Raw genomic sequence first — 65,495 nt, forward strand, 5'->3', positions numbered from 1 at the left:
CGTAAAGTGTCAAATTGGCAAAAAATCGTTCGACACGCCGTTTGCAACAATTGGATCGAAGTTGGCACTTTAAAAAGCTAGAATCGTCAAAAGATGTCGTTGCAATTGGAAATATTGTCAAAAATAGTTAATTGACACGATATTTTAAGCGATTTGGTAAAAAGAAATCACCGTTTGACACCGACACTTAACGATTTCTTTATATTTACGAGGGTGGTACGAAAAAACGACGATTTTCAACTTGAAAGCTTTTTTTGTACTAAATATTGACACCACTGTGATATTTCCGATTTATTTGACTACTATAGTGTCTTGTACTTTATATAAATGAGAAAACTTGTCAAATTTATGACACGTAAAGTGTCAAATTGGCAAAAAATCGTGCGACACGCCGTTTGCAACAAATGGATCGAAGTTGGCACTTTGAAATGCTAGAATTGTCAAAAGATGTCGTTGCAACTGGAAATATTGTCAAAAATCGTTAATTGACACGATATTTTGAGCGATTTGGTAAAAAGAAATCACCGTTTGACACCGACACTTAACGATTTCTTTATATTTACGAGGGTGGTACGAAAAAACGACGATTTTCAACTTGAAACCTTTTTTTGTACTAAATATTGACACCACTGTGATATTTCCGATTTATTTGACTACTATAGTGTCTTGTACTTTATATAAATGAGAAAACTTGTCAAATTTATGACACGTAAAGTGTCAAATTGGCAAAAAATCGTGCGACACGCCGTTTGCAACAAATGGATCGAAGTTGGCACTTTGAAATGCTAGAATTGTCAAAAGATGTCGTTGCAACTGGAAATATTGTCAAAAATCGTTAATTGACACGATATTTTGAGCGATTTGGTAAAAAGAAATCACCGTTTGACACCGACACTTAACGATTTCTTTATATTTACGAGGGTGGAACGAAAAAACGACGATTTTCAACTTGAAACCTTTTTTGTACTAAATATTGACACCACTGTGATATTTCCGATTTATTTGACTACTATAGTGTCTTGTACTTTATATAAATGAGAAAACTTGTCAAATTTATGACACGTAAAGTGTCAAATTGGCAAAAAATCGTGCGACACGCCGTTTGCAACAAATGGATCGAAGTTGGCACTTTGAAATGCTAGAATTGTCAAAAGATGTCGTTGCAACTGGAAATATTGTCAAAAATCGTTAATTGACACGATATTTTGAGCGATTTGGTAAAAAGAAATCACCGTTTGACACCGACACTTAACGATTTCTTTATATTTACGAGGGTGGAACGAAAAAACGACGATTTTCAACTTGAAACCTTTTTTTGTACTAAATATTGACACCACTGTGATATTTCCGATTTATTTGACTACTATAGTGTCTTGTACTTTATATAAATGAGAAAACTTGTCAAATTTATGACACGTAAAGTGTCAAATTGGCAAAAAATCGTGCGACACGCCGTTTGCAACAAATGGATCGAAGTTGGCACTTTGAAATGCTAGAATTGTCAAAAGATGTCGTTGCAACTGGAAATATTGTCAAAAATCGTTAATTGACACGATATTTTGAGCGATTTGGTAAAAAGAAATCACCGTTTGACACCGACACTTAACGATTTCTTTATATTTACGAGGGTGGTACGAAAAAACGACGATTTTCAACTTGAAACCTTTTTTTGTACTAAATATTGACACCACTGTGATATTTCCGATTTATTTGACTACTATAGTGTCTTGTACTTAATATAAATGAGAAAACTTGTCAAATTTATGACACGTAAAGTGTCAAATTGGCAAAAAATCGTTCGACACGCCGTTTGCAACAATTGGATCGAAGTTGGCACTTTAAAAAGCTAGAATCGTCAAAAGATGTCGTTGCAACTGGAAATATTGTCAAAAATCGTTAATTGACACGATATTTTGAGCGATTTGGTAAAAAGAAATCACCGTTTGACACCGACACTTAACGATTTCTTTATATTTACGAGGGTGGTACGAAAAAACGACGATTTTCAACTTGAAAGCTTTTTTTGTACTAAATATTGACACCACTGTGATATTTCCGATTTATTTGACTACTATAGTGTCTTGTACTTTATATAAATGAGAAAACTTGTCAAATTTATGACACGTAAAGTGTCAAATTGGCAAAAAATCGTGCGACACGCCGTTTGCAACAAATGGATCGAAGTTGGCACTTTGAAATGCTAGAATTGTCAAAAGATGGTGTTGTAACTGGAAATATTGTCAAAAATCGTTAATTGACACGATATTTTGAGCGATTTGGTAAAAAGAAATCACCGTTTGACACCGACACTTAACGATTTCTTTATATTTACGAGGGTGGTACGAAAAAACGACGATTTTCAACTTGAAACCTTTTTTTGTACTAAATATTGACACCACTGTGATATTTCCGATTTATTTGACTACTATAGTGTCTTGTACTTTATATAAATGAGAAAACTTGTCAAATTTATGACACGTAAAGTGTCAAATTGGCAAAAAATCGTGCGACACGCCGTTTGCAACAAATGGATCGAAGTTGGCACTTTGAAATGCTAGAATTGTCAAAAGATGTCGTTGCAACTGGAAATATTGTCAAAAATCGTTAATTGACACGATATTTTGAGCGATTTGGTAAAAAGAAATCACCGTTTGACACCGACACTTAACGATTTCTTTATATTTACGAGGGTGGAACGAAAAAACGACGATTTTCAACTTGAAACCTTTTTTGTACTAAATATTGACACCACTGTGATATTTCCGATTTATTTGACTACTATAGTGTCTTGTACTTTATATAAATGAGAAAACTTGTCAAATTTATGACACGTAAAGTGTCAAATTGGCAAAAAATCGTGCGACACGCCGTTTGCAACAAATGGATCGAAGTTGGCACTTTGAAATGCTAGAATTGTCAAAAGATGTCGTTGCAACTGGAAATATTGTCAAAAATCGTTAATTGACACGATATTTTGAGCGATTTGGTAAAAAGAAATCACCGTTTGACACCGACACTTAACGATTTCTTTATATTTACGAGGGTGGAACGAAAAAACGACGATTTTCAACTTGAAACCTTTTTTTGTACTAAATATTGACACCACTGTGATATTTCCGATTTATTTGACTACTATAGTGTCTTGTACTTTATATAAATGAGAAAACTTGTCAAATTTATGACACGTAAAGTGTCAAATTGGCAAAAAATCGTGCGACACGCCGTTTGCAACAAATGGATCGAAGTTGGCACTTTGAAATGCTAGAATTGTCAAAAGATGTCGTTGCAACTGGAAATATTGTCAAAAATCGTTAATTGACACGATATTTTGAGCGATTTGGTAAAAAGAAATCACCGTTTGACACCGACACTTAACGATTTCTTTATATTTACGAGGGTGGTACGAAAAAACGACGATTTTCAACTTGAAACCTTTTTTTGTACTAAATATTGACACCACTGTGATATTTCCGATTTATTTGACTACTATAGTGTCTTGTACTTTATATAAATGAGAAAACTTGTCAAATTTATGACACGTAAAGTGTCAAATTGGCAAAAAATCGTGCGACACGCCGTTTGCAACAAATGGATCGAAGTTGGCACTTTGAAATGCTAGAATTGTCAAAAGATGTCGTTGCAACTGGAAATATTGTCAAAAATCGTTAATTGACACGATATTTTGAGCGATTTGGTAAAAAGAAATCACCGTTTGACACCGACACTTAACGATTTCTTTATATTTACGAGGGTGGAACGAAAAAACGACGATTTTCAACTTGAAACCTTTTTTTGTACTAAATATTGACACCACTGTGATATTTCCGATTTATTTGACTACTATAGTGTCTTGTACTTTATATAAATGAGAAAACTTGTCAAATTTATGACACGTAAAGTGTCAAATTGGCAAAAAATCGTGCGACACGCCGTTTGCAACAAATGGATCGAAGTTGGCACTTTGAAATGCTAGAATTGTCAAAAGATGTCGTTGCAACTGGAAATATTGTCAAAAATCGTTAATTGACACGATATTTTGAGCGATTTGGTAAAAAGAAATCACCGTTTGACACCGACACTTAACGATTTCTTTATATTTACGAGGGTGGTACGAAAAAACGACGATTTTCAACTTGAAACCTTTTTTTGTACTAAATATTGACACCACTGTGATATTTCCGATTTATTTGACTACTATAGTGTCTTGTACTTTATATAAATGAGAAAACTTGTCAAATTTATGACACGTAAAGTGTCAAATTGGCAAAAAATCGTGCGACACGCCGTTTGCAACAAATGGATCGAAGTTGGCACTTTGAAATGCTAGAATTGTCAAAAGATGGTGTTGTAACTGGAAATATTGTCAAAAATCGTTAATTGACACGATATTTTGAGCGATTTGGTAAAAAGAAATCACCGTTTGACACCGACACTTAACGATTTCTTTATATTTACGAGGGTGGTACGAAAAAACGACGATTTTCAACTTGAAACCTTTTTTTTACTAAATATTGACACCACTGTGATATTTCCGATTTATTTGACTACTATAGTGTCTTGTACTTTATATAAATGAGAAAACTTGTCAAATTTATGACACGTAAAGTGTCAAATTGGCAAAAAATCGTGCGACACGCCGTTTGCAACAAATGGATCGAAGTTGGCACTTTGAAATGCTAGAATTGTCAAAAGATGGTGTTGTAACTGGAAATATTGTCAAAAATCGTTAATTGACACGATATTTTGAGCGATTTGGTAAAAAGAAATCACCGTTTGACACCGACACTTAACGATTTCTTTATATTTACGAGGGTGGTACGAAAAAACGACGATTTTCAACTTGAAACCTTTTTTTTACTAAATATTGACACCACTGTGATATTTCCGATTTATTTGACTACTATAGTGTCTTGTACTTTATATAAATGAGAAAACTTGTTAAATTTATGACACGTAAAGTGTCAAATTGGCAAAAAATCGTGCGACACGCCGTTTGCAACAAATGGATCGAAGTTGGCACTTTGAAATGCTAGAATTGTCAAAAGATGGTGTTGCAACTGGAAATATTGTCAAAAATCGTTAATTGACACGATATTTTGAGCGATTTGGTAAAAAGAAATCACCGTTTGACACCGACACTTAACGATTTCTTTATATTTACGAGGGTGGTACGAAAAAACGACGATTTTCAACTTGAAAGCTTTTTTTGTACTAAATATTGACACCACTGTGATATTTCCGATTTATTTGACTACTATAGTGTCTTGTACTTTATATAAATGAGAAAACTTGTCAAATTTATGACACGTAAAGTGTCAAATTGGCAAAAAATCGTGCGACACGCCGTTTGCAACAAATGGATCGAAGTTGGCACTTTGAAATGCTAGAATTGTCAAAAGATGGTGTTGCAACTGGAAATATTGTCAAAAATCGTTAATTGACACGATATTTTGAGCGATTTGGTAAAAAGAAATCACCGTTTGACACCGACACTTAACGATTTCTTTATATTTACGAGGGTGGTACGAAAAAACGACGATTTTCAACTTGAAAGCTTTTTTTGTACTAAATATTGACACCACTGTGATATTTCCGATTTATTTGACTACTATAGTGTCTTGTACTTTATATAAATGAGAAAACTTGTCAAATTTATGACACGTAAAGTGTCAAATTGGCAAAAAATCGTGCGACACGCCGTTTGCAACAAATGGATCGAAGTTGGCACTTTGAAATGCTAGAATTGTCAAAAGATGGTGTTGCAACTGGAAATATTGTCAAAAATCGTTAATTGACACGATATTTTGAGCGATTTGGTAAAAAGAAATCACCGTTTGACACCGACACTTAACGATTTCTTTATATTTACGAAGGTGGTACGAAAAAACGACGATTTTCAACTTGAAAGCTTTTTTTGTACTAAATATTGACACCACTGTGATATTTCCGATTTATTTGACTACTATAGTGTCTTGTACTTTATATAAATGAGAAAACTTGTTAAATTTTTGACACGTAAAGTGTAAAATTGGCAAAAAATCGTGCGACACGCCGTTTGCAACAATTGGATCGAAGTTGGCACTTTGAAATGCTAGAATTGTCAAAAGATGGTGTTGCAACTGAAAATATTGTCAAAAATCGTTAATTGACACGATATTTTAAGCGATTTTTGGTTTTTTCACAAAACACTAACCCAAAAATTAATCAAAGTCCCTAATCGAAAAGAAACAACCAGGAAATGAGATCCAGGATCGTAAGAGGCAGTTGGAACTGATTTTGAGATACATTATTGATACAAAAAAACTCCAAATGAAACAAAATAATAAAATAGAGTCGATTCTTCAACGCTCTAAGCTTCTGGTCAATTCGGAATCGTTTTTGAGTCGAATTCCTCTGTTGGAAACCGAGCTCCAAATCTCAATCCCGTAGAGTGCGATTCGTAAAGATATTTCATAGTATTTGGTCACGTGATTGTATCAGGATCCGTTGCTCGTAGCCTCGATACTCAACGAGCAGTTAAAAATGATATTTTATGCTCAGAAAGGATCGATTCCTGAACCTCATCGCGAGTTTTCTTTCTAAACTAACTTAACCGTTTGCAAAAACTGTGTCATGGTTTTAAATTTGTCGACGCGACCTTTTTATTTGATTTATCCCCGCCGTTGTTGCGAATCCCCCCAATTTGTTCCGAGAGAAAGGGAAAAGGGCGAAAGTGTAAATTACTTCTGAACGTCGTCGCGTCCTTTGACTTTCCAGCTCGCGACTTATGAAGTTAATTAAGTTTAATTTATATTTAATTATTTTTTATAGAACGGTAAATTTCGAGTTTGAAATTTTCTTCACGTCCGCCATTTTGTTTTTTGAAATTTTGATCGTTCATTTTGATTCAATACTCTCAAAAACCCACGTACATCTCAAATTTTCCAATTTATCTGCTTTTTGTTTAAAATTATGTCCATTTTTATATATATTTTGATTGTATCTCGTCCGCCATTTTGTTTTTTGAAATTTTGATCGTTGATTTTGATTCAATACTCTCAAAAACCCACGTACATCTCAAATTTCCCAATTTATATGATTTCTGTTTAGAATTATGTTGATTTTTAGATATATTTTGATCGTATCTCGTCCGCCATTTTGTTTTTTGAAATTTTGATCGTTAATTTTGATTCAATAGTCTCAAAAACTTATGTACATATTATATTTCACAATTTATCTGCTTTTTGTTTGGAATTATGTTATTTTTTAGATATTTCTTGTTGATATCTTGTACTTCATTTTGTTTTTTGAAATTTTAATAATTTATTAGGATTTAAATGCCTCAAAAACTCATTAATATCTCAAATTACTCCAATTTATACGATTTGTATTTATAATCATGTTCATTTTTAGGTATTTCTTGTTGATATCTCATCCACCATTTTGTTTTTTGAAACTTTGATCGTTGATTTTGGATCTCAAAAACGTATATACATATTATATTTCACAATTTATCTGCTTTCTGTTTGGAATTATATCAGTTTTTATATATTTTTCGACTGTATATCGTCCGTCATTTTGTTTTTCCAAAATTTTGATAGTTCATTTTGAATCAATAGTCACAAAAACCTATGTACATTTCATATTTCATAATTTATCTGATTTTTGTTTGGAATTATGTCAGTTTTTAGATATTTTTCGACTGTATATCGTCCGCCATTTTGTTTTTCCAAAATTTTGATAGTTCATTTTGAATCAACAGTCTCAAAAACGTATATACATATTATATTTCACAATTTATCTGCTTTCTGTTTGGAATTATATCAGTTTTTATATATTTTTCGACTGTATATCATCCGCCATTTTGTTTTTCCAAAATTTTGATAGTTCATTTTGAATCAATAGTCACAAAAACCTATGTACATTTCATATTTCATAATTTATCTGATTTTTGTTTGGAATTATGTCAGTTTTTAGATATTTTTCGACTGTATATCGTCCGCCATTTTGTTTTTCCAAAATTTTGATAGTTCATTTTGAATCAATAGTCACAAAAACCTATGTACATTTCATATTTCATAATTTATCTGATTTTTGTTTGGAATTATGTCAGTTTTTAGATATTTTTCGACTGTATATCGTCCGCCATTTTGTTTTTTGAAATTTTGATCGTTGATTCGGATTCGGTAGCCTCGAAAACCCACATATTACATATTTTTCATTTTATTTGATTTATGTTTAGAATTATATCCATTTTTAGATATTTATTGTTGATATCTCGTCCGCCATTTTGATTTTCGAAATTTCGATCGTGGATTCATATTATATTAGCTTCGAAAATCATGTACATCTTAAATTTTAAAATTTATTTGATTGCTGTTTAGAATTATGTCCATTTTTAGATAATTTTTTACTGTTTCTCGTCCGCCATTTTGTTTTTTCGAAATTTTGATCATTAAATCGGATTCAGCAGCCTTAAAAACTAATGTACAACTCAAATTTTCCAATTTATATTATTTATGATTGAAATTATGTCCGTTTTTAGATATTTCTTGATGATATTTCGTCCGCCATTTTGTTTTTTTCGAAATTTTGATCATTCAATCGGATTCAGCAGCCTTAAAAACTAATGTACAACTCAAATTTTCCAATTTATATTATTTATGATTGAAATTATGTCCGTTTTTAGATATTTCTTGATGATATTTCGTCCGCCATTTTGTTTTTTTCGAAATTTTGATCATTAAATCGGATTCAGCAGCCTTAAAAACTAATGTACAACTCAAATTTTCCAATTTATATTATTTATGATTGAAATTATGTCCGTTTTTAGATATTTCTTGATGATATTTCGTTCGCCATTTTGTTTTTTCGAAATTTTGATCATTAAATCGGATTCAGCAGCCTTAAAAACTAATGTACAACTCAAATTTTCCAATTTATATTATTTATGATTGAAATTATGTCCGTTTTTAGATATTTCTTGATGATATTTCGTCCGCCATTTTGTTTTTTCGAAATTTTGATCATTAAATCGGATTCAGCAGCCTTAAAAACTAATGTACAACTCAAATTTTCCAATTTATATTATTTATGATTGAAATTATGTCCGTTTTTAGATATTTCTTGATGATATTTCGTCCGCCATTTTGTTTTTTCGAAATTTTGATCATTCAATCGGATTCAGCAGCCTTAAAAACTAATGTACAACTCAAATTTTCCAATTTATATTATTTATGATTGAAATTATGTCCGTTTTTAGATATTTCTTGATGATATTTCGTCCGCCATTTTGTTTTTTCGAAATTTTGATCATTAAATCGGATTCAGCAGCCTTAAAAACTAATGTACAACTCAAATTTTCCAATTTATATTATTTATGATTGAAATTATGTCCGTTTTTAGATATTTCTTGATGATATTTCGTTCGCCATTTTGTTTTTTCGAAATTTTGATCATTAAATCGGATTCAGCAGCCTTAAAAACTAATGTACAACTCAAATTTTCCAATTTATATTATTTATGATTGAAATTATGTCCGTTTTTAGATATTTCTTGATGATATTTCGTCCGCCATTTTGTTTTTTCGAAATTTTGATCATTAAATCGGATTCAGCAGCCTTAAAAACTAATGTACAACTCAAATTTTCCAATTTATATTATTTATGATTGAAATTATGTCCGTTTTTAGATATTTCTTGATGATATTTCGTCCGCCATTTTGTTTTTTCGAAATTTTGATCATTAAATCGGATTCAGCAGCCTTAAAAACTAATGTACAACTCAAATTTTCCAATTTATATTATTTATGATTGAAATTATGTCCGTTTTTAGATATTTCTTGATGATATTTCGTCCGCCATTTTGTTTTTTCGAAATTTTGATCATTCAATCGGATTCAGCAGCCTTAAAAACTAATGTACAACTCAAATTTTCCAATTTATATTATTTATGATTGAAATTATGTCCGTTTTTAGATATTTCTTGATGATATTTCGTCCGCCATTTTGTTTTTTCGAAATTTTGATCATTCATTCGGATTCAGCAGCCTTAAAAACTAATGTACAACTCAAATTTTCCAATTTATATTATTTATGATTGAAATTATGTCCGTTTTTAGATATTTCTTGATGATATTTCGTCCGCCATTTTGTTTTTTCGAAATTTTGATCATTAAATCGGATTCAGCAGCCTTAAAAACTAATGTACAACTCAAATTTTCCAATTTATATTATTTATGATTGAAATTATGTCCGTTTTTAGATATTTCTTGATGATATTTCGTCCGCCATTTTGTTTTTTCGAAATTTTGATCATTAAATCGGATTCAGCAGCCTTAAAAACTAATGTACAACTCAAATTTTCCAATTTATATTATTTATGATTGAAATTATGTCCGTTTTTAGATATTTCTTGATGATATTTCGTCCGCCATTTTGTTTTTTCGAAATTTTGATCATTCAATCGGATTCAGCAGCCTTAAAAACTAATGTACAACTCAAATTTTCCAATTTATATTATTTATGATTGAAATTATGTCCGTTTTTAGATATTTCTTGATGATATTTCGTCCGCCATTTTGTTTTTTCGAAATTTTGATCATTCAATCGGATTCAGCAGCCTTAAAAACCAATGTACAACTCAAATTTTCCAATTTATATTATTTATGATTGAAATTATGTCCGTTTTTAGATATTTCTTGATGATATTTCGTTCGCCATTTTGTTTTTTCGAAATTTTGATCATTAAATCGGATTCAGCAGCCTTAAAAACTAATGTACAACTCAAATTTTCCAATTTATATTATTTATGATTGAAATTATGTCCGTTTTTAGATATTTCTTGATGATATTTCGTCCGCCATTTTGTTTTTTCGAAATTTTGATCATTAAATCGGATTCAGCAGCCTTAAAAACTAATGTACAACTCAAATTTTCCAATTTATATTATTTATGATTGAAATTATGTCCGTTTTTAGATATTTCTTGATGATATTTCGTCCGCCATTTTGTTTTTTCGAAATTTTGATCATTCAATCGGATTCAGCAGCCTTAAAAACTAATGTACAACTCAAATTTTCCAATTTATATTATTTATGATTGAAATTATGTCCGTTTTTAGATATTTCTTGATGATATTTCGTCCGCCATTTTGTTTTTTCGAAATTTTGATCATTAAATCGGATTCAGCAGCCTTAAAAACTAATGTACAACTCAAATTTTCCAATTTATATTATTTATGATTGAAATTATGTCCGTTTTTAGATATTTCTTGATGATATTTCGTCCGCCATTTTGTTTTTTCGAAATTTTGATCATTCAATCGGATTCAGCAGCCTTAAAAACCAATGTACAACTCAAATTTTCCAATTTATATTATTTATGATTGAAATTATGTCCGTTTTTAGATATTTCTTGATGATATTTCGTTCGCCATTTTGTTTTTTTCGAAATTTTGATCATTAAATCGGATTCAGCAGCCTTAAAAACTAATGTACAACTCAAATTTTCCAATTTATATTATTTATGATTGAAATTATGTCCGTTTTTAGATATTTCTTGATGATATTTCGTCCGCCATTTTGTTTTTTTCGAAATTTTGATCATTAAATCGGATTCAGCAGCCTTAAAAACTAATGTACAACTCAAATTTTCCAATTTATATTATTTATGATTGAAATTATGTCCGTTTTTAGATATTTCTTGATGATATTTCGTCCGCCATTTTGTTTTTTCGAAATTTTGATCATTCAATCGGATTCAGCAGCCTTAAAAACTAATGTACAACTCAAATTTTCCAATTTATATTATTTATGATTGAAATTATGTCCGTTTTTAGATATTTCTTGATGATATTTCGTCCGCCATTTTGTTTTTTCGAAATTTTGATCATTAAATCGGATTCAGCAGCCTTAAAAACTAATGTACAACTCAAATTTTCCAATTTATATTATTTATGATTGAAATTATGTCCGTTTTTAGATATTTCTTGATGATATTTCGTCCGCCATTTTGTTTTTTCGAAATTTTGATCATTAAATCGGATTCAGCAGCCTTAAAAACTAATGTACAACTCAAATTTTCCAATTTATATTATTTATGATTGAAATTATGTCCGTTTTTAGATATTTCTTGATGATATTTCGTCCGCCATTTTGTTTTTTCGAAATTTTGATCATTAAATCGGATTCAGCAGCCTTAAAAACTAATGTACAACTCAAATTTTCCAATTTATATTATTTATGATTGAAATTATGTCCGTTTTTAGATATTTCTTGATGATATTTCGTCCGCCATTTTGTTTTTTCGAAATTTTGATCATTCAATCGGATTCAGCAGCCTTAAAAACTAATGTACAACTCAAATTTTCCAATTTATATTATTTATGATTGAAATTATATCCGTTTTTAGATATTTCTTGATGATATTTCGTCCGCCATTTTGTTTTTTCGAAATTTTGATCATTAAATCGGATTCAGCAGCCTTAAAAACTAATGTACAACTCAAATTTTCCAATTTATATTATTTATGATTGAAATTATGTCCGTTTTTAGATATTTCTTGATGATATTTCGTCCGCCATTTTGTTTTTTCGAAATTTTGATCATTAAATCGGATTCAGCAGCCTTAAAAACTAATGTACAACTCAAATTTTCCAATTTATATTATTTATGATTGAAATTATGTCCGTTTTTAGATATTTCTTGATGATATTTCGTCCGCCATTTTGTTTTTTCGAAATTTTGATCATTAAATCGGATTCAGCAGCCTTAAAAACTAATGTACAACTCAAATTTTCCAATTTATATTATTTATGATTGAAATTATGTCCGTTTTTAGATATTTCTTGATGATATTTCGTCCGCCATTTTGTTTTTTCGAAATTTTGATCATTAAATCGGATTCAGCAGCCTTAAAAACTAATGTACAACTCAAATTTTCCAATTTATATTATTTATGATTGAAATTATGTCCGTTTTTAGATATTTCTTGATGATATTTCGTCCGCCATTTTGTTTTTTCGAAATTTTGATCATTCAATCGGATTCAGTAGCCTTAAAAACTAATGTACAACTCAAATTTTCCAATTTATATTATTTATGATTGAAATTATGTCCGTTTTTAGATATTTCTTGATGATATTTCGTCCGCCATTTTGTTTTTTCGAAATTTTGATCATTAAATCGGATTCAGCAGCCTTAAAAACTAATGTACAACTCAAATTTTCCAATTTATATTATTTATGATTGAAATTATATCCGTTTTTAGATATTTTTTTTACTGTATCTCGTCCGCCATTTTGTTTTTTCGAAATTTTGATCATTCAATCGGATTCAGCAGCCTTAAAAACTAATGTACAACTCAAATTTTCCAATTTATATTATTTATGATTGAAATTATGTCCGTTTTTAGATATTTCTTGATGATATTTCGTCCGCCATTTTGTTTTTTCGAAATTTTGATCATTAAATCGGATTCAGCAGCCTTAAAAACTAATGTACAACTCAAATTTTCCAATTTATATTATTTATGATTGAAATTATGTCCGTTTTTAGATATTTCTTGATGATATTTCGTCCGCCATTTTGTTTTTTCGAAATTTTGATCATTAAATCGGATTCAGCAGCCTTAAAAACTAATGTACAACTCAAATTTTCCAATTTATATTATTTATGATTGAAATTATGTCCGTTTTTAGATATTTCTTGATGATATTTCGTCCGCCATTTTGTTTTTTCGAAATTTTGATCATTAAATCGGATTCAGCAGCCTTAAAAACTAATGTACAACTCAAATTTTCCAATTTATATTATTTATGATTGAAATTATATCCGTTTTTAGATATTTTTTTTACTGTATCTCGTCCGCCATTTTGTTTTTTCGAAATTTTGATCATTCAATCGGATTCAGCAGCCTTAAAAACTAATGTACAACTCAAATTTTCCAATTTATATTATTTATGATTGAAATTATGTCCGTTTTTAGATATTTCTTGATGATATTTCGTCCGCCATTTTGTTTTTTCGAAATTTTGATCATTAAATCGGATTCAGCAGCCTTAAAAACTAATGTACAACTCAAATTTTCCAATTTATATTATTTATGATTGAAATTATGTCCGTTTTTAGATATTTCTTGATGATATTTCGTCCGCCATTTTGTTTTTTCGAAATTTTGATCATTAAATCGGATTCTATTAGCTTTAAAAACAAAAACAAACATTTTTTCAAACCCTTATTTTGCACTTTTTCGACGCCCTCGTAGTCTGAAATTTCCCGAAGACGGACCTGTTGTTTTTCCCGCAAGTATTTCGGAGGGGTAACTCGGAAATTTTTCGAGTTTTGGCAACGTCGGTTCATTAGAAAATTTTCAAAACTGATGCGAACGTCGTCGATTTAAATCGGGGTGGTGTGTGTCTAATAAAAAGACAATTCCGGGAAGCCGTTGGAAACGATCGTAAATTTGATTTTACAACCGACATTATCTTTAAAATACATTTAATTTCGCACGAAAATTTCGAGTTTCCATAAAGTCGCTTTAAAATTTGATTAGGGAGTTGCGTTTATGGACTAACATCAATTTCGACGACACATTTTGAGTTTTTTCTTTGATTTTCCACTCGTTTTTCCAATTTTTCGTTAGTTCGACTTTGTCGAAAGCTCTCTTCATGTCTACGAACGCAGCGTTTGTTTTGCGATGGACAAATACGAAAAACTGAATTTTGCGTATGAAAATCAATCAAGTTACGATTCTGTATAAGTATCCCTTCGGCGTTCACCCTTATATATTCACCCATTTTTTTTTTTTTCGTTATCCTTTCATCCCTAACGTTGCGGGATGAAAAATTCTCATCCTATCCTCTGGAATTCATTCCAGATAGTTGATTTCGATAATACTTACCTTGTTCGCGATCCGGGATTGTTTTTAAATCGATTCAGGGGCGACGCAATTTTATATTTCGGTTTTTAAATTGATAAATAAAAGGAAAACGCTGAAAATGTGAAACAATCCTTTTAATATGTGGATGTTTTATGGAATATCCTGTTTTATATTCATTTAATCTCTTGAAATAGCTAATTGACTGTGGCTTTTGAGTACTAACATATCCGCCATTTTGTTTTTTTGAAATTTTGATCAGTAATTCGGATTCAGGAGCCTCAAAAACCCATGTACATATCAAATTTCCCAATTTATATGATTTATGATTAAAATTATGTCCATTTTTAGATATTTTTTTACTGTATCTCGTCCGCCATTTTGTTTTTTGAAATTTTGATCATTAATTCGGATTCAGTAGCCTTAAAAACTAATGTACATCTTAAATTTTCCAATTTATGATTGAAATTATGTCCATTTTTATAAATATTTTGACTGAATCTTGTGTGCCATTTTGTTTTTTGAAATTTTGATCATTGATTCGGCTTCTGCTGACTCAAAAACCCGTGTAGATCTCATATTTTTCTATTTACTTGTTATTTTTTAAGAATTATGTCCATTTTTGGATATTTTTTGACTGTATCTTGTCGGCCATTTTGTTTTTTTTGAAATTTTGATCATTAATTCGGATTCAGGAGCCTCAAAAACCCATGTACATATCAAATTTCCCAATTTATATGATTTATGATTAAAATTATGTCCATTTTTAGATATTTTTTTTACTGTATCTCGTCCGCCATTTTGTTTTTTGAAATTTTGATCATTAATTCGGATTCAGTAGCCTTAAAAACTAATGTACATCTTAAATTTTCCAATTTATGATTGAAATTATGTCCATTTTTATAAATATTTTGACTGAATCTTATGTGCCATTTTGTTTTTTGAAATTTTGATCATTGATTCGGCTTCTGCTGACTCAAAAACCCGTGTAGATCTCATATTTTTCTATTTACTTGTTATTTTTTAAGAATTATGTCCATTTTTGGATATTTTTTGACTGTATCTTGTCGGCCATTTTGTTTTTCGAAATTTTGATCGTTAATTCGGATTCAGATACCTCAAAAACCCATGTACATCTCAAATTTCCCAATTTATATGATTTATGATTAAAATTATGTCCATTTTTAGATATTTTTTTTACTGTATCTCGTCCTCCATTTTGTTTTTTGAAATTTTGATCATTAATTCGGATTCAGTAGCCTTAAAAACTAATGTACATCTTAAATTTTCCAATTTATGATTGAAATTATGTCCATTTTTATAAATATTTTGACTGAATCTTGTGCGCCATTTTGTTTTTTGAAATTTTGATCATTGATTCGGTTTCTGCTGACTCAAAAACCCGTGTAGATCTCATATTTTTCAATTTACTTGTTATTTTTTAGAATTATGTCCATTTTTGGATATTTTTTGACTGTATCTCGTCGGCCATTTTGTTTTGATTATGTCCATTTTTATATATATTTTCACTGTATCTTATCCGCCATTTTGTTTTTTGAAATTAAGATCGTTGATTCGGCGTCGGCTGACTTAAAAACCCATGTGCATCTGAAATTATCCAATTTATCATGATTTTTGTTTATAATTATGTTGATTTTTAGATATTTTTCGACTATATCTAATCCGCCATTTTGTTTTTCGAAATTTTGATCGTTAATTCGGATTCAGATACCTCAAAAACCCATGTACATCTCAAATTTCCCAATTTATATGATTTATGATTACAATTATGTCCATTTTTATATATATTTTCACCGTATCTTATCCGCCATTTTGTTTTTTGAAATTTTGATAGTTCATTTTGATTCAATAGTCTCAAAAACCCATATACATTTCAAATTTTCCAATTTATCTGCTTTTTGTTTAAAATTATGTCCATTTTTAGATATTTTTTTTACTGTATCTCGTCCGCCATTTTGTTTTTTGAAATTTTGATCATTAATACGGTTTCAGCAGTCAGTCAAAAACCTATATACATACGAAATATCCCAATTTACATGATTTCTGTTTAGAATTATGTCCATTTTCAGATATTTCTTATCTGTATCTCGTCCGGCATTTTAATTTTCGCCATTTTAACTTTTGATTCGAATCCAGCAATCTCTGTATACGTTATATCTCGCAAATCGAGAACATTTCTTACCAAATACGCCCTTGTTATCTTAATTTCATCCCCAAGAGCTTTAAAAAACCATATTTCGTCCGGAATATTTTTTTGGGGGGGGGTCAAATTAAAAAAAAAAATCGAAACTTACCGCTATTCGATTTGACATCGTCCGGCCTGTGCAGATCCGGTTTCGAAGCCAACATAGAAAGAGGATGTTGAGCAGGTAAACCGCCGGATAGACCCAAGAGACTAGCCGCCGTACTAGGCGGAGCACCGCCTAAACTAGGGTGAGGAATCATCGGTATAGGGGGCGCCGCGTGCGTCGGAAGCTGTTGCGCGTGCATTTGCTGCAGCAATCTCGGTAAATCGGGCCTTTGTTGCTGAAACAAAACGAAAAAAAAATCGGTACATTCTGAAAACGAAACCCGTTACGCCGTTGGGGTCGAAATCCGCGATAATTACACAATAAAACTGTAAATAACATCCGAAAGGGCCAACTCGAAAAGAACAAAAAAAAACCCGCTCAATTTTTAATCCTTTTTGTCTATCTCTCTCTCTTTCGGAGTGTGTGTTGTTTCGAAAGAGGACAAAGGGCCTGCCAGATGATGCCGCCGTAAAAAGCTACTACCGACCAGCGGGACTATCATAATCCAATTAGCATTCGATGTGGATGACGCAAGGGGGCGCTGATGTCGAATGCCAACTTTTTAAATTAAAAGTCCGGGGAGTCTACAGGGGCGGCACGACAACTTTACATAATCATCACGCTAGATATTTAATATCAGATCGAGTCTGATCTTTCTTTGGTCTATCGAATCGCCCAAACGCAAATTGAAAAGTCAATCTTGAGGAAAAGTCCGAGTTTGGTGTCTAAATTATCGTTTTTCCAATCACCAGCCTCATTAAACTTAATATTCTGATCACTATCATCAATAACGATCTCGAAAACGATCTAGAACTTTCTGAAACCTAAGGCAGTACGACAGATCGAGTCTGATCTTTCCTACGATCTTTCCTTGATTTATGGAATCACCCAAAAGCGAATTAAAAAGTTAATCTAGAGGAAAAGTCCGAGTTTGGTGTCTAAATTATCGTTTTTCCAATCACCAGCCTCATTAAACTTAATATTCTGATCACTATCATCAATAACGATCTCGAAAACGATCTAGAACTTTCTGAAACCCAAGGCAGTACGACAGATCGAGTCTGATCTTTCCTACGATCTTTCCTTGATCTATGGAATCACCCAAACGCAAAATAAGAAGTTAATCCACATGGAAATCATTCAATAAACTCTGTAACAAATCTAGTAATCAACAACTGGGTGAATAAGACAGCAATTTCAATGTTTGCCAGTCGTATTCTTTCTTGTCGTAAACGAGATCATTAGTGTTAGATCTGGAGATCTGGGTGGCCGGATTAATAAACTTCCACATCCTATAAATGTTTGTTCGATCTAAAAAATGACCAATGACGCTTTCAGTCCTCTACTGGTAGACATAAAGTTCTTAAAATAGTTTTTCGTGACATTTTTCGTTATAATTTGTCGTCATTTAATTGCGCACCTAAATTTGCGGTCTGCTAGATTACCAGATTTGAATCCTTTTACTTTTCGCCCCTAATAGAAGTAAATTCAGTAAATCTTTCGTCCCTTCGCGTATTTTTGACCGACGTACGGGGTCGAAAGTTGAAATCTCGAGGATCGAAAAGATATTTTTGATATAAAAAAAATCAAAAAAAAAAATTTACCTTTTTGTTGAGATCGATAATGCAGGAACCGTCCGGTTTTATTTTCGATTATTGTTTCGGCGTTTGAACCCTTATTAATTGATGCTTCATACCAGATTTTTATCGTTTTACGTTTTACGCTTTTCATGCAAGAATTTTAATTAAAATGGACGTTTTTCGTTTCGATAATATTTCATCGGATTCGTCGGAAAATAAAAAACTTTCCACTGATACAGGATTTGAGGTTATAATTTCGGATTATGTCGTTTAAAACGCCAAATTTCATTATGTCAATGTCAAATTTGATATATTCGAGGCGGTATTGCCATATCTCAAAAATTTAAGTAGCAACCGATATTTGGGGTACACCGTGGTCCTCCAACCAATCTCCGGTTATTATCTGGACCTTGTGGAAGATTAGAAACTGTAGATTTTTGATCTTGAAGTTTTTTTGAACACCCACCAAGCCAATTTGCGTCCAAACAAAACCAAATCCTGTACTGCAGTGTCTGCTCGGATCTTTGCTACATTAAACTTGATCTGACAGCTCCCAATCCATTCCAGACAGTTGTTGATGGTGTCGGGAGTTTGGTCGATCGATCTTTTCGGGGTCAAAATCCACAAACACCCATTATTGGTATGGCTATTACATCAACGAGAAATCTACTCGCAAAAACATAAACACTCCGATCAAAATGTCGAAAATGTCGCCTCGTATATATTTTCCGAGAGGAAAAACATATTTTTCAAATAGGGTAAAGCGGAAAGAACTTCTCGAGGGAGTATACGAACCTTATCGTCCTTTCTCTACTTCCCTAATCAACATTCCGATCACCTTTGGACTTTATCAAGCGGAGGCTCCCCCAATTCCCGACAGGAAAATTAAGTGGATTCAACGTACCGTTTACAACAAGGGTTGATTTTCCTTCTAAAATTTCTCGCTAAATATATTAATTGGAGTTTTTGTTGTAACGATGATTCTTTAATCTTTTCTGTTTATATTGCGATGTTTGTCCTACGATTTTCATTGATAAATCGATGGGGAAATACGTCGAGGCGCTAGGTGGATGTTTTACGTCATTGGGGATGAAAAAGATATCGAGAAATAAGAATCCGTCTCCACCGAGACCATTGGTGAACGTACGAGGGTTGTTTGAAACATCCATCTTGGTTAAAAAATGAAAAAAAGTTTTCAAAGTCAAAACTACGAATTTTTGATTAATCCACCGTACAATCCTTATTTAGCACTTAGTGATTTCTATTTTTTCCTCTCTCTCTCTCTCTCTCTCTTTGATCGATTTTTTTTTTTTTGGCGAAAATGACAAATAAGCTTCCGTACTATTGGATTTAATATTTAACGGCGTTCATAAGTTTGTACTAAAAGCTTTATAAAAACTAAAATATAATAAAGTTGGGGAAATGTGCTTGGGAAAGATCGTAAATTTCGACGTATTTTTATGCCCCTTTCACACGTTGCGGTTTTAACAAGATTTTTTTTTTTTTTTTTAATAAAAATTCGAGTAGTACGAATAATATATATAAAAACATGGCAATTTCTTTTTATATTTTGTGTAAATATTATAAAACTCGAGTAAAATAAGTCCTTTATTAAAATTAAGTTTTTTAAAAGTCTGATTCACACCCGACGAGTTTCGTATTTCGCGTAGAATTTAAATTATAACCCAATTAGAAAATTTGAAAACAATTTTATTTAAAATTCATTCGGTCGTGTTTCCGTATAACAACCACGACACAGTTAAATATTGAAACGAACGTTGGAATATTCCGTAGACTTCTTAAATGGAAACCGTATAAAAAAACGGGAATGTCTACTGCGCCGATGACAAGTAACTTATAATTATTATATTTACTTTAAATTAATTTATTAGTAATTTCTTGGTGTTATATATAATTTTTTTTCAAAAATATCACAATTTTATGTACAGAGCGTTACGGGAAAATTAAATTAGTCAGTTTCCGAATTATAGATATAGATTTTATATGAAAACAAAAAAATACTAAACGAAAATTAAGTTGAAGTAAATAAAATTATTAATTATGAGTTACTTGTCATCGGCGCAGTAGACATTCCCGTTTTTCTATACATTGCTCAATGTAAGATGTTAGAATGTATAATTTAGAAAATACAAATTTTGATTTCGTAATTTTAAATTTCTATAATTCGGAAATTAGAAGTCGTATGACAAATGTATTTTCCAGTAACACCCTGTATATAAAATTTTGATAGTTTTGATCAAAAAATTATATATAAAACCAAGAAAATACTAATAAAGTTAAAATAAATAAAATTATTAGTTTTAAGTTACTTGTCATCGGCGCAGTAGACATTCCCGTTTTATTATACATTGCTCGATGTTAGATGTTAGAATGTATTTTCTTGGTTTTGTATATAATTTTTTTTTCAAATTTTATATACAGAGTGTTCCGAGAACATAAATCTAGTTTCCGTATTACAGATACTTAAAATTACGAAAATTTCCAAATTATACATTCTAACATCTGACATCGAGCAATGTATAGAAAAACGGGAATGTCTACTGCGCCGATGAAAAGTAAATTATAATTAATAATTTTATTTACTTCCACTTAATTTATTCGTATTTTCTTGGTTTTATATATAATTTTTTTTTTCAAAAATATCACAATTTTATATACAGAGTGTTACGGGAAAATTAAATTAGTCAGTTTCCGAATTATAGATATAGATTATATATGAAAACAAAAAAATACTAAACGAAAATTAAGTTGAAGTAAATAAAATTATTAATTATGAGTTACTTGTCATCGGCGCAGTAGACATTCCCGTTTTTCTATACATTGCTCAATGTAAGATGTTAGAATGTATAATTTAGAAAATACAAATTTTGATTTCGTAATTTTAAATTTCTATAATTCGGAAATTAGAAGTCGTATGACAAATGTATTTTCCAGAAACACCCTGTATATAAAATTTTGATAGTTTTGAACTAAAAATTATATATAAAACCAAGAAAATACTAATCAAGTTAAAATAAATTATTAGTTTTAAGTTACTTGTCATCGGCGCAGTAGACATTCCCGTTTTATTATACATTGCTCGATATCAGATGTTAGAATGTATTTTCTTGGTTTTGTATATAATTTTTTTTTCAAATTTTATATACAGAGTGTTCCGAGAACATAAATCTAGTTTCCGTATTACAGATACTTAAAATTACGAAAATTGCCAAATTATACATTCTAACATCTGACATCGAGCAATGTATAGAAAAACGGGAATGTCTACTGCGCCGATGAAAAGTAAATTATAATTAATAATTTTATTTATTTCAACTTAATTTATTCGTATTTTCTTGGTTTTATATATATATAATTTTTTTTCAAAAATATCACAATTTTATATACAGGGTGTTACTGGAAAATACATTTGTCATACGACTTCTAATTTCTGAAATTTGAAATTAAAAATTACGAAATCAAAACTTATATTTTCTAAATTATACAATCGAACATTTACGTTGCAGCTTTTCAGAATATATACAGAATGTCCAAAAAACGTTCTCGCATTCGAAATATCCATTCAGGAAGTTTTGAGTTTATAGAGACTAAAATTCGACACAAGGTGACCCCGAACCGTGATAATATATGGACTACGTAGAAAGAAGGAATTGAACAGACCATGGGAGACAACAAAGCTGTAGAACCTCCGCTATATAGAGTTAAATTCACTTATACAAAAGTGTCAATGAAAAGCTTCCGTTTCGTTTGACGATTAGTCACTCCGAGAAAAAAAAAAGTAGAACGAGTTTTAGTATATTCTAGGTTTTCCAGCGATCAATCTTGAAAAGGTAAAAAGTTCAACACGAGAATTACTATAGTGGAAGTAGCATCGTTCTGGCGGCTCGTAAAAATGCGACGACAAAGGAAAAAAAAAAAAGAAAGTTTCTCGGTTTACGAGGGAATGTTGGATGATTCCGACCAATCGTTTGTGACTAGGGGAAAGTTGGAAATAATTATTATTTCAACACTCGACTTAAATTACAATGTAATGTACTTTATACATCCTGTGAGATATTTTGGACTAGCAGAATCAACAATAAGCGTCCTGGAGATATTTTGTATCAACAGAATCAACAATAAACGTCTTGGGAGATATTTTGTACCAACAGAATCAACAATAAGCGTCCTGTGAGATATTTTGGACTAGCAGAATCAACAATAAACGTCTTGGGAGATATTTTGTATCAACAGAATCAACAATAAACGTCATGGGAGATATTTTGTACCAACAGAATCAACAATAAACGTCTTGGGAGATATTTTGTACCAACAGAATCAACAATAAGCGTCCTGGAGATATTTTGGACTAACAGAATCAACAATAAACGTCCTGAAGACACCCTGGACTAACAGAATCAATAACAAGCGTCCTGGAGATATTTTGTATCAACAGAATCAACAATAAACGTCCTGAAGACACCCTGGACTAACAGAATCAATAACAAGCGTCCTGGAGATATTTTGTATCAACAGAATCAACAATAAGCGTCCTGGAGATATTTTGGACTAACAGAATCAACAATAAACGTCCTGAAGACACCCTGGACTAACAGAATCAATAACAAGCGTCCTGGAGATATTTTGTATCAACAGAATCAACAATAAGCGTCCTGGAGATATTTTGGACTAACAGAATCAACAATAAACGTCCTGGAGACACCCTGGACTAACAGAATCAATAACAAGCGTCCTAGAGATATTTTGTACCAACAGAATCAACAATAAGCGTCCTGTGAGATATTTTGGACTAGCAGAATCAACAATAAACGTCTTGGGAGATATTTTGTATCAACAGAATCAACAATAAGCGTCCTGTGAGATATTTTGGACTAGCAGAATCAACAATAAACGTCTTGGGAGATATTTTGTACCAACAGAATCAACAATAAGCGTCCTGTGAAATATTTTGGACTAGTAGAATCAACAATAAACGTCTTGGGAGATATTTTGGACTAACAGAATCAACAATAAGCGTCCTGGAGATATTTTGGACAAACAGAATCAACAATAAGCGTCTTGGGAGATATTTTGGACTAACAGAATCAACAATAAGCGTCCTGGAGATATTTTGGACAAACAGAATCAACAATAAGCGTCCTGGAGATATTTTGGACTAACAGAATCAACAATAAACGTCCTGAAGACACCCTGGACTAACAGAATCAATAACAAGCGTCCTGGAGATATTTTGTATCAACAGAATCAACAATAAACGTCTTGGGAGATATTTTGTACCAACAGAATCAACAATAAGCGTCCTGTGAGATATTTTGGACTAGCAGAATCAACAATAAACGTCTTGGGAGATATTTTGTACCAACAGAATCAACAATAAGCGTCCTGTGAGATATTTTGGACTAGCAGAATCAACAATAAACGTCTTGGGAGATATTTTGTACCAACAGAATCAACAATAAGCGTCCTGTGAAATATTTTGGACTAGTAGAATCAACAATAAACGTCTTGGGAGATATTTTGGACTAACAGAATCAACAATAAGCGTCCTGGAGATATTTTGGACAAACAGAATCAACAATAAGCGTCTTGGGAGATATTTTGGACTAACAGAATCAACAATAAGCGTCCTGGAGATATTTTGGACAAACAGAATCAACAATAAGCGTCCTGGAGATATTTTGGACTAACAGAATCAACAATAAACGTCCTGAAGACACCCTGGACTAACAGAATCAATAACAAGCGTCCTGGAGATATTTTGTATCAACAGAATCAACAATAAACGTCTTGGGAGATATTTTGTACCAACAGAATCAACAATAAGCGTCCTGTGAGATATTTTGTACCAACAGAATCAACAATAAACGTCTTGGGAGATATTTTGTATCAACAGAATCAACAATAAGCGTCCTGTGAGATATTTTGGACTAGCAGAATCAACAATAAACGTCTTGGGAGATATTTTGTACCAACAGAATCAACAATAAGCGTCCTGTGAAATATTTTGGACTAGTAGAATCAACAATAAACGTCTTGGGAGATATTTTGGACTAACAGAATCAACAATAAGCGTCCTGGAGATATTTTGGACAAACAGAATCAACAATAAGCGTCTTGGGAGATATTTTGGACTAACAGAATCAACAATAAGCGTCCTGGAGATATTTTGGACAAACAGAATCAACAATAAGCGTCCTGGAGATATTTTGGACTAACAGAATCAACAATAAACGTCCTGAAGACACCCTGGACTAACAGAATCAATAACAAGCGTCCTGGAGATATTTTGTATCAACAGAATCAACAATAAACGTCTTGGGAGATATTTTGTACCAACAGAATCAACAATAAGCGTCCTGTGAGATATTTTGGACTAGCAGAATCAACAATAAACGTCTTGGGAGATATTTTGTACCAACAGAATCAACAATAAGCGTCCTGTGAGATATTTTGGACTAGCAGAATCAACAATAAGCGTCCTGGAGATATTTTGGACAAACAGAATCAACAATAAGCGTCCTGGAGATATTTTGGACTAACAGAATCAACAATAAACGTCCTGAAGACACCCTGGACTAACAGAATCAATAACAAGCGTCCTGGAGATATTTTGTATCAATAGAATCAACAATAAACGTCTTGGGAGATATTTTGTACCAACAGAATCAACAATAAGCGTCCTGTGAGATATTTTGGACTAGCAGAATCAACAATAAACGTCTTGGGAGATATTTTGTATCAACAGAATCAACAATAAGCGTCCTGTGAGATATTTTGGACTAGCAGAATCAACAATAAACGTCTTGGGAGATATTTTGTATCAACAGAATCAACAATAAGCGTCCTGTGAGATATTTTGGACTAGCAGAATCAACAATAAACGTCTTGGGAGATATTTTGTATCAACAGAATCAACAATAAGCGTCCTGTGAGATATTTTGGACTAGCAGAATCAACAATAAACGTCTTGGGAGATATTTTGTATCAACAGAATCAACAATAAGCGTCCTGTGAGATATTTTGGACTAGCAGAATCAACAATAAACGTCTTGGGAGATATTTTGTACCAACAGAATCAACAATAAGCGTCCTGTGAGATATTTTGGACTAGCAGAATCAACAATAAACGTCTTGGGAGATATTTTGTACCAACAGAATCAACAATAAGCGTCCTGTGAGATATTTTGGACTAGCAGAATCAACAATAAACGTCTTGGGAGATATTTTGTACCAACAGAATCAACAATAAGCGTCCTGTGAGATATTTTGGACTAGCAGAATCAACAATAAACGTCTTGGGAGATATTTTGTATCAACAGAATCAACAATAAGCGCCCTGTGAGATATTTTGGACTAGCAGAATCAACAATAAACGTCTTGGGAGATATTTTGTATCAACAGAATCAACAATAAGCGTCCTGTGAGATATTTTGGACTAGCAGAATCAACAATAAACGTCTTGGGAGATATTTTGTATCAACAGAATCAACAATAAGCGTCCTGTGAGATATTTTGGACTAGCAGAATCAACAATAAACGTCTTGGGAGATATTTTGTACCAACAGAATCAACAATAAGCGTCCTGTGAGATATTTTGGACTAGCAGAATCAACAATAAACGTCTTGGGAGATATTTTGTACCAACAGAATCAACAATAAGCGTCCTGTGAGATATTTTGGACTAGCAGAATCAACAATAAACGTCTTGGGAGATATTTTGTACCAACAGAATCAACAATAAGCGTCCTGTGAGATATTTTGGACTAGCAGAATCAACAATAAACGTCTTGGGAGATATTTTGTATCAACAGAATCAACAATAAGCGCCCTGTGAAATATTTTGTACCAACAGAATCAACAATAAGCGTCCTGTGAGATATTTTGGACTAACAGAATCAACAATAAACGTCCTAGAGATATTTTGGACTAACAGAATCAACAATAAACGTCCTAGAGATATTTTGTACCAACAGAATCAACAATAAGCGTCCTGTGAGATATTTTGGACAAACAGAATCAACAATAAGCGTCCTGGAGATATTTTGGACTAACAGAATCAACAATAAACGTCCTGGAGATATTTTGGACTAACAGAATCAACAATAAGCGTCCTGTGAGATATTTTGCACTAGCAGAATCAACAATAAACGTCTTGGGAGATATTTTGTATCAACAGAATCAACAATAAGCGTCCTGTGAGATATTTTGGACTAGCAGAATCAACAATAAACGTCTTGGGAGATATTTTGTACCAACAAAATCAACAATAAGCGTCCTGTGAGATATTTTGGACTAGCAGAATCAACAACAAACGTCTTGGGAGATATTTTGTATCAACAGAATCAACAATAAGCGTCCTGTGAGATATTTTGGACAAACAGAATCAACAATAAGCGTTCTGGAGATATTTTGGACTAACAGAATCAACAATAAACGTCCTGGAGATATTTTGGACTAACAGAATCAACAATAAACGTCCTAGAGATATTTTGGACTAACAGAATCAACAATAAACGTCCTGGAGATATTTTGGACTAACAGAATCAACAATAAACGTCCTGGAGATATTTTGGACTAACAGAATCAACAATAAACATCCTAGAGATATTTTGGACTAACAGAATCAACAATAAACGTCCTAGAGATATTTTGTACCAACAGAATCAACAATAAGCGTCCTGTGAGATATTTTGGACAAACAGAATCAACAATAAGCGTCCTGGAGATATTTTGGACTAACAGAATCAACAATAAACGTCCTGGAGATATTTTGGACTAACAGAATCAACAATAAGCGTCCTGTGAGATATTTTGCACTAGCAGAATCAACAATAAACGTCTTGGGAGATATTTTGTACCAACAGAATCAACAATAAGCGTCCTGTGAGATATTTTGGACTAGCAGAATCAACAATAAACGTCTTGGGAGATATTTTGTACCAACAGAATCAACAATAAACGTCCTGAAGATATTTTGGACTAACAGAATCAACAATAAACGTCTTGGGAGATATTTTGGACTAACAGAATCAACAATAAACGTCCTGGAGATATTTTGTACCAACAGAATCAACAATAAACGTCCTGGAGATATTTTGGACTAACAGAATCAACAATAAAAGTCCTGGAGATATTTTGGACTAACAGAATCAACAATAAACGTCCTGGAGATATTTTGGACTAGCAGAATCAACAATAAACGTCTTGGGAGATATTTTGGACTAACAGAATCAACAATAAACGTCCTAGAGATATTTTGTACCAACAGAATCAACAATAAGCGTCCTGTGAGATATTTTGGACTAGCAGAATCAACAATAAACGTCTTGGGAGATATTTTGTACCAACAGAATCAACAATAAGCGTCCTGTGAGATATTTTGGACTAGCAGAATCAACAATAAACGTCTTGGGAGATATTTTGTACCAACAGAATCAACAATAAGCGTCCTGTGAGATATTTTGGACTAGCAGAATCAACAATAAACGTCTTGGGAGATATTTTGTACCAACAGAATCAACAATAAGCGTCCTGTGAGATATTTTGGACTAGCAGAATCAACAATAAACGTCTTGGGAGATATTTTGTACCAACAGAATCAACAATAAGCGTCCTGTGAGATATTTTGGACTAGCAGAATCAACAATAAACGTCTTGGGAGATATTTTGTATCAACAGAATCAACAATAAGCGTCCTGTGAGATATTTTGGACTAGCAGAATCAACAATAAACGTCTTGGGAGATATTTTGTACCAACAGAATCAACAATAAGCGTCCTGTGAGATATTTTGGACTAGCAGAATCAACAATAAACGTCTTGGGAGATATTTTGTACCAACAGAATCAACAATAAGCGTCCTGTGAGATATTTTGGACTAGCAGAATCAACAATAAACGTCTTGGGAGATATTTTGTACCAACAGAATCAACAATAAGCGTCCTGTGAGATATTTTGGACTAGCAGAATCAACAATAAACGTCTTGGGAGATATTTTGTACCAACAGAATCAACAATAAGCGTCCTGTGAGATATTTTGGACTAGCAGAATCAACAATAAACGTCTTGGGAGATATTTTGTACCAACAGAATCAACAATAAGCGTCCTGTGAGATATTTTGGACTAGCAGAATCAACAATAAACGTCTTGGGAGATATTTTGTATCAACAGAATCAACAATAAGCGTCCTGTGAGATATTTTGGACTAGCAGAATCAACAATAAACGTCTTGGGAGATATTTTGTACCAACAGAATCAACAATAAGCGTCCTGTGAGATATTTTGGACTAGCAGAATCAACAATAAACGTCTTGGGAGATATTTTGTACCAACAGAATCAACAATAAGCGTCCTGTGAGATATTTTGGACTAGCAGAATCAACAATAAACGTCTTGGGAGATATTTTGTATCAACAGAATCAACAATAAGCGTCCTGTGAGATATTTTGGACTAGCAGAATCAACAATAAACGTCTTGGGAGATATTTTGTACCAACAGAATCAACAATAAGCGTCCTGTGAGATATTTTGGACTAGCAGAATCAACAATAAACGTCTTGGGAGATATTTTGTACCAACAGAATCAACAATAAGCGTCCTGTGAGATATTTTGGACTAGCAGAATCAACAATAAACGTCTTGGGAGATATTTTGTACCAACAGAATCAACAATAAGCGTCCTGTGAGATATTTTGGACTAGCAGAATCAACAATAAACGTCTTGGGAGATATTTTGTACCAACAGAATCAACAATAAGCGTCCTGTGAGATATTTTGGACTAGCAGAATCAACAATAAACGTCTTGGGAGATATTTTGTACCAACAGAATCAACAATAAGCGTCCTGTGAGATATTTTGGACTAGCAGAATCAACAATAAACGTCTTGGGAGATATTTTGTATCAACAGAATCAACAATAAGCGCCCTGTGAAATATTTTGTACCAACAGAATCAACAATAAGCGTCCTGTGAGATATTTTGGACTAACAGAATCAACAATAAACGTCCTAGAGATATTTTGGACTAACAGAATCAACAATAAACGTCCTAGAGATATTTTGTACCAACAGAATCAACAATAAGCGTCCTGTGAGATATTTTGGACAAACAGAATCAACAATAAGCGTCCTGGAGATATTTTGGACTAACAGAATCAACAATAAACGTCCTGGAGATATTTTGGACTAACAGAATCAACAATAAGCGTCCTGTGAGATATTTTGCACTAGCAGAATCAACAATAAACGTCTTGGGAGATATTTTGTATCAACAGAATCAACAATAAGCGTCCTGTGAGATATTTTGGACTAGCAGAATCAACAATAAACGTCTTGGGAGATATTTTGTACCAACAAAATCAACAATAAGCGTCCTGTGAGATATTTTGGACTAGCAGAATCAACAACAAACGTCTTGGGAGATATTTTGTATCAACAGAATCAACAATAAGCGTCCTGGAGATATTTTGGACTAACAGAATCAACAATAAACGTCCTAGAGATATTTTGTACCAACAGAATCAACAATAAGCGTCCTGTGAGATATTTTGGACAAACAGAATCAACAATAAGCGTTCTGGAGATATTTTGGACTAACAGAATCAACAATAAACGTCCTGGAGATATTTTGGACTAACAGAATCAACAATAAACGTCCTAGAGATATTTTGGACTAACAGAATCAACAATAAACGTCCTGGAGATATTTTGGACTAACAGAATCAACAATAAACGTCCTGGAGATATTTTGGACTAACAGAATCAACAATAAACATCCTAGAGATATTTTGGACTAACAGAATCAACAATAAACGTCCTAGAGATATTTTGTACCAACAGAATCAACAATAAGCGTCCTGTGAGATATTTTGGACAAACAGAATCAACAATAAGCGTCCTGGAGATATTTTGGACTAACAGAATCAACAATAAACGTCCTGGAGATATTTTGGACTAACAGAATCAACAATAAGCGTCCTGTGAGATATTTTGCACTAGCAGAATCAACAATAAACGTCTTGGGAGATATTTTGTACCAACAGAATCAACAATAAGCGTCCTGTGAGATATTTTGGACTAGCAGAATCAACAATAAACGTCTTGGGAGATATTTTGTACCAACAGAATCAACAATAAACGTCCTGAAGATATTTTGGACTAACAGAATCAACAATAAACGTCTTGGGAGATATTTTGGACTAACAGAATCAACAATAAACGTCCTGGAGATATTTTGTACCAACAGAATCAACAATAAACGTCCTGGAGATATTTTGGACTAACAGAATCAACAATAAAAGTCCTGGAGATATTTTGGACTAACAGAATCAACAATAAACGTCCTGGAGATATTTTGGACTAGCAGAATCAACAATAAACGTCTTGGGAGATATTTTGGACTAACAGAATCAACAATAAACGTCCTAGAGATATTTTGTACCAACAGAATCAACAATAAGCGTCCTGTGAGATATTTTGGACTAGCAGAATCAACAATAAACGTCTTGGGAGATATTTTGTACCAACAGAATCAACAATAAGCGTCCTGTGAGATATTTTGGACTAGCAGAATCAACAATAAACGTCTTGGGAGATATTTTGTACCAACAGAATCAACAATAAGCGTCCTGGAGATATTTTGGACTAACAGAATCAACTATAAGCTTCCTGGAGATAACCTGGACTGGAAGAATCACCAACGACGAAGTACTACAGAGTATCGGGATCGGCAGGGAAAACAGCTCCTGGTTCCGTAGAACACGTTTCAAGAAAGAACATCCTGAAACCAGTACGGATCTAGAGGGGATTCAACTATGGAAATGTGCCGAGCAAACAATGTAGAAATCCCAAAATGAAACGCTGAGTCGACGCATCCCGTTGCTTTCGAAATATCGACCTGGAGGTAACCAGCTCAGAACCTGGATAGAGGACGAACCCTTTTGAATTAGTCGTTAAGTTTGGAAGTGTCCATCGATTGAAAACCCCGATGATCGGGTTATAATATTAAGAGAAACCTTGAAGGTTTCCATTGGAAAATCTTCGTTGCGCGCTTATGGCGACGCCCATTAATAGCGACCCAACAGCTCCGCCGGAACAGGAAACAGGAATTCTCAAAGAGAAGGAATTCGAACAAGGTCCTTTAAGCCCGTTTCTCGCCCTCCGGGGAGAATCTTTCTTTTTCTACGGACCCCGTTGAAGAAATCCTTTTACGTTGATTCGTTTCTCGACGGGAAATTTTTACAATAATTAGAATGAAAAATCCTGAAGGCGAAACTCAATTTCGAAGAAACGTTTATTGAATTAGAGGAAATACTGTCGATGTAAATATATCGATTGACATTGAAGACAAAGTTTCTTTAGAAAAAGTTAATGAAGCGGAGAATTTTCTCGAGAAAAACAACTGGGGGGAAAAGCGAAAATCTATTTTCAATGCGAAGACCTCCGTGGATGGTCCCCGAGGTATCTGGTCTGACCTAAACATCGATCTATACAAAATATGTTTCAAATTTGAAGACTCCACGTTATTTAACACTAGAAAGCTGTGTATAAGATGGGTGTTCAAATGGAACAAAAACAACGTCGTTTTATAACCACGGATGAACCGTCCATCATTTCACAATCGAACACAATCAAAATAATGTGCTGAAGAGGTAAAACCGGTTCAAAACAAGGCAAAGATCGTTTTATCTACACTTGAGGGTCGTGGCGTCGGTTTTTCGTGAAAATTTCTATCGACTATCATCGAAAAAAGGAAAAACCGTCAACGACGAGTTTTATTACAACGTTTGGACGATGAAATCAAGCAAAAATTGTTGAATTTGTCCAAGAAAAAACATGGGTGTTCAAAACAACGATGTGCAGATGTTTCCATCGAATTTTTTCGTCGTTTCATAACCACGGATGAACCGTCCATCATTTCACAATCGAACACAATCAAAATAATGTGCTGAAGAGGTAAAACCGGTTCAAAACAAGGCAGAAATCGTTTTATCTGCAGTTGAGGGTCGTGGCGTCGGTTTTTCGTGAAAATTTCCATCGACTATCATCGAAAAAAGGAAAAACTGTCCACGACGAGTTTTATTACAACGTTTGGACGATGAAATCAAGCAAAAATTGTTGAATTTGTCCAAGAAAAAACATGGGTGTTCAAAACAACGATGTGCAGATGTTTCCATCGAATTTTTTCGTCGTTTCATAACCACGGATGAACCGTCCGTCATTTCACAATCGAACACAATCAAAATAATGTGCTGAAGAGGTAAAACCGGTTCAAAACAAGGCAAAGATCATTTTATCTACAGTTGAGGGTCGTGGCGTCGGTTTTTCGTGAAAATTTCCATCGACTATCATCGAAAAAAGGAAAAACCGTCAACGACGAGTTTTATTACAACGTTTGAGCGATGAAATCAAGCAAAAATTGATGAATTTGTCCAAGAAAAAACATGGGTGTTCAAAACAACGATGTGCAGATGTTTCCATCGAATTTTTTCGTCGTTTCATAACCACGGATGAACCGTCCATCATTTCACAATCGAACACAATCAAAATAATGTGCTGAAGAGGTAAAACCGGTTCAAAACAAGGCAGAGATCGTTTCATCTGCAGTTGAGGGTCGTGGCGTCGGTTTTTCGTGAAAATTTCCATCGACTATCATTGAAAAAAGGAAAAACCGTCAACGACGAGTTTTAACCCCGTCGGATTACGGAGCTGAAAGGAAATAACGTCGAAAAATAATTTGCAGGGTGAGGTAGTTTTGGGATAGTCCTCGTATCAACAAAGTTGTACATTTGGAAATGTGTATGTGAGAGGAAAGCGCGAACGAATTAAAGCAATTAGCGGTATAACTTTGAAACCATCCGCTAACAATAGTCGAGTTAAAGTGTACGCTAACTAACATTATCGCTGTTATTTGTATTTGTTCGAGTCATTAAAATAAGTATCAGTCACTTTGCGTAAAATCGCTAATTGAAATCAACAAATTAGCCTAAGTTGCCGTTTTCTCGTCAAACGAAAACCTATTGTTGTTTAATTAGCGCTCGGATGTTACATGAAATTACGAAATGTGATTGGTACGAACCATAATTTGTCGATTTGACGAAATTTCTATTCTGGAATACCGAGAAATTAATAAGAAATTTTTATAATTACGGCTACTAGGCCGAGTAGACACTTCCGTAATTATTAACGCGAGACGGAGATCTACTAACAAGGATAGAGATAGAAGTATAGTCCGGTCAAATTAGATCGAAAAATAAGTTGCAAGTGGGTGATATGCGCTATTGACGCAATTTGATGAAGAAGGTCGAGAAGAAGAATTTAACTATTTTTTTTTTATACTATATAGCATTTATCTTTATGGTTTTTGCTAATTTCCGTTATTTTATAAGAATTTCTAATCGGTTAATGATCCACAACTTTTTGACTCCTTATAACTCGGAAACAGTAAATCGTAGGAAAAAAAGTATTAACACGTTTTTTGTAGATAATTTAGTGATCCACAATTTTCGTCTGAGGTATTTTGTTGATAAAACTCACCATTTTGTTGAAAATTGCGAAAAACTCATTTTTTTTTGACATTTGACATTGATCGTTATATCTCAGAAACGGTAACTCGTACGAAAAAAAGTATTGATACGTTTTTTGTAGATAATTTTGTGATCTACAATTTTCGTCTGAGGTATTTTTTTGATAAAACTCACCGTTTTGCTGAAAATTGCGAAAAACTCATTTTTTTTTGACATTTGACATTGATCGTTATATCTCAGAAACGGTAACTCGTACGAAAAAAAGTATTGATACGTTTTTTGTAGATAATTTTGTGATCCATAATTTTCGTCTGAGGTATTTTTTTGATAAAACTCACCATTTTGTTGAAAATTGCGAAATACTCATTTTTTTGACATTTGACATTGATTGTTATAACTCAGAAACGGTAACTCGTACGAAAAAAAGTATTGATACGTTTTTTGTAGATAATTTTGTGATCTATAATTTTCGTCTGAGGTATTTTTTTGATAAAACTCACCATTTTGTTGAAAATTGCGAAATACTCATTTTTTTGACATTTGACATTGATCGTTATATCTCAGAAACGGTAACTCGTACGAAAAAAAGTATTGATACGTTTTTTGTAGATAATTTTACGATCTACAATTTTCGTCTGAGGTATTTTTTTGATAAAACTCATCGTTTTGTTGATAATCGCGAAAAACTTATTTTTTTTGACATTCGACATTGATCGTTATATCTCAGAAACGGTAACTCGTACGAAAAAAAGTATTAACACGTTTTTTGTAGATAATTTAGTGATCCACAATTTTCGTCTGAGGTATTTTTTTGATAAAACTCACCATTTTGTTGAAAATTGCGAAATACTCATTTTTTTGACATTTGACATTGATCGTTATATCTCAGAAACGGTAACTCGTACGAAAAAAAGTATTGATACGTTTTTTGTAGATAATTTTACGATCTACAATTTTCGTCTGAGGTATTTTTTTGATAAAACTCATCGTTTTGTTGATAATCGCGAAAAACTTATTTTTTTTGACATTTGACATTGATCGTTATATCTCAGAAACGGTAACTCGTACGAAAAAAAGTATTGATACGTTTTTTGTAGATAATTTTGTGATCCATAATTTTCGTCTGAGGTATTTTTTTGATAAAACTCATCGTTTTGTTGATAATCGCGAAAAACTCATTTTTTTTTGACATTTGACATTGATCGTTATATCTCAGAAACGGTAACTCGTACGAAAAAAAGTATTGATACGTTTTTTGTAGATAATTTTACGATCTACAATTTTCGTCTGAGGTATTTATTTGATAAAACTCATCGTTTTGTTGATAATCGCGAAAAACTTATTTTTTTTGACATTTGACATTGATCGTTATAACTCAGAAACGGTAACTCGTACGAAAAAAAGTATTGATACGTTTTTTGTAGATAATTTTGTGATCTACAATTTTCGTCTGTGGTATTTTTTTGATAAAACTCACCATTTTGTTGAAAATTGCGAAAAACTATTTTTTTTTGACATTTGACCTTGATCGTTATATCTCAGAAACGGTAACTCGTACGAAAAAAAGTATTGATACGTTTTTTGTAGATAATTTTACGATCTACAATTTTCGTCTGAGGTATTTTTTTGATAAAACTCATCGTTTTGTTGATAATCGCGAAAAACTCATTTTTTTGACATTTGACATCGATCGTTATATCTCAGAAACGGTAATTCGTACGAAAAAAAGTATTGATACGTTTTTTGTAGATAATTTTACGATCTACAATTTTCGTCTGAGGTATTTTTTTGATAAAACTCACCGTTTTGCCGAAAATTGCGAATCCACAATTTTTTTTGTTTATTTCATTATATCGATAAAAAAAACCTGTACACTCACCCCGATAATTTGATTTAGTTCCGTCATCGTAACCTGTTTCGCCCTTTCAACGGCAGACGCTACTTGTTGTTGATGTTCTTGTGAAAGAAAAGGCATTATCTGTGCAATAATTGCGTTCAGTCTCTTCGCTATTTCAGTCTGAAAACAAACAAACACCCAATCAATTGATTACCATAAAAACAATATCAAAATCAAATTCTATTCCATCATTATCATCGTTATAAATATGAACGTTTTACATTTAGAGGATTCGAGCCGAAGAACTCCTGGTCGTACAAAGACGTTTTTGATCAATACCAATTCGAAATTCATCGCGCGAAAACCGTTGTGTGAATAAAAACGTTTCGTTTTATGAAAAACACCGAAAGGCAACATCGAAATCGAAGGATTAACATAAGTAAAATGTCAACAAGGTTTTATATCCAACCGTGCCCGCCGGGCGAATTGTACGAAAAGAAAATACCGTCTGGCATCGTAACTTTTTTTTATATATATATATATATGTAGAGAGAGGAATTTTTCCCGTGCTCCTACCGACGAATGTTTATTCAGCCTACAGCAAACACTCTAACTCTGTCCGGGTGTTTATTTTCACGGTCCGATTGAATTTGATTTTGTGTTCTGTCGCTTTCCATGCTCTAATTGACGATCGAAACGTTGTCAGATTTATTATCATAAATAAAAAGTCGCTTGCATCAATTTCTAACCATCTAAGACACCACGGACGATCTGGAGTGCATGGAAACTGCTGACCGCGTTATCCACGAGTGTCTTAAACACCTGAACCTGCTTAAAGACATCGAATTTCGAAATTTGAGACAGTTCTAGCTGCCAAATATCTTCGTCTTCTATTTCCGGTACGTTGCTCTGGATTTCCGTCTTCTACGTAACGAAATCTGCACGTGGCTGTTAATTTAGGCCTCGATCCTGGTCCCTTTAGAATTGATTTAGAGAAATCGACATCCGCGGTTTGGATTATGAATTATTGTAGTACGAGATCAATTAGCAGTTTGAAATAATTTATTTGATTGACCGTTTCCATTGGGAAGCTTTCGGGAGGGTTAAAATAATTAAAATTTTCTCCTTTTGAATAATCGATAGACGTATGAGTGTATTGAGTCGAAAATTTTGAAAGACAATCGATGGAAATTATCCCGAGCCGTAGCAAAAAATCTCTCCTGTAGGTAGAACGATTTTTGTCTTCTTTGAACCCGGTGCTACTTTTGTAGTTCATTGATTTGGTTTTTGGTGTGAATTGATGGTTATAAAACGATTTTTTTTTAGCCATCTAACGAGAAGAATCCTAAAATGTGTTGATACATTTTGGAACTGATGAATCTTGACGAAACTATTGGAGGATAAACAAAAAATTGAGAAAATTATGTGGAAATAGTGAAAAAATTGAACATCGATATAATTACTGTTCAGTTTCGATCAATATACTGCGTTTAACTACATTTTTTAACGTTTCAATTGGTTCTATACCGAAGATTATACTTATATTTACAAAAAATTGCGAAAAACTCATAGTTATATCTCAGAAACGGTAATTCGTACGAAAAAAATTATTGATACGTTTTTTGTAGATAATTTTACGATCTACAATTTTCGTCTGAGGTATTTTTTTGATAAAACTCACCATTTTGTTGATAATCGCGAAAAAATCATTTTTTTGACATTTGACATTGATCGTTATAACTCAGAAACGGTAATTCGTACGAAAAAAATTATTGATACGTTTTTTGTAGATAATTTTACGATCTACAATTTTCGTCTGAGGTATTTTTTTGATAAAACTCACCATTTTGTTGAAAATTGCGAAATACTCATTTTTTTGACATTTGACATTGATCGTTATAACTCAGAAACGGTAACTCGTACGAAAAAAAGTATTGATACGTTTTTTGTAGATAATTTTGTGATCTAAAATTTTCGTCTGAGGTATTTTTTGATAAAACTCACCATTTTGTTGAAAATTGCGAAAAACTCATTTTTTTGACATTTGACATTGATCGTTATAACTCAGAAACGGTAACTCGTACGAAAAAAAGTATTGATACGTTTTTTGTAGATAATTTTGTGATCTACAATTTTCGTCTGTGGTATTTTTTTGATAAAACTCACCGTTTTGCTGAAAATTGCGAAAAACTCATTTTTTTTTGACATTTGACATTGATCGTTATATCTCAGAAACGGTAACTCGTACGAAAAAAAGTATTGATACGTTTTTTGTAGATAATTTTGTGATCTAAAATTTTCGTCTGAGGTATTTTTTGATAAAACTCACCATTTTGTTGAAAATTGCGAAAAACTCATTTTTTTGACATTTGACATTGATCGTTATAACTCAGAAACGGTAACTCGTACGAAAAAAAGTATTGATACGTTTTTTGTAGATAATTTTGTGATCCACAATTTTCGTCTGAGGTATTTTTTTGATAAAACTCACAGTTTTGTTGTAAATTGCGAAAAACTATTTTGTTTTGACATTTGACATTGATCGTTATATCTCAGAAACGGTAACTCGTACGAAAAAAAGTATTGATACGTTTTTTGTAGATAATTTTGTGATCTACAATTTTCGTCTGTGGTATTTTTTTGATAAAACTCACCGTTTTGCTGAAAATTGCGAAAAACTCATTTTTTTTGACATTTGACATTGATCGTTATAACTCAGAAACGGTAACTCGTACGAAAAAAAGTATTGATACGTTTTTTGTAGATAATTTTGTGATCTACAATTTTCGTCTGTGGTATTTTTTTGATAAAACTCACCGTTTTTCTGAAAATTGCGAAAAACTCATTTTTTTTTGACATTTGACATTGATCGTTATAACTCAGAAACGGTAACTCGTACGAAAAAAAGTATTGATACGTTTTTTGTAGATAATTTTGTGATCCACAATTTTCGTCTGTGGTATTTTTTTGATAAAACTCACCGTTTTGCTGAAAATTGCGAAAAACTCATTTTTTTTTGACATTTGACATTGATCGTTATAACTCAGAAACAGTAACTCGCACGAAAAAAAGTATTGATACGTTTTTTGTAGATAATTTTGTGATCTACAATTTTCGTCTGTGGTATTTTTTTGATAAAACTCACCGTTTTTCTGAAAATTGCGAAAAACTCATTTTTTTTTGACATTTGACATTGATCGTTATAACTCAGAAACGGTAACTCGTACGAAAAAAAGTATTGATACGTTTTTTGTAGATAATTTTGTGATCCACAATTTTCGTCTGTGGTATTTTTTTGATAAAACTCACCGTTTTGCTGAAAATTGCGAAAAACTCATTTTTTTTTGACATTTGACATTGATCGTTATAACTCAGAAACGGTAACTCGCACGAAAAAAAGTATTGATACGTTTTTTGTAGATAATTTTGTGATCTAAAATTTTCGTCAGAGGTATTTTTTGATAAAACTCACAGTTTTGTTGTAAATTGCGAAAAACTATTTTGTTTTGACATTTGACATTGATCGTTATATCTCAGAAACGGTAACTCGTACGAAAAAAAGTATTGATACGTTTTTTGTAGATAATTTTGTGATCTACAATTTTCGTCTGTGGTATTTTTTTGATAAAACTCACCGTTTTGCTGAAAATTGAGAAAAACTCATTTTTTTTGACATTTGACATTGATCGTTATAACTCAGAAACGGTAACTCGTAGGAAAAAAATTATTCATACGTTTTTTGTAGATAATTTTATGATCTACAATTTTCGTCTGTGGTATTTTTTTGATAAAACTCACCGTTTTTCTGAAAATTGCGAAAAACTCATTTTTTTTTGACAATTGACATTGATCGTTATATCTCAGAAACGGTAACTCGTACGAAAAAAAGTATTGATACGTTTTTTGTAGATAATTTTGTGATCTACAATTTTCGTCTGTGGTATTTTCATGATAAAACTCATCGTTTCGCTGAAAATTACGGAAAACTCATTCTCGATCAATATACTGCGTTTAACTAAATTTTTAAACGTTCCAATTGGTTCTATACCAAAGATTACACTTAAATTTACGAAAAAAAAAAAAAAAAAAATTGTAGACACATACTCGTATCGTATCAACCGAAAAGTATTTCCGTCACGTCCCAACAGCCAATCCGTTTGATGAATATTCAATTACCAACGAACGAAAATCTTTTGTTGGGTTAATGATTAGGCTTCAACGTGCCATTAAATATTATCAACTATGCATGAAATAATATGATAATAACGACGACCGCGCAGGTAATCATTATGCAAGTTAATTATTTATCATTCACACTATGAATAATTCCAAGATAAACAATGGAGCGTCACGTAATTTTCCAAAAAATTATAATGATTGATAAAGAAACGTTGAACCTCGATTTCAAATTCAACGGAATCGACATCGACATCAAATTCTAAACAGTCAGTTATTTAATTACACGATCCCACAGCTTCATCGACGATCCCAAATTTTTAACTCGATGTTTTGTTTACGCCCATCATTTTTTGTAAGTTTCGACGTGCATGCGACACTAATGAACCGATCGACTCGCCGCGACTTTTGCAGGTTTTATAAATTCGATCCTGGTCGTCTAAAATCCAGTTTTTTCCGGAAAATATCGATACTATTCGAACAACGTGCAAAGGAATGTTGAAATTCCGAATTGTATTATCAGTTTTTGCTTATTATGAGGTAATTAGATAAAATTCCGTATGCTGTGGTCGAATTAATCCGTGTTAAATTATGTACGAGCGAACCGACTAGTTTCGACGCCGAATAATAGACGTCCGGCGTCGTTTGCGACCTATACCGTCGTAGTCGTCGTCGTTAATAATTAATTCAGAAACTTCGCATTCGCGCCAAGGCGTATCGTGAATGTGGATTTGGCGTTTAGTCGATTCCACGGTTTGAATAGATTATGAAGAAGACGCGATGGGAATTGTTTGGTATATCCGATTGAGAAGCGCGTGTCGTTGTATAGAAATTGATCCTCATTATTTCAGTAACTGAGTTGACGTTTGGAAACGACGTTTTTCAATGGTGTAGAGTTGAAACGTTCGAAATCATCTTGCAAACTCTCTGTATATATGCGACCGGTCATAAGAGGGTTCTTGGTCAAGTTTTGAGATAGACCACGGGATAAATTCGATGTTTTTACTGTTCCAAAACGTTTTTTAGGTACCTCCAAACAAATCTGTTGTTTGTAGACACTCCAATTCGATGTTTTGACTGTTCCAAAAACGTTTTTGTTGATTGGGGTACCTCCGAAACAATCTGCTGGTTGTAGACACTCCAATTCGATGTTTTGACTGTTCCAAAACAGTCCAATTCGATGTTTTTACTGTTCCAAAACGTTTTTTAGGTACCTCCAAACAAATCTGTTGTTTGTAGACACTCCAATTCGATGTTTTGACTGTTCCAAAAACGTTTTTGTTGATTGGGGTACCTCCGAAACAATCTGCTGGTTGTAGACACTCCAATTCGATGTTTTGACTGTTCCAAAACAGTCCAATTCGATGTTTTTACTGTTCCAAAACGTTTTTTAGGTACCTCCAAACAAATCTGTTGTTTGTAGACACTCCAATTCGATGTTTTGACTGTTCCAAAAACGTTTTTGTTGATTGGGGTACCTCCGAAACAATCTGCTGGTTGTAGACACTCCAATTCGATGTTTTGACTGTTCCAAAACAGTCCAATTCGATGTTTTTACTGTTCCAAAACGTTTTTTAGGTACCTCCAAACAAATCTGTTGTTTGTAGACACTCCAATTCGATGTTTTGACTGTTCCAAAAACGTTTTTGTTGATTGGGGTACCTCCGAAACAATCTGCTGGTTGTAGACACTCCAAATCGATGTTTTGACTGTTCCAAAACAGTCCAATTCGATGTTTTTACTGTTCCAAAACGTTTTTTAGGTACCTCCAAACAAATCTGTTGTTTGTAGACACTCCAATTCGATGTTTTGACTGTTCCAAAAACGTTTTTGTTGATTGGGGTACCTCCTAAACAATCTGTTGGTTGTAGACACTCCAAATCGATGTTTTGACTGTTCCAAAACAGTCCAATTCGATGTTTTTACTGTTCCAAAACGTTTTTTAGGTACCTCCAAACAAATCTGTTGTTTGTAGACACTCCAATTCGATGTTTTGACTGTTCCAAAAACGTTTTTGTTGATTGGGGTACCTCCGAAACAATCTGCTGGTTGTAGACACTCCAAATCGATGTTTTGACTGTTCCAAAACAGTCCAATTCGATGTTTTTACTGTTCCAAAACGTTTTTTAGGTACCTCCAAACAAATCTGTTGTTTGTAGACACTCCAATTCGATGTTTTGACTGTTCCAAAAACGTTTTTGTTGATTGGGGTACCTCCGAAACAATCTGCTGGTTGTAGACACTCCAATTCGATGTTTTGACTGTTCCAAAACAGTCCAATTCGATGTTTTTACTGTTCCAAAACGTTTTTTAGGTACCTCCAAACAAATCTGTTGTTTGTAGACACTCCAATTCGATGTTTTGACTGTTCCAAAAACGTTTTTGTTGATTGGGGTACCTCCGAAACAATCTGCTGGTTGTAGACACTCCAAATCGATGTTTTGACTGTTCCAAAACAGTCCAATTCGATGTTTTTACTGTTCCAAAACGTTTTTTAGGTACCTCCAAACAAATCTGTTGTTTGTAGACACTCCAATTCGATGTTTTGACTGTTCCAAAAACGTTTTTGTTGATTGGGGTACCTCCGAAACAATCTGCTGGTTGTAGACACTCCAATTCGATGTTTTGACTGTTCCAAAACAGTCCAATTCGATGTTTTTACTGTTCCAAAACGTTTTTTAGGTACCTCCAAACAAATCTGTTGTTTGTAGACACTCCAATTCGATGTTTTGACTGTTCCAAAAACGTTTTTGTTGATTGGGGTACCTCCGAAACAATCTGCTGGTTGTAGACACTCCAATTCGATGTTTTGACTGTTCCAAAACAGTCCAATTCGATGTTTTTACTGTTCCAAAACGTTTTTTAGGTACCTCCAAACAAATCTGTTGTTTGTAGACACTCCAATTCGATGTTTTGACTGTTCCAAAAACGTTTTTGTTGATTGGGGTACCTCCGAAACAATCTGCTGGTTGTAGACACTCCAAATCGATGTTTTGACTGTTCCAAAACAGTCCAATTCGATGTTTTTACTGTTCCAAAACGTTTTTTAGGTACCTCCAAACAAATCTGTTGTTTGTAGACACTCCAATTCGATGTTTTGACTGTTCCAAAAACGTTTTTGTTGATTGGGGTACCTCCTAAACAATCTGTTGGTTGTAGACACTCCAAATCGATGTTTTGACTGTTCCAAAACAGTCCAATTCGATGTTTTTACTGTTCCAAAACGTTTTTTAGGTACCTCCAAACAAATCTGTTGTTTGTAGACACTCCAATTCGATGTTTTGACTGTTCCAAAAACGTTTTTGTTGATTGGGGTACCTCCGAAACAATCTGCTGGTTGTAGACACTCCAAATCGATGTTTTGACTGTTCCAAAACAGTCCAATTCGATGTTTTTACTGTTCCAAAACGTTTTTTAGGTACCTCCAAACAAATCTGTTGTTTGTAGACACTCCAATTCGATGTTTTGACTGTTCCAAAAACGTTTTTGTTGATTGGGGTACCTCCGAAACAATCTGCTGGTTGTAGACACTCCAATTCGATGTTTTGACTGTTCCAAAACAGTCCAATTCGATGTTTTTACTGTTCCAAAACGTTTTTTAGGTACCTCCAAACAAATCTGTTGTTTGTAGACACTCCAATTCGATGTTTTGACTGTTCCAAAAACGTTTTTGTTGATTGGGGTACCTCCGAAACAATCTGCTGGTTGTAGACACTCCAAATCGATGTTTTGACTGTTCCAAAACAGTCCAATTCGATGTTTTTACTGTTCCAAAACGTTTTTTAGGTACCTCCAAACAAATCTGTTGTTTGTAGACACTCCAATTCGATGTTTTGACTGTTCCAAAAACGTTTTTGTTGATTGGGGTACCTCCTAAACAATCTGTTGGTTGTAGACACTCCAAATCGATGTTTTGACTGTTCCAAAACAGTCCAATTCGATGTTTTTACTGTTCCAAAACGTTTTTTAGGTACCTCCAAACAAATCTGTTGTTTGTAGACACTCCAATTCGATGTTTTGACTGTTCCAAAAACGTTTTTGTTGATTGGGGTACCTCCGAAACAATCTGCTGGTTGTAGACACTCCAAATCGATGTTTTGACTGTTCCAAAACAGTCCAATTCGATGTTTTTACTGTTCCAAAACGTTTTTTAGGTACCTCCAAACAAATCTGTTGTTTGTAGACACTCCAATTCGATGTTTTGACTGTTCCAAAAACGTTTTTGTTGATTGGGGTACCTCCGAAACAATCTGCTGGTTGTAGACACTCCAATTCGATGTTTTGACTGTTCCAAAACAGTCCAATTCGATTTTTTGACTGTTCCAAAAACGTTTTTGTTGATTGGGGTACCTCCTAAACAATCTGTTGGTTGTAGACACTCCAAATCGATGTTTTGACCGTTCCAAAACAGTCCAATTCGATTTTTTGACTGTTCCAAAAACGTTTTTGTTGATTGGGGTACCTCCTAAACAATCTGTTGGTTGTAGACACTCCAAATCGATGTTTTGACCGTTCCAAAACAGTCCAATTCGATGTTTTGACTGTTCCAAAAACGTTTTTGTTGATTGGGGTACCTCCTAAACAATCTGTTGGTTGTAGACACTCCAAATCGATGTTTTGACTGTTCCAAAACAGTCCAATTCGATTTTTTGACTGTTCCAAAAACGTTTTTGATTGGGGAACCACCTAAACAATCTGTTGGTTGTAGACACTCCAATTCGATGTTTTGACTGTTCCAAAAACGTTTTTGTTGATTGGGGTACCTCCTAAACAATCTGTTGGTTGTAGACACTCCAAATCGATGTTTTGACCGTTCCAAAACAGTCCAATTCGATTTTTTGACTGTTCCAAAAACGTTTTTGTTGATTGGGGTACCTCCTAAACAATCTGTTGGTTGTAGACACTCCAAATCGATGTTTTGACCGTTCCAAAACAGTCCAATTCGATGTTTTGACTGTTCCAAAAACGTTTTTGTTGATTGGGGTACCTCCTAAACAATCTGTTGGTTGTAGACACTCCAAATCGATGTTTTGACTGTTCCAAAACAGTCCAATTCGATTTTTTGACTGTTCCAAAAACGTTTTTGATTGGGGAACCACCTAAACAATCTGTTGGTTGTAGACACTCCAATTCGATGTTTTGACTGTTCCAAAAACGTTTTTGTTGATTGGGGTACCTCCTAAACAATCTGTTGGTTGTAGACACTCCAAATCGATGTTTTGACTGTTCCAAAACAGTCCAATTCGATTTTTTGACTGTTCCAAAAACGTTTTTGATTGGGGAACCACCTAAACAATCTGTTGGTTGTAGACACTCCAATTCGATGTTTTGACTGTTCCAAAAACGTTTTTGTTGATTGGGGTACCTCCTAAACAATCTGTTGGTTGTAGACACTCCAAATCGATGTTTTGACCGTTCCAAAACAGTCCAATTCGATTTTTTGACTGTTCCAAAAACGTTTTTGTTGATTGGGGTACCTCCTAAACAATCTGTTGGTTGTAGACACTCCAAATCGATGTTTTGACCGTTCCAAAACAGTCCAATTCGATGTTTTGACTGTTCCAAAAACGTTTTTGTTGATTGGGGTACCTCCTAAACAATCTGTTGGTTGTAGACACTCCAAATCGATGTTTTGACTGTTCCAAAACAGTCCAATTCGATTTTTTGACTGTTCCAAAAACGTTTTTGATTGGGGAACCACCTAAACAATCTGTTGGTTGTAGACACTCCAATTCGATGTTTTGACTGTTCCAAAAACGTTTTTGTTGATTGGGGTACCTCCTAAACAATCTGTTGGTTGTAGACACTCCAAATCGATGTTTTGACTGTTCCAAAACAGTCCAATTCGATTTTTTGACTGTTCCAAAAACGTTTTTGTTGATTGGGGTACCTCCTAAACAATCTGTTGGTTGTAGACACTCCAATTCGATGTTTTGACTGTTCCAAAAACGTTTTTGTTGATTGGAGTACCTCCTAAACAATCTGTTGGTTGTAGACACTCCAATTCGATGTTTTGACTGTTCCAAAAACGTTTTTGTTGATTGAGGTCCCTAAAAAAATAATTCCCCGCCTATGTCTAACGACAACTGTCCCGTTCGTTTTTATACCGTCGTAGCTAATGTTGATTTCGCCAGCAACTCTTGTAATCGCCTTTTTTTTATCGTCGTACTTCGGAATCCACGACAGCTGTTGAATAATATACGAGGACTGTTCCAAAATTACCAACCAAACGATTAACTTCCTCGTGTGAACTTAGTTTTAGATCGTTTTACAATTTTTGGTATCATCCTGGTATATTTAATCGAATTAAACACGTTTCTCGGTGTAAATTTAATCGTTAAATAGAAAAATATGAGGAAGAGCGAATTTAGTGGGGCTCTTAATTCAAATTGCACGCGTTAAAATAATTACACGTTCCAAGAGGCTAATAAAGCCTTAAAATTCTCCACTCCGGCGTCGTTTCCGTCACGACGCCGAGACGCCGACGTCTATTCCCGTAATGAAGTTTCGGTGGTAATTAGTAATTTTCCGTGTTTGCGTCCCTCCTGAAACTTATATCCTCGGGGAATGTCGTCGAAAATTTTTATCATCGAAAATATATTAATTCGGGATATTTAGTTTTACGTCTTTATTAAAATCTAATCGATTTACCGAGCGGTTATAAAAACTTTAATACTTAACGCGAATACGGTAAATAAATTGAATTTCAATTACCCGGGTTCGTTAGGGCGTTTATGGACGTCCGGTTTTTTTACCGCACAACGGTAATAAACGACTAACCTCGTATATTTTTTACCCGAAACGTCCGCTAATTAATACTTTCGAACTTGTTTTGGAATAAATAATAAGAAAAAAACTCGTATTTCTATTTTAAGAGTGTTTTTACACGTCCGTTTTTTTCACCGGACGACGAACCGTGTTTTTAACCGGATACGCGATGTTGTATGATTTATAACGGATGTGTGTACGTACACCGGACATATACCATCGCGAATCCGGTTAAAAACACGGTCCGTTGTCCGGTGAAAATACAGGACGTGTAAAAACACCCTTAGAGTACGAATACGAATTTTTTTTCTTATAAATTATTTCACACGTGCTTAATCTCTGAATACAAGTTCGAAACTATTAATTAGCGCACGTTTCAGGTAAAACATATACGAGGTTAGTCGTTTATTACCGTTGTGCGGTAAAAACACCGGACGACTACAAACCTTCTTATTATTAACGATAGAAAAATTGTTCTAAATAAGGAAAACTCGCGCCAAAAAAAAGCGAAGGACTTAAGGATCGTCCCTACAGAGCATAAAAAACATTCATCATCACGCCGCAGTAGTCACTTCCGTTTTACAGCCACTCCCAAATATAAAAACGAATCAATTCGTTTATTTATTTACCAAATCGAGCTACAAACAACATTTTTATTATTATTTTACGTAAAAAAAAGTATAAAAAACTCCGAATTCCAAATTAAACGAAATATTTTCTTCGTCCCTCGTAATATTATTTTCGCGTTTCGTTTATCGTCGATTCGTTTCGGTTCGAGACGAGTCGCGGCACCGGCTGGACGTTACCAGGACGCGGTGTACGCGGTAACACGCGGCGGTAAACCGCGACAACAACACACAGCGTGACGTCATGCAGCTCGATAAACCGCCCTCCGAATGCGGTTTGAGGTCGTATTAACATTAACATATGTAGTTTCAGTGAACAATTCGACGTAATGTATTTGTAAACTGACCGGAGGATCGGCGTTGATGTATCGTTCGATGTTTAACGTCGTCCGGATTAACATTTTTTACGTCTTCGGTACGATCGATTAATCGATTCGATTTATCGATTTATTGTTGAAGAGAATCGAATTTTACATCAACGGTATAATTGATGGAATTCGGAATCAATTTTTAATACCATTTATATATATAAACGTTCGTGAGGAAAAAAATCGATTCGAACGACGAGTTAACCCAACGAAGATGCGGTTCCCGAAGAGAAAAATGGAACTCATAGGAAAACTAGGGGTTGCTGGGGGTGGATGGACAGTCGGAGGAAGTCACCAGGTTCCAAATAACCTTTATCCAGAGAGTAATACACCTGGAACAACTTGAAATGGAAGACAGACACCTGGTTGTGTTGCCCAAAGGAAAACGTGACTTCTGGTGGAGGTTCCTGGATGGTTTGGATGGAAATCTGATCGGAAACAAAAACCTAGTTGGTTTCTATTGAATCTGGCGGTTTTTCAAAACAGTAATAAACATAATTAAACTTATTCATCGCGATTCAGACGACAAACACCTCAACCAGTCGAAGACGCGGTTCCGGAAGAGAAAAATGCAGCTTAGAGGAAAACTAGGGGTTGCTGGGGGTGGTTGGACAGTCGGAGGAACTAACTAGGTTCCAAATAACCTTTATCCAGAGAGTAATACACCTGGAACAACTTGAAATGGAAGACACACACCTGGTTGTGTTGCCCAAAGGAAAACGTGACTTCTGGTGGAGGTTCCTGGATGGTTTGGATGGAAATCTGATCGGAAACAAAAACCTAGTTGGTTTCTATTGAATCTGGCGGTTTTTCAAAACAGTAATAAACATAATTAAACATGTTTATCGCGATTCAGACGACAAACACCTCAACCAGTCGAAGACGCGGTTCCGGAAGAGAAAAATGCAGCTTAGAGGAAAACTAGGGGTTGCTGGGGGTGGTTGGACAGTCGGAGGAACTAACTAGGTTCCAAATAACCTTTATCCAGAGAGTAATACACCTGGAACAACTTGAAATGGAAGACAGACACCTGGTTGTGTTGCCCAAAGGAAAACGTGACTTCTGGTGGAGGTTCCTGGATGGTTTGGATGGAAATCTGATCGGAAACAAAAACCTAGTTGGTTTCTATTGAATCTGGCGGTTTTTCAAAACAGTAATAAACATAATTAAACTTATTCATCGCGATTCAGACGACAAACACCTCAACCAGTCGAAGACGCGGTTCCGGAAGAGAAAAATGCAGCTTAGAGGAAAACTAGGGGTTGCTGGGGGTGGTTGGACAGTCGGAGGAACTAACTAGGTTCCAAATAACCTTTATCCAGAGAGTAATACACCTGGAACAACTTGAAATGGAAGACACACACCTGGTTGTGTTGCCCAAAGGAAAACGTGACTTCTGGTGGAGGTTCCTGGATGGTTTGGATGGAAATCTGATCGGAAACAAAAACCTAGTTGGTTTCTATTGAATCTGGCGGTTTTTCAAAACAGTAATAAACATAATTAAACTTATTCATCGCGATTCAGACGACAAACACCTCAACCAGTCGAAGACGCGGTTCCGGAAGAGAAAAATGCAGCTTAGAGGAAAACTAGGGGTTGCTGGGGGTGGTTGGACAGTCGGAGGAACTAACTAGGTTCCAAATAACCTTTATCCAGAGAGTAATACACCTGGAACAACTTGAAATGGAAGACACACACCTGGTTGTGTTGCCCAAAGGAAAACGTGACTTCTGGTGGAGGTTCCTGGATGGTTTGGATGGAAATCTGATCGGAAACAAAAACCTAGTTGGTTTCTATTGAATCTGGCGGTTTTTCAAAACAGTAATAAACATAATTAAACATGTTTATCGCGATTCAGACGACAAACACCTCAACCAGTCGAAGACGCGGTTCCGGAAGAGAAAAATGCAGCTTAGAGGAAAACTAGGGGTTGCTGGGGGTGGTTGGACAGTCGGAGGAACTAACTAGGTTCCAAATAACCTTTATCCAGAGAGTAATACACCTGGAACAACTTGAAATGGAAGACAGACACCTGGTTGTGTTGCCCAAAGGAAAACGTGACTTCTGGTGGAGGTTCCTGGATGGTTTGGATGGAAATCTGATCGGAAACAAAAACCTAGTTGGTTTCTATTGAATCTGGCGGTTTTTCAAAACAGTAATAAACATAATTAAACTTATTCATCGCGATTCAGACGACAAACACCTCAACCAGTCGAAGACGCGGTTCCGGAAGAGAAAAATGCAGCTTAGAGGAAAACTAGGGGTTGCTGGGGGTGGTTGGACAGTCGGAGGAACTAACTAGGTTCCAAATAACCTTTATCCAGAGAGTAATACACCTGGAACAACTTGAAATGGAAGACAGACACCTGGTTGTGTTGCCCAAAGGAAAACGTGACTTCTGGTGGAGGTTCCTGGATGGTTTGGATGGAAATCTGATCGGAAACAAAAACCTAGTTGGTTTCTATTGAATCTGGCGGTTTTTCAAAACAGTAATAAACATAATTAAACTTATTCATCGCGATTCAGACGACAAACACCTCAACCAGTCGAAGACGCGGTTCCGGAAGAGAAAAATGCAGCTTAGAGGAAAACTAGGGGTTGCTGGGGGTGGTTGGACAGTCGGAGGAACTAACTAGGTTCCAAATAACCTTTATCCAGAGAGTAATACACCTGGAACAACTTGAAATGGAAGACACACACCTGGTTGTGTTGCCCAAAGGAAAACGTGACTTCTGGTGGAGGTTCCTGGATGGTTTGGATGGAAATCTGATCGGAAACAAAAACCTAGTTGGTTTCTATTGAATCTGGCGGTTTTTCAAAACAGTAATAAACATAATTAAACTTATTCATCGCGATTCAGACGACAAACACCTCAACCAGTCGAAGACGCGGTTCCGGAAGAGAAAAATGCAGCTTAGAGGAAAACTAGGGGTTGCTGGGGGTGGTTGGACAGTCGGAGGAACTAACTAGGTTCCAAATAACCTTTATCCAGAGAGTAATACACCTGGAACAACTTGAAATGGAAGACACACACCTGGTTGTGTTGCCCAAAGGAAAACGTGACTTCTGGTGGAGGTTCCTGGATGGTTTGGATGGAAATCTGATCGGAAACAAAAACCTAGTTGGTTTCTATTGAATCTGGCGGTTTTTCAAAACAGTAATAAACATAATTAAACATGTTTATCGCGATTCAGACGACAAACACCTCAACCAGTCGAAGACGCGGTTCCGGAAGAGAAAAATGCAGCTTAGAGGAAAACTAGGGGTTGCTGGGGGTGGATGGACAGTCGGAGGAACTAACTAGGTTCCAAATAACCTTTATCCAGAGAGTAATACACCTGGAACAGCTTGAAATGGAAGCCAGACACCTGGTTGTGTTGCCCAAAGGAAAACGTGACTTCTGGTGGAGGTTCCTGGATGGTTTGGATGGAAATCTGATCGGAAACAAAAACCTAGTTGGTTTCTATTGAATCTGGCGGTTTTTCAAAACAGTAATAAACATAATTAAACATGTTTATCGCGATTCAGACGACAAACACCTCAACCAGTCGAAGACGCGGTTCCGGAAGAGAAAAATGCAGCTTAGAGGAAAACTAGGGGTTGCTGGGGGTGGTTGGACAGTCGGAGGAACTAACTAGGTTCCAAATAACCTTTATCCAGAGAGTAATACACCTGGAACAACTTGAAATGGAAGACACACACCTGGTTGTGTTGCCCAAAGGAAAACGTGACTTCTGGTGGAGGTTCCTGGATGGTTTGGATGGAAATCTGATCGGAAACAAAAACCTAGTTGGTTTCTATTGAATCTGGCGGTTTTTCAAAACAGTAATAAACATAATTAAACTTATTCATCGCGATTCAGACGACAAACACCTCAACCAGTCGAAGAAGCGGTTCCGGAAGAGAAAAATGCAGCTTAGAGGAAAACTAGGGGTTGCTGGGGGTGGATGGACAGTCGGAGGAACTCACCAGGTTCCAAATAACCTTTATCCAGAGAGTAATACACCTGGAACAACTTGAAATGGAAGACAGACACCTGGTTGTGTTGCCCAAAGGAAAACGTGACTTCTGGTGGAGGTTCCTGGATGGTTTGGATGGAAATCTGATCGGAAACAAAAACCTAGTTGGTTTCTATTGAATCTGGCGGTTTTTCAAAACAGTAATAAACATAATTAAACTTATTCATCGCGATTCAGACGACAAACACCTCAACCAGTCGAAGACGCGGTTCCGGAAGAGAAAAATGCAGCTTAGAGGAAAACTAGGGGTTGCTGGGGGTGGATGGACAGTCGGAGGAACTAACTAGGTTCCAAATAACCTTTATCCAGAGAGTAATACACCTGGAACAGCTTGAAATGGAAGCCAGACACCTGGTTGTGTTGCCCAAAGGAAAACGTGACTTCTGGTGGAGGTTCCTGGATGGTTTGGATGGAAATCTGATCGGAAACAAAAACCTAGTTGGTTTCTATTGAATCTGGCGGTTTTTCAAAACAGTAATAAACATAATTAAACTTATTCATCGCGATTCAGACGACAAACACCTCAACCAGTCGAAGAAGCGGTTCCGGAAGAGAAAAATGCAGCTTAGAGGAAAACTAGGGGTTGCTGGGGGTGGTTGGACAGTCGGAGGAACTAACTAGGTTCCAAATAACCTTTATCCAGAGAGTAATACACCTGGAACAGCTTGAAATGGAAGCCAGACACCTGGTTGTGTTGCCCAAAGGAAAACGTGACTTCTGGAGATGGTTTGGATGGGATCTATTGAATCTGGAGGTTTTTCAAAACATTTATAAACATCTTCATCATGAGGACTTCCAATTATCTTCATTCCTCATATGTTTGATACATTTTAGACAGGATTTTGAGGTTAACGTCCGTTTTCTACAACCTCTAAGATAAATCAGCGGAAGATTTTCGTAATTTGGAGGTCGAGGCTGGTAAAATAGAAAATTTAGATCAAAAGTACGTGATTATACTGATTTTTTTTGGACTGCACATTAAATATCGATGAAACAACAACTGGTGAGTAATCTTCGGAAGAGTACAGTTGCACCACAGCTAAATTGGACTCGGCAGCGTCAAAATCGATTCACCTACTTGTAAATCAGACTTTTCGGAGATGCGAGACAAACAATTTACCAAAAAAAAACAACCACGAAATTCGATTAGACAAAAGAAGAAGAACCAGCAGGACCAATGAGTATCAAAGATGCTTCGAAATGAAAACCGATCGAATCTGGAACATCTGTAAGACATCGTAAGATGGGGAAGACAACGCAAAATATAAGAAAAAGACTGCTACGCATCGTACTCGTAGGGAAACGATAACCACCAAAGAGATGGACGGACAACTGGTAGCCCACCTTTCAGGAACCGATCCAGAGCAAACTGCAAAACTAACAGATCGTTAGAAGATGTCGAAGGATTGAAACCCGATAAGTTTTACGAAGGACGCTCGAATTGGAGTGTCTACAACCGATAGATTTGTTTGGAGGTGCCCCAATCAACAAAAACCTTTTTGGAACAGTCAAAACATCAAATTGGACTGTTTTGGAACAGTCAAAACATCGAATTGGAGTGTCTACAACCAACAGATTGATTTGGAGGTACCCCAATCACCAAAAACCTTTTTGGAACAGTCAAAACATCAAATTGGACTGTTTTGGAACAGTCAAAACATCGAATTGGAGTGTCTACAACCAACAGATTGATTTGGAGGTACCCCCAATCAACAAAAACGTTTTTGGAACAGTCAAAACATCGATTTGGAGTGTCTACAACCAATAGATTTGTTTGGAGGTGCCCCAATCAACAAAAACCTTTTTGGAACAGTCAAAACATCAAATTGGACTGTTTTGGAACAGTCAAAACATCGAATTGGAGTGTCTACAACCAATAGATTGATTTGGAGGTACCCCAATCAACAAAAACCTTTTTGGAACAGTCAAAACATCGATTTGGAGTGTCTACAACCGATAGATTTGTTTGGAGGTGCCCCAATCAACAAAAACCTTTTTGGAACAGTCAAAACATCAAATTGGACTGTTTTGGAACAGTCAAAACATCGAATTGGAGTGTCTACAACCAACAGATTGATTTGGAGGTACCCCAATCAACAAAAACCTTTTTGGAACAGTCAAAACATCAAATTGGACTGTTTTGGAACAGTCAAAACATCGAATTGGAGTGTCTACAACCAACAGATTGATTTGGAGGTACCCCCAATCAACAAAAACGTTTTTGGAACAGTCAAAACATCGATTTGGAGTGTCTACAACCAATAGATTTGTTTGGAGGTGCCCCAATCAACAAAAACCTTTTTGGAACAGTCAAAACATCAAATTGGACTGTTTTGGAACAGTCAAAACATCGAATTGGAGTGTCTACAACCAATAGATTGATTTGGAGGTACCCCCAATCAACAAAAACGTTTTTGGAACAGTCAAAACATCGATTTGGAGTGTCTACAACCGATAGATTTGTTTGGAGGTGCCCCAATCAACAAAAACCTTTTTGGAACAGTCAAAACATCAAATTGGACTGTTTTGGAACAGACAAAACATCGAATTGGAGTGTCTACAACCAACAGATTGATTTGGAGGTACCCCAATCAACAAAAACCTTTTTGGAACAGTCAAAACATCAAATTGGACTGTTTTGGAACAGTCAAAACATCGAATTGGAGTGTCTACAACCAACAGATTGATTTGGAGGTACCCCCAATCAACAAAAACGTTTTTGGAACAGTCAAAACATCGATTTGGAGTGTCTACAACCAATAGATTTGTTTGGAGGTGCCCCAATCAACAAAAACCTTTTTGGAACAGTCAAAACATCAAATTGGACTGTTTTGGAACAGTCAAAACATCGAATTGGAGTGTCTACAACCAATAGATTGATTTGGAGGTACCCCAATCAACAAAAACCTTTTTGGAACAGTCAAAACATCAAATTGGACTGTTTTGGAACAGTCAAAACATCGAATTGGAGTGTCTACAACCAACAGATTGATTTGGAGGTACCCCAATCAACAAAAACCTTTTTGGAACAGTCAAAACATCAAATTGGACTGTTTTGGAACAGTCAAAACATCGAATTGGAGTGTCTACAACCAATAGATTGTTTCGGAGGTACCCCCAATCAACAAAAACGTTTTTGGAACAGTCAAAACATCGATTCGAAGTGTCATCAAAAAACAGATTGTTTTGGGGGTGTCTCGATCAATATATAAACGTCCCCTCGTATAAATAGGGAGCGTTGAAACGTGACCTATCATTATGTAGCTCTACCACGTTGAATAACTGTCAGTTTAATTATTAATTCGCTGTTCGGTTTTTGATTGTCCGGTCGGAATGGAACTGGAATATTTTGGAACGGGGGTTAATTCCACGTATAGTTGTTTTATTGTATCCGAACATCGAATCGAGTTATTTTTATTTCGCGAGTACGGTTAAGGGGTTGTTTCAATTGTGATTGATAAAATCGATTCATTGATTACTATAAAGCAATCGACAACGACAAGTTGAAATTCGTACTACGATCTGTTGATCTAGATAAACGTCTGTAGTGAAACCAATATTAGATTGAGGAATTAACGTTATTTTTAATATGAAAATAATTTTTTTCTCTGATAAAACTTCGTCTCTAATGAAAATTAAGTTTGAACGAATCTCGATATTTCGAAAACTCATTCCAATAAGGTAATACGTAAAAAAACTCCTATAGAATGTGTTCGATCATCCATTTTATAATACAGACTTTGTTTCTAGTGATTTTTATCTCTTTTTAAACATAAAATCGTTAATTAGTAGTTTCAACATTTCAACGATAATAACGAATTAATTTAATTTAATTTAACTTTGTGGATGTACCTCGTATTATTTTAAAACTGTTTTTTTTTTGAATAGTTATTTATCCAAAAAGTGTGATTTTTTTTATAATTGGATATCTCTATCGGTTTAAATAATCTTTTTTGTAAAATGGAATAATTGTTTTTTAAAATAAAACGTATTTTGACAAATATATGACAAAAAAATTTTAATATTATCACTAAATCGCAAATTTAAATAATTAATTTCAATATTTTGATGTTTTTTTTTTATATTTTGTATAAAAATGTATAAAAAAAACAATTTGAACTAAAGTACTAAATAAAATTTTTTTGGATTTCGCGATTAATCCCCCGTACTATAATTTCGTCGTATTTTGACAAAAATATGACAAAATAATTTTGGTATTATCACTAAATCGCAAATTTCGATTATTAATTTCAATATTTTGATGGTTTTTTTTTATATTTTGTATAAAAATGTATAAAAAAAACAATTTGAACTAAAGTACTAAATAAAATTTTTTTGGATTTCGCGATTAATCCCCCGTACTATAATTTCGTCGTATTTTGACAAAAATATGACAAAATAATTTTGGTATTATCACTAAATCGCAAATTTCGATTATTAATTTCAATATTTTGATGGTTTTTTTTTATATTTTGTATAAAAATGTATAAAAAAAACAATTTGAACTAAAGTACTAAATAAAATTTTTTTGGATTTCGCGATTAATCCCCCGTACTATAATTTCGTCGTATTTTGACAAAAATATGACAAAATAATTTTGGTATTATCACTAAATCGCAAATTTCGATTATTAATTTCAATATTTTGATGGTTTTTTTTTATATTTTGTATAAAAATGTATAAAAAAAACAATTTGAACTAAAGTACTAAATAAAATTTTTTTGGATTTCGCGATTAATCCCCCGTACTATAATTTCGTCGTATTTTGACAAAAATATGACAAAATAATTTTGGTATTATCACTAAATCGCAAATTTCGATTATTAATTTCAATATTTTGATGTTTTTTTTATATTTTGTATAAAAATATATAAAAAAAACAATTTGAACTAAAGTACTAAATAAAATTTTTTTGGATTTCGCGATTAATCCCCCGTACTATAATTTCGTCGTATTTTGACAAAAATATGACAAAATAATTTTGGTATTATCACTAAATCGCAAATTTCGATTATTAATTTCAATATTTTGATGTTTTTTTTTATATTTTGTATAAAAATATATAAAAAAAAACAATTTGAACTAAAGTACTAAATAAAATTTTTTTGGATTTCGCGATTAATCCCCCGTACTATAATTTCGTCGACTGATTCTTTCATTTTCAATTCTCCCCAATTCTTTCATCCCTTATAAAGTAAGTATCCCCTTAATGCTCCCATTGTGTCCCGGTCATATCTTTTAATCTTCTTTTTGTCCTATTCAAAAATGTATATGGCGTCGACCAGTGGCGTACGGTTTAAATAAAAATAATAATAATTATTATTTTTAAATTTTATTCGACACCTGTATTATTTTTTTCTATTAGAATTCATCGAAGAAGGTTCGCGTCATAAACTAATTCGAAAATTACAAAAAAAAAATTGTAAAAACATCAATTTTCACTTCGCAAAACTTTTTTTAATTATCAAATCGCGTCAAAAATAATACAAAATAATATAAAATAGACTAAAAAACTAATTTCAACGATTCCAAATCCCCCCCTAATTTATTATTTATACCGAGAAACCATCAACGTAAAATCTGGCTATTCATATTCGACACACCCCATACACACACACCCCATACACACACCCCATACACACACACACACAGCCCCTTCTAAATTATAAATGGAAAATTAAATTATATCCGAATACTTCCCATCAGCATAAATTATATAACGCCAACTCCCCTACGTGTTACATACACCCTTACGGAACTCGTAACTCACCCTACGAAGAGGGGAGAACCGCCACCTGGTCAGATTTAGTCGAATTTGCAAATAGATCAAAGTCAGGTTGATTTTTATTTTTTTTTTTTTTCAAATAAGGATCCTTAAGGGGTTGAATTAAAAGGAAATTGATGTTAAGGGATGACGAATCGATTATAAAGAAAAACACCCCCCACATTTTTTTTTTATATAAAAATCCAAAAAAAAAATCGCTAAAGACTAAATCTGGATAACTTTTGGACGATCACAATTTTCGATTTGGAGGGTGATTTAATCGAACGAGATTTTCCCCCCTTTTTCGGAAAAATCGCCTGGTATTTGGATTCGGTTGTGGCTCCATTTCGAAACGAAATATATTAAAAAGAAAACCGTTTGTCATTCGAGGAAAATCGTTTCTGAAGTGAGATCGATTATCCGGGAAAATATTTACCCGAAATGAAAGGGATTTTTCGACCCCGTCTATTAACGGTTAAAACGAACATCGATTTCCACGGCTCGTGATCACGTCAGTGGCCACTTTCCCGAGGCCGCAGCGGGCTTCGATGTTACACGAAATCTCTTACCGCATCATTCCCGATTCTCCCCTTTTTCGTCCGCTCCCACTCCCTTTCTCGCACTTTCCGACGCTTTTGTAGGGATTTTCACGCTTCATTGACACATTCTAAATTGGAACTTGGCAATATGATCCCTTCTATCAATTCGGAATCGGATATTTAACACCGAAATGTCGTAAATAAATTAGTGTAGTGTAGTGTAGTGTTTTTTTTTTAAATTAAATTAACGGTTTTTCCAAGGAAAATAGTCGTTTAGCGGGAAATCTTGAGTCTGCTAACACACTGGACGTGTCGAAAGCTTTTGACAGCGTTCGGCATGTCAATCTTCTAAATATCGTCCTTTCTTATCGATTGGGTTGGTAGTTTTCTTAATGGCCGATCCATCCAGGTCGCTATCGTTGGAAACTAATACGATTTATGGATTTTCCGGACAAAAAAACGTGACATTCCACGATTTTCCGCATAATTTCTTTACAAGAAAATCACGACATGAAGTAAAAAGTTATGAAACAAAATTACACGTTTCAAAAGGGACCTTTTTGTACTCAAAATGAAAAATAAAAATGTTTCAAATACCAAATATTACAGGTGGTAAAAAAGGTGCAAGGAAAGTAGGCTGATACAAATACGTAAGTTACGAACTTATCGCCACGTCTAACCGCAGCATCCAAATATCGAAAAACAAAATTTTCGATTATACTATGGGCGAATTTAAGGGAAAATGGAAATTTTGGGTTTTTTATAAGAAAATTCAGCTTTTTGCAATGGAATTGAGTGCGTGGGGAAAAATCCATTTCGGAAAATGCGGTTTTTATAGGAAAACAATAAGAAACCTTTTTTTTCAAACATTTTTTCATTCTATAAAGATATTTTGATTTTTCATACGAAAATTTCCAATATTTTCGTATTTTTCACAAAAATAATCGATTTACCACACGAAAAATTAGTAATTTCCATTTGAAAATCGATTAAAAAACGAAAGAAATCTTTTCCCATAAACTGTAAATATTTTCCTCGACTATCAGAAATAAGATCAGAGTCAAGTTTCTCGTTCCTTTGGGAATAAGGGAACTCACCCTAGTTTTCGGAATAGCAACCCCCTAGACGCCGGCGGTCAAATAAACTTCCCTCGCTTTTTGTATCGCGTTCGGGAAAACGTTAACTTCCACCCTCTTAGACATCATTAATTAATTTAAGTGAAGATCGAATTGACTCTGTTTTCCGATGAATTTCACAAAATTGAAACAATAATTAACGAATCTCTGCCGTTTTCTTATAAATTTAATGCACGAAGATGATTCCAGACGCACCCGGACCGACCTAGAGATGGCGGCATCACTTCACAACCGAAAACAATCAAAATAATGTGCTGAAGAGGTAAAACCGGTTCAAAACAAGGCAGAAATCGTTTTATCTGCAGTTGAGGGTCGTGGCGTCGGTTTTTCGTGAAAATTTCCATCGACTATCATCGAAAAAAGGAAAAACTGTCCACGACGAGTTTTATTACAACGTTTGAGCGATGAAATCAAGCAAAAATTGATGAATTTGTCCAAGAAAAAACATGGGTGTTCAAAACAACGATGTGCAGATGTTTCCATCGAATTTTTTCGTCGTTTCATAACCACGGATGAACCGTCCATCATTTCACAATCGAACACAATCAAAATAATGTGCTGAAGAGGTAAAACCGGTTCAAAACAAGGCAGAAATCGTTTTATCTGCAGTTGAGGGTCGTGGCGTCGGTTTTTCGTAAAAATTTCCATCGACTATCATCGAAAAAAGGAAAAACCGTCAACGACGAGTTTTGATACAACGTTTGGACGATGAAATCAAGCAAAAATTGATGAATTTGTCCAAGAAAAAACATGGGTGTTCAAAACAACGATGTGCAGATGTTTCCATCGAATTTTTTCGTCGTTTTATAACCACGGATGAACCGTCCGTCATTTCACAATCGAAAACAATCAAAATAATGTGCTGAAGAGGTAACACCGTTTCAAAACAAGGCAGAGATCGTTTTATCTACAGTTGAGGGTCGTGGCGTCGGTTTTTCGTGAAAATTTCTATCGACTATCGTTGAAAAAAGGAAAAACCGTCAACGACGAGTTTTATTACAACGTTTGAGCGATGAAATCAAGCAAAAATTGATGAATTTGTCCAAGAAAAAACATGGGTGTTCAAAACAACGATGTGCAGACGTTTCCATCGAATTTTTTCGTCGTTTTATAACCACGGTTGAACCGTCCATCATTTCACAATCGAAAACAATTAAAATAATGTGCTGAAGAGGTAACACCGGTTCAAAACAAGGCAGAAATTGTTTTATCTACAGTTGAGGGTCGTGGCGTCGGTTTTTCGTGAAAATTTCCATCGACTATCATCGAAAAAAGGAAAAACCGTCAACGACGAGTTTTGATACAACGTTTGAACGATGAAATCAAGCAAAAATTGATGAATTTGTCCAAGAAAAAACATGGGTGTTCAAAACAACGATGTGCAGACGTTTCCATCGAATTTTTTCGTCGTTTTATAACCACGGTTGAACCGTCCATCATTTCACAATCGAAAACAATCAAAACAATGTGCTGAAGAGGTAACACCGGTTCAAAACAAGGCAGAAATTGTTTTATCTACAGTTGATGGTCGTGGCGTCGGTTTTTCGTGAAAATTTGAAGTTTGAACGATGAAATCAAGCAAAAACGGCCGCAGATCAAGCAATCATTGAATTAAAGTCGGTCCAGGTACTTTTGGGACTATCCTCGTACCTCGAGACCCAGTTCGAGGGTGAAATAATCGAATTTCTTCTTAAATAATTTTGATTTACCATGAGATAATGTCTTTTGGTCGTCCTCAAAAACCACCAGGTTCCATTAAACACTGAATCAACCCGCATTTGGTAGTTGAAACATCAGTCCCGATACTGATCGTGGTTCGAGTGTTTTTTCGACTTTTGATGCATGTTTTAATCTACCAGCTTCCTTAATCTTCAGCTCTACGTGTATCTGACGTTCGCGCCTCTAAATCTGCTGATCTGGAGGTGGCGCGACTGTAATTGCGTGGATCTGGTCTTTGCGAATTGGAGTTTCGGAAAATGAGACTTTCGATATCAAAATATGGTTCAATTGAGGGATATACACGCACCACGACGTCCACCCTCTTCAACCGCACAATTTTTGTTATACTGCTATCGAAATAAGTACGTTTGGTGGTTGAAACACTCGATAATACGATAATCCGGCAACCCTTGGTATATATACACACACACACACACACCGAATTAATGGGTAGCGAACGTGGTTTGTTTGATAATTCTCGTAATTTCTTTGGAGACGAATTCCGGTCACGAAACGCTACACCAACAACCTGTCCAGAATTCGTATCCGCGGAATAGCGGGAGGCGTCTTGCATTTATATGCGATATAATTCGAAAAGATGCAATGGAAGTTAATAATATGGAAGAAAAAATAGCGAAAACCATTAGAATTAGACATCACGAGTTAACGAGATGATCTTTTAAACTATTTTGTAAATACCGAGACGTCTGTCCAATGTAAACAACTTTAAATCATTCCCTTTTCCGTTATAACGACTTCCGATTGCTTTTTAATGAATAAAATGTCGTTTTGAAGATTTTTAACTACTTGAAGTTCGATAGGATTTAAATCCAGGCTACGAGTTGGTCAATATATATATATAAAGTCGATTAAATCGGAATTGCCTGATTGTCGAACGACTCACAACCATTCCCGGTATTATCCGCCATTTTCTTTAATCAATCTGTCATTTGAAACGACGGATTTGCGTCCTTGATCTCCTTCATCGTGGCCATCTTTAAAATTTCGACACCATTAACTCACGACACCATCAAAAATGAAATTTTCCCCATACCCCGATGGATACTTTAGGAAACGAATCGCTGTTCGCGATTCACGCTTGGCGGGAACGTCAGTAATGGCGGATGTGTTTACGAGGTTGTAGCACAACGCCGACTGACGCTTGAACGGCGGAATTTGTAGTGTATTACGTATGTCGTTGAAGAATGCTTCTGGGAACGATTTAAAGCATCAATTTCATCGAACACTCTCCAAGGAAAAGGGGAAATGGAAAATTTACTGATTTAAACTACGTCGCGCGAGCTAAGTCTCTAGAAACGGCGTAGTTTCGACGAGATCTGATCGCTTCGTGATCTCGAGACATAACGAATTTCCTCTCGATTCCAAACGCCTCGCCTGGGTTCTTCGATAACGGCGGAGGTTGTAGCATAACGCCGACTGACGCCTGAATGTCAACAATGGCGGAATTTGTAGTGTATTACGTATGTCGTTGAAGAATGCTTCTGGGAATGATTTAAAGCATCAATTTCATCGAACACTCTCCAAGGAGAAAGGGGAAATGAAAAATTAACTGATTTAAACTACGTCGCGCGAGCTAAGTCTCTAGAAACGGCGTAGTTTCGACGAGATCTGATCGCTTCGTGATCTCGAGACATAACGAATTTCCTCTCGATTCCAAACGCCTCGCCTGGGTTCTTCGATAACGGCGGAGGTTGTAGCATAACGCCGACTGACGCCTGAATGTCAACAATGGCGGAATTTGTAGTGTATTACGTATGTCGTTGAAGAATGCTTGTGGAAATGGTTTAAAGCATCAACTTCATCGAACACTCTCCAAGGAGAAAGGGAAAATGAAAAATTTACTGATTTAAACTACGTCGCGCGAGCTAAGTCTCTAGAAACGGCGTAGTTTCGACGAGACCTTATCGCTTCGTGATCTCGAGACAGAACGAATTTCCTCTCGATTCCAAACGCCTCGCCTGGGTTCTTCGATAACGGCGGAGGTTGTAGCATAACGCCGACTGACGCCTGAATGTCAACAATGGCGGAATTTGTAGTGTATTACGTATGTCGTTGAAGAATGCTTGTGGAAATGGTTTAAAGCATCAATTTCATCGAAAATTGTCACGCGAGCTAAATCGCTGAGGTTTCGGCGTTCAAAATCTGATCTCGAGACGAATTTCTTCACGTTTCCAAACGCCTCGCCTGGATTCTCGTAAATATGCAATAAATAGCAAGTAGAAGGTTTTGGTTTTTCCCAAAACAAGGTATATCACATGGCGCGGTCGCTATTTATCCTATATATATATATTTGAAGAATAATGAAGTTTCGTTATTTCCTGTACTAAAACGATACGCGTCAAGGGTTTATACACGACGCGCTTATCCCTTTATTAGCTGTTTAAAATGTTTACTCGCCACAGGTCACTGCCTACCCCCCTCCCTCTCTTTCTATCACTCGTTTTTTAAAACTCAGTTTACGCGTCGTTGAAAAACGAGTCGGGGTTATATCAAAAATGGACGGGGGTGGTTTACAATTCGGATGGGGAAGCTTCTGTATGCTTTGATTTAATTTGTAGGCAGTCGGTCATTAATTCGATCGCTTTTGTTGGCGATGGAAGTGTTTTATCGGTGATACAATCGGAATATTTAATGGGATCGATGTTTATAGCGATACGGAAAACGGTTTTAACGCGTTTCGACGTTTTCAACGGTGATTTTAGGGATGATACAACATTTACGAGGATGTACGCGCGGCGGTTTCGCGCGTAGACTCGACATCTATGGAAGAAGACATCGGATTGGAGCTGGTGCAGGCGCGCACAGACGGAAACATCCGGTAGATGAATGGATTAGCGGAAAAAAGTGGAAAGATTGTTTGAAAGAGAAGATTTTTCCGTATAATTTGGAAGTCGAAAGGTCATAATGAGTTGTAGAAATGAAGAATATTATATGAATTATGGTAAAGACGGTCAAAAACTGTTGCGTGATTTAATTGAAAATTTTCGTTGTGGTCAGTCCAACGTAAAGTTTAGTAAAGTCGTTAGATGCCGAGTGTTTGCGTTTTTTTTTTTTGGGAGTTTTCCAAATTTTTTAGTTCTTTGGGAGTATTTAAAGTAAATGATAATGTACGTTCAGATTTTTGATATTTGTCAGTTTTTTTTCTAAATTTTGACATTTTCTAGCAATTTTACACGATTTTCTGTCGATATTTCCCAAATTATGACACTTTCAGTCAATTTTCACTGATTTGTGACCTTTTTTTTGTTTGTTTCAATTTTCGACATTTTTTATTTTTTCCGATTTTTGACATTATTTGATTTTTTCCAATTTTCGAAACTTTTTATTTTTTTTCTTTTCTTATTTATACTTTTTTTCGGTTTTTTATAACTTCTGAGTTTTTCTTTCGGTTTTTTGTTAATTATTGACATTTTTTTATTTATCAAAATCATATTTATGTCATTTTGGATATTTCGGTCTGTTCTATTTGAATTTTTTTATTTTTTTAACATCTGTTTTTACAGATTTTTTTCAACTTTTTTCTTTGCCTTTTGAAATTTTCGACATTTTCAATCATATTTTTCCGATTTTCTATACTATTTTCTAGTTTTTGGTTGTTTTTTTTAACAATTTTCGTAACTCTTGTTCAGTTTTTTTCTAATTTTCGATATTTTCTTTCGACATTCTCTAATTTTTGTCATTTTTTCCGTTTTTCTCTAATTATTGACATTTTTTTATCAATTTTCGATATTTTCCTTTGGAAATTCTCTAATTTTTGTCATTTTATCCATTCTTCTTTAATTATTGACATTTTTTTTACAAATTTTCGATATTTTCCTTTGGAAATTCTCTAATTTTTGTCATTTTTTTCCGTTTTTTCTCTAATTATTGACATTTTTTTAATCAATTTTCGATGTTTTCCTTTGGAAATTCTCTAATTTTTGTCATTTTTTTCCGTTTTTCTTTAATTATTGACATTTTTTTACAAATTTTCTATATTTTCTTTCGAAATTCTCTAATTTTTGTCATTTTTTTTCATTCTTCTTTAATTATTGACATTTTTTTTTACAAATTTTCGATATTTTCCTTTGGAAATTCTCTAATTTTTGTCATTTTTTTTCCGTTTTTTCTCTAATTATTGACATTTTTTTAATCAATTTTCGATATTTTCCTTTGGAAATTCTCTAATTTTTGTCATTTTTTTCCGTTTTTCTTTAATTATTGACATTTTTTTACAAATTTTCTATATTA

The 65,495-nt window shown here is 34.4% G+C and overlaps 1 protein-coding gene across 1 annotated transcript; it reads right to left on the minus strand.

Moving 5' to 3' along the window:
- Nucleotides 1–14,774: 14,774 nt before the first annotated feature.
- On the minus strand, nucleotides 14,775–36,306 carry LOC130452012 (transducin-like enhancer protein 1). Its single transcript, XM_056791372.1, has 2 exons — nucleotides 36,172–36,306; nucleotides 14,775–17,402 (listed from the first exon to the last, which is right to left on the minus strand). Exons 1-2 carry the CDS (start codon nucleotides 36,265–36,267, stop codon nucleotides 17,142–17,144), a joined length of 357 nt encoding a protein of 118 aa, XP_056647350.1. The 5' UTR covers nucleotides 36,268–36,306; the 3' UTR covers nucleotides 14,775–17,141.
- Between the last annotated feature and the right edge of the window lie 29,189 nt (nucleotides 36,307–65,495).

This window comes from Diorhabda sublineata, unplaced genomic scaffold (genome assembly GCF_026230105.1).
Source record: "Diorhabda sublineata isolate icDioSubl1.1 unplaced genomic scaffold, icDioSubl1.1 Dsub_112, whole genome shotgun sequence".
NCBI lineage: Eukaryota > Metazoa > Arthropoda > Insecta > Coleoptera > Chrysomelidae > Diorhabda > Diorhabda sublineata.

Coding starts and splice junctions, on each gene's coding strand:
- LOC130452012 (XM_056791372.1), bottom strand. CDS start 36,267: ATGCCTTTTCTTTCACAAGAACATCAACAACAAGTAGCGTCTGCCGTT. Junction 17,403..36,171: donor AACTAAATCAAATTATCGGG/GTGAGTGTACAG, acceptor GTTTTGTTTCAG/CAACAAAGGCCCGATTTACC.